Genomic DNA, 60,948 nt, shown 5'->3' with positions numbered 1-60,948 from the left:
CTCCAGGCCAGCCTGTTGTCCCCCACATTGTCTTACATAATACAAGTGAACCATGCCTGACACAGGGCAGTACCACAGAGGGTACATCTAGAAGAAATTTGATGAGGCAGCATAACCACCTTGTAAAAAGTAGACTTGCTTTAGTCATACACAAATGTAAAATAATGGCAAATTTGGGGGTATATGACACACGCTACCACATTTTTAATGTTGGATGAAGTAAACCGCAAACTTATTTATTGACGATACGGATGATTACTCACATGCTGAACTTCGATTATATGAGGATAATTCTGCTTTTGTTAATACAAACTTTAAAGATAAAAAAGTAATGGAATCTAATGTGAAGGTAACTAAGTGAACGTCCACAAGAAATATAGCAACTTGTTCGTTAACGTATATATTGACGATGCAGATGCTTACTCTCATGGGGAACTTCGATTAATTGAGGATTACCCCAAAAACCTAGTTTTTCTTAACTAAAACTTAAAAGATAAAACAAGAAGGCTATACATTTTTGCAATTGAGAAATGGCAATTTTAGATAAATTCAACGAGTGAGATAGCAATTTGAAATAAATTCCATTTGTGAAATAGCAATTTTCGTATCACAACAATGCCTTAAAAATGCTGCCCCATTATTACCTTCACATGCATGTAATATGCTACATGTGGCAGTGACGTCATATTTTGCCTCTAAATGTCATAATAGATACCACATGGTTATATTTCTAAAATTAAAAAAGTTGAGTAGTTGTTACTACTTCCAATAACCAACATTGGTTTTGTGTGACTTATCTTTCTTGATGCAAGTTATGCAAATGAGCTCAACAGTCCCATATTACCTGCACGGTTAATGTGAAAGTAAATGTAGGACTAAATGAAAGTCCACAAGAAGATCTAACAATTAAATGTACTTCACCGTGAAAATGTCTAAAAGAAAGTTCTCATTTTAGTCTCCTGACGATGACTCGAGCATGCTAAACGAAACGTTGAGACCAAAGACAACTTCTTTTAGAACATAAAGCAGGACCGTTCTTATCAGAACTAAAACTACTTAGCGAAAGATTATTATAAGCATGACAAGTTCTCGTCAGAACTATATATCTACTCAACGACAGTTAGTTTAATGTATTACCACATGGTGTTACCGCAAACCGAAACAATGAAGTTCTGATCATTACATTAATAATGTTGCACATTATTAAGTTGCGTGCCAACAGATTCTTTAAAATGTTGTCAGACAGTTTCTTTTGTCTCTTTTTTAGTTTTTGCATACATAAGAAGAACTTCTCTGATTGCTTGTATAGTGATCGATTATATTCGTACTAAATTCTTTCCATCTCTGCAATTCGTTCATAATCAACTTTACGTGACAATAACTCAGCCGTTTTGAAGATTGAAACAACATTGGCATCCGAGTTTTACACGCAGCACCCCTGAAGATCCATGACCTGTTCACTCACACAATGACTGATTTGTTACACAGTGCAACTAAAGCCTAAACTCTATCTTATTGCTTAAATATTTTTCTTCTGGCCAGCCACAAGTGGGACACAATATTCAGAAAGAGTGAACCATGTAGTTTTTACCTCTGTGCCTATCACATTGTAGTGTCCCACTTGCACCATACAGTTAGCTCGCGAGCCCCTCAAGCTGAACATTTTGGTCTCGACATCTCCTTCGGTGAAAAACTTGATGTGGATTTTTGCAAACCGACGATTGCGAAAGATTATTATAAGCATGACAAGTTCTCGTCAGAACTATATATCTACTCAACGACAGTTAGTTTAATTTATTACCACATGGTGTTACCGCATACCGAAACAATGAAGTTCTGATCATTACATTAATAATGTTGCACATTATTAAGTTGCGTGCCAACAGATTCTTTAAAATGTTGTCAGACAGTTTCTTTTGTCTCTTTTTTAGTTTTTTCATACATAAGAAGAACTTCTCTGATTGCTTGTATAGTGATCGAATATATTCGTACTAAATTCTTTCCATCTCTGCAATTCGTGACAATAACTCAGCCGTTTTGAAGATTGAAACCAACATTCACCAACCAAGTTGAAACGAATACACTGTACATGCTAATGCAGATTACGGAGAGATTTCCCTTGCTTTTTGGGTGTGGCACCCTCAAACAAACAAAAATGAAAATGGAACTTATTATTAGTTAGCACTGCGAAAGTTGTAAACTATATCCAATGTGACAATTAACGGAAAATCGGTCTGCGCTAGGTTATGGGGTTTTTGGGGTTGTTTTCCCAGTTAACCTTTGAATAAAGAACGGAAGCTTAGACTTGACTAAAGTCAGACTTAATCAGTATCCACAAGAAAAACTGAAAGCCCTGAATTCCACCATCACACATAACGCCCGAAGCGCGACAAGTGCCATAACTTTTATTTTTCAATTATAAACACGCATGCCACTTGTGTACGTTTACGCATAATTCGATGACCAAGCGAGCACCGGACTTCGGTCAAGTCTAAATTCAGCTCAGGCCTGAAACAAGCGCAATACATGTATATACAAAGCTTTTTGAGGAATTATTGCCTATAAGTATAGGCCTATTCTATGAACATTTGAAAAATCACAGGGATACTAATTTTAAGTAGTTTATGCCCGTGCAAGAAAAACATACAGCCACTTTAGTTAGAATGGTTCTTAAAATATTTATGATGATTCTTTAATTAGACACTCAAAAAAATTGCCAGATAGTGGCCGGGCCGGCTGGACAAGTTCCCCTATTTTCAGGATTTACCTGTGCTTCCTGTTCTACGTACAAAATATTGGGTCCTCTCGCATGCCTCTGAGGAATCAACAGTCCCGTACAATATACAATGATTAACCTATGCACATAATGAACAGTTGAAATTCTTCATGAGAATAACAAAAGGTGAAAAGAATGTCAATTCGTCACCGTTTTCACGAAGAGCCACATATGTCGATTTTAGGGAAAATGTGTTTTCAAGATAATCGCAAAAGAAGTTTCTTATATTTTAAAACTGCAAAAAGTACCACTTTGCAACAACTTTGTGAAGCAAGGAAACCATCACACTATTCTGTGTGAGCTGAATTTTTACATGAACCCAGTAATAAGACTTAATTCAGCAGTTAATTAGTGGAAATCAATTAGTAAAGATATGTGGCTCTTCGTGAAAACGCAAATTCAGGTTTCCGACATATTGGCCCTTTCTGTTCAATGTGTATTTCCATAGGCGCGCGTGAGTACGCGCGCGCAGCTGAAAATGTAACAAAGATATATGGCTCTTCGTAAAAACGCAAATCTCATTTGACCTACTTTTACGTATTTCCGTGCAATGGGCTTTGTACGCGTTCAAAGGGCCAAAATGTATGTGGCTCTTCGTGAAAACGCAAAATTCATTTATCCAGATTTTGGCCCCTTGCAACATTAATGTAACTTGGAAATTAATGATGTTTTGCTTACAAAAACATGTCAACATGATTAATACATTGTTTTAAAGCAAAATATTGAAAAAAATCAAAATCGAAAAAATGGTAATTTTTGACATATGTGGCTCTTCGTGAAAACGGTGACGAATTGTTATTTCGTTTTCAAATTTGCCTACTGTACTTAGTTTTACACAGATGTCTTCCCAAAAAACCTTAAGAATGACAATAGCATAAACCATGACGTTGGTAGAACAATTTTATCCTGGAATAAAATCACGGTGTTGAATCAACGTATCTCTTCAGTTGTCCAAAGCCAGCTCTGCCTCATCCAACGCACGGTGGATGTGATCAAACTTTGCCACCTCTTGTGAACCCCATGCTTGCCATAACAGCAGCTGGTACTGATTGAGACGCGCCTCCTGGTTGAGTGGTGGTGGTGATGATCCTGTGAGCTCCTGCATCGCCACCACGTGCCCGTCCCCGGCCCTAAGGAGCTTGTTCACTGGCCCACTTTTATCGTCCAATTCTGGAAGAAGTCCAAGAATGGCAAGCACTTCGCCGAAGCTGTGCTGGGTTTCTGAGTCGAGGCAAAGGACTAGAGTTTCGCCGGTGTTTGTGCCAATCCACAGGGTGTCTTTCACAGTTAATATACACAGTAGTTGGATGGCTTTGCTCTCAGTACTGATTTCTACATCATCCTGAGGTTGACATTCACCCATCGTCCCTTCCTTCTGCTTCTCCTCAGGCTCCTCATCTGTTACGTGGATGCCATCATCCGGCGGAGATATCAGACAAACTCCTCTCGCCAGCATAGTGTTTCCACACTGAAGGATATTCACAAGCTGCCTGTTAGCCATGTTGTACTGAAGTACTTGGGAGGAACGTTCGATGATGCAGAAGAGGCTGTCATGGTGGTGAGCCAAACCAACCACAGAGCGCTTTGCTGTTGAAGTCACTGTGATGCTTGATGAATCCAGCAACAAGATCTAATTTTTTGGAAGATGAAACGATCGAGTCTGTTAAATGTAATACCTCTCAACAATTTGATAAATCGTGTAGGTCTGAGATTGGGTTGATTTTGAAGGCAAGAAGGGAGGGTTAGGAACTGAGTAGCCTAAGGGTTTGTGCCGGGGGATTGGATTTGGAGGCGATACGGTATACAAGCTCGAATTGATCTCGAAAGCTGCGGGCTAATGACTTTGTGCTCGTACATGTGTGCCTTCTTGCCCAGTCTGTATGAGATAGATGGCGCTCTTGCATGTTAATGTCTTTGGCAATGAAATAAAGGATTTCCTATTTGTTGAACTACACAGTGCAAACTTGACCTCGATAATGCAAGTCTGTCTGCCCTCCCCTGAGGGCCATCAAATTGACACAGGGCCTTAAGCAGGAGCCTCAACGGCCTTAAGCAGGAGCTGGCTAAGGTGAGTTATAAAGCACAGGTGCATATGCCAACGTTTGTTACTAACTAACTAACCTACAGACTAACGGAGAGACCTAAGTTCTTGTAGAGCTGCTATACGCAGCCAAAAAGACTTTCTGCCTTAGGTAAATCTCATACCATGGTGAGACTTTGGAATGTACCTCGGTGCTAAGAATACGCAGTTTATTCCCGCAGGCTATCCACAGCTCATCTCTCTCAGGAACTGGCTCCAGCAGATTACAGCGCTTATTCTCAAAGGTTAATGTCTTCACCCGGGACCAAACTGGCTCCTGCTGCCTGTTGCTGCTGTCGTTGGCTGCTTGATTGTACCTGAAGATAACCACGTGACCATCAGCCAAACCAGCGAACAGGAGCCCGTGCGTGTCCTGGACATAAATACCAAAAACAGAAGCAATTCACGAAATCCTGATTATGCTACATTTGAAACATTTTGAGGAATGACAATCGGGCGCTTTCCGGGACACACTTATTCCTGTGAGAACGAACTTTGGGGGGGGGGGTTAACATTTTGACTCAGAAATCGAACTGTTTTGGTGCTAGTCGTGATTCTAGTCGCTTGTTTTACTTTGTATTCATCTGTTTCGAAAAATATGGGCTAATTTACTACGAAAAATCACCTTCTATTGTTTTAGATTATTCAAAATGCTGCAGATTTGTCAGTGTTACTGTTTACTTGCGATCGATGGGAATATATCTACCGTAGCGTATGCTTCCACCGCTCAGGCTGTGCTGCTCGATGCATGCCAAGTGCAACCTACAAGTATGGTACCAGTGCATCGCATGCAGCGTGGGGAAGGGCGAGAAGCAGTCAATACAGACCTATGGGTGAAACTCCTCGTCCAAGAAGGAGACTTATTTATGGTTGGAAATACGTGTAAGTTTCGTTACAGGCAGACTTGAAATAGGATAAGCACTCTAAAACATACAATTTTCTGCTATTTGAGGACTATGTGCCCCTTGCCCTTTATGTTTAATTCACCTTGTCTTTGATGGGTAGATAACAGAGGGAGAGAACCTCGGCGTCCACGTTGAAATCCTGCTTATCGATGGCTTGTGGTCCAAAGAGTTGGATGCGGTTGTTCTTAAAAAAAAAATCATTAAAATCATTGTTGAGTTGTCACAATCATTACTAAACAAATAACACTAACAATTTTGTAAGGTCCCTTAGCGAAGACAAGAATTTAAGAGATTTAAGTGATGCATCAATTGGAAGAATACCGGAATGGTAAATGGGCTTTGGACTCGAGAGTAGCAAGTATTATCATTACACACTGGTGTTCAGTCGGACATTCCGCTCGGCAAATCTGAATTTATTGAGTTTCAATGACTCCAACCCCTTAGGCGAAATCGGTCTGGGACCAGTTTACGGTTTGCCTGTATGTAGAGCCAAAGATCTACAAGCAAGATGTTCCTCTGTGCCCCATCGTGGCCTTCCGGGGATTCCCAACTTACAACTCAGTCCAAACACCTCACCAAGATCCTTCTATCACTGATAGGCAACACCGGACACCACTTCAAGAACTCCGACCTGAGTTTGCCACATTCCTTTTAAGATCTCACCCTGCAACTCGACAATTGGTCGGCTTTGATGTCGTCTCTCTTTCTTTATACCAATGCCCCCACTTCTGACGTCTGTAACATCGCCAATGAAAACTGCAACTTGATCCCACCCTCAAGGACCGCACTGATCTCTCACCGGACCAGCTTCATCATCTTCTCACCTCTGTCATCTTATCCAGCGTCTGGTGGCGTGATAATTTTTTTTCGAACAATCGGCAGGAACCTCCATAGGATCTCGAGCAGACCGCCAACGGGATTCAGAGCAGCATCCAATTCACCATGGAACAAGAAAAAGATGGATCAATTCATTTCTTGATGATGAGGTTTCGACAATCACCACTCTCACCCGCAACATCTACAGGAAACCAAATCACACTGACAGATACCTCCACAGCAATTCCTTTCATCACCCGAAGATCAAAGTTTCGGTCACAACCAGGTCCTTGTCTGCAGGGCCATTTGCGACAAGGAACATCTCTCCAAGGAACTAAATCAAATCACAACAGCACTGCAACGCAACGGGTACAAGCCAAGCAAAGTCAATCCTCAAGATCGCAGAACCACCCCAACCAGAGGGTCTCCTGATTCTGTACGCAAGGTCAACTAGTTAGGACCACTAGTTCCATACCCATCCCTACTTAAGGCAGTACCGCCAAACATATTCAACGCATCCTTGGGCATGGCATCCGAGTTTTACACGCAGCACCCCTGAAGATCCATGACCTGTTCACTCACACAATGACTGATTAGTTACACAGTGCAACTAAAGCCTAAACTCTATCTTACTGCTTAAATATTTTTCTTCTGGCCAGCCACAAGTGGGACACAATATTCAGAAAGAGTGAACCATGTAGTTTTTACCTCTGTGCCTATCACATTGTAGTGTCCCACTTGCACCATACAGTTAGCTCGCGAGCCCCTCAAGCTGAACATTTTGGTCTCGACATCTCCTTCGGTGCAAAACTTGATGTGGATTTTTGCAAACCGACGATTGTCACCTTCACCAGTCCAGTACCACAAATAATCCGAGTTCTGGCAAAATTAACCAAGGCAGAGTTATTCTAACATTTAAATTCATTACATTTCCTGTCGTGGTCAAATCTGAATGAACGGGTTTCACATTCTGGCCACTTTTGCTAAAACTTAATTACTCAATTTGGACAGAAGGGGGCATACATTCTGTGAAGTTTGCAGTGAGCAGTCATGAAAGGTTACCTAAACTCCGTTGAGAATTATAGAAGACACTTCTCAAATAAAAAAGCGAGGAATATTTTAAGTTTGTTTCATTAAGCATTAATTAAGTACTCATACATACTCATAAAAAATTTACCCATTCCTATTGGTCGAGAGCCGGTTTTAAACGGTTGATAAAGACCGGCTGCCAGGTTTTAAACATTTTTCCAGTGTCACATGAAATTTGGACTGTAATGAAATCCGGTGCCAATACCGTTTTACGGTTGAACGTTCACAATCCTCATGTAGGCATGCGCAATCCGGTTCGTTAGTGCGACGTTGTTAGTGTGCGTACTTCACATTGTGAAGCCATGGGTGAATCATATTCTCGATTTATCAGTTCTAGAGGGGGGGGCAGGGACATGTGCTCCCCCCCCCCCCCACCCATTAAATTTACATCACTATGACTTTGCGCCTCTTTTTCTTTTCTTCTTTCTTTTTTTTTTTTCCTTTTTTTTTGTGTGGCTTTTCCAGGGGGGGGGGACAAGCGCCCCCTTGCCCCCCCTCCTCGCGACGCCCATGGTGATATCTGGCGTGTGTAGTTCTTTTTTTGGGGGGGGGGTGAAAATAGCGAGTTCTTCTTGGCTAAGGTACTTAATGTACAGTATATGTTACAGGTGACTAACTCTCGGTTACAAATTACACAACAGCGACATTTTCATGGCCGAATGCGACCACCAGCGGAGCCTTTGGCTCTGCTGCACGATCCGCCATTATTGTACTTTATTCGTGATCGACCGCGTACGTGTATGGTACGTACCACGCGTCGTCGTCGGCGACCAAATGTACATTGTCGAGCCAATAAACAGTTACTGCGTGTTTAGCAAAACAGTCGTTCAGGTACTAGACTTATCACGTGTTCTCCATGCTGGATTTTCTTATGCAAATGACCCACATCACAGGGCGTCAAGGCACTTTTTGCACACGGCACTTTTTGCCTGGAAAATAGCGGACAGTTTTACGAGTTTCCCAAGATGCTCCTGTGAAAGCGGTTCGTGGCTGATAGCGGTCTGTGTGTGATAGCGCCCTCTATCAGCGATGGTTCGTGATAATGGTTTTTGGGTGGGTTGATTGTTCGCTCGTTGAATAAAAACACAAGGAGCGTCGAGAACCGAGACTAAGCACGAGTGGCACCGGAAGCAAACGCAACTTGAGTGTTTAGCAAATGGGCGCTAGTAATCAGTGGTGCGTGCGCGTGAATGTGGAAGTCACTAACGAACCGGATACTACCAGTGAGTCAGTATTTCAGAGTCCCGAATTCACACTACACTGGCACATCTGCGTTCTGCGCCATGCACGCAGTACGCGCGAAGCGTGCGCCAATTTCCATATAAGGGGTTGTTTACGACTACTCGCGAGGAGGGCCATACCATAGCAAAGATAAAGGGGTGTTTCGAAAAACATGCAATACAATTGTTAAACATCGTTGAAAAATTACAATTTTTGACTTGTTTGTACTTTTGGACCGAAAAGTTTTGAATTTGTTTACCGAAAAGGTATTCATTAATGGCTCGGGTCATTATCAGCATCCAGACTCCAACCGGTATTAAACATAGTGTTTAAAACCGGCAAAGTACACTTTTCTTCCCTTTTTAAAAGGAGAGTCTGCAAAATAATATCCAATGCAACATATTTCAACATCCTCGCTAGCCACGGTAGTACTACATGAGACGTCGGCAAACCAAGTCCATATTGTAGCGGAACAGTTAATATTGGCGCGCTAGGCTCACCATAGTTTAGTTGGTTGGTACGCGGACCTCTGTCCGTTGTACAGCGCGCGATCGGTGCGTGGCTGGTTGGTACCGAGCGCGGGTATATAAGCGCGTGTCGCGCGCGCACTCGCTCTCTTTCATTTCACTCGTCAGTGGATTGCACTCTCCCATTGCGCTGCTCATGTTGTGGGATTTAGCTGTAAATTGTGGCGCGAAGCGTAGCACAGTTCCCGCTCAGAGACTCGGAGTTGCTGAAGCGTGTGCAGTACAGCTGTGGTCAGTCTCTCACTCAGGAAGAGCACTGGTTTAGTTCCGGTGAGTGCAGGAATTAGGAAATCTGATTGGTACGGGAAGCATTCCAGTTCTTGACGATTATTGGAAAGGGGCCAATTCTTACAATTAACTAGGACACACCTAAGCAGGACACACCTAAGCAGGACACACCTAAGCAGGACACACCTAAGTAGGACACACCTTAGTAGGACGCACCTAAGTAGGACGCATCTTATTGGGTCTCCAAGTGGTTATAATAAAGCAGTGAAGCCCTAAATACCCGATTGTCTGATCTATTCATTGGACGTTAACCCTTCCCCGAGTGTGTTCGTGAGGTTTGCGTGAGAGCGCGAGTGAGTGTGTTCCCTGAGCGCCTGGCGGTAGACTGCCCCAAAACGGACCTGTTCCCCTGGCCTTCCCCACAGCCGCTCGTCGGGTCGGCAGAGAGCAATATCCAAGGCATCGTCGACACAAGACCGCCACAATATTTATCTTTCCTTTTTTACCTTGTAAGATAAATTATTCATGAACACTAATACATGCCATAAGTCCTGACCAATCAGCTGATCGCTCTTTACAAAAGCGCCTACCAAATAAAATTACAGCGCACTGTGCTGTCCTGAAAAGCGCTGTCCTGTTGGTTAACAAATTCGACCCTGTCATTCTATACCTTAGCATCCAGTACGTAGAAAAACATCACGAACTCTACGTAGAGAATCTGATTCAGATTGGTTCACAATGAGTATCAAAACAGTAATGACAATTGAACTGGGTTTGCCACGGCGTCTTACGACGTAAGACTGCGCTGGCTAACGTGGATGAACAATAATTGATACCTTATTACTCTTGCCCCAGCCAAGATGCACACACGTTATCTCCTCCTCAGTTAAACTGATGACATTTTCCAAGCAAGTGAAACTTCCGTTCTTCATTGCTTTGGCGATATGATCCCCACTTAGCCTTTGTAGTGGGTTATCATTCCAGCACATCTTCATTAATTTCTCAAGACATGGGAACATGGTGACGATCGCGTAGTCTCGGAACTGAAAGGTTGGCTTGGTGCCCTTGTTGACAGCGCTACGGATATGAATGGCAGTCTTGAGGTTATCGTAGGGCCATGCACCGGACATCACGTGATACAGCAGCATACTGTAGGAGTACCAGTCCGCCTATAGACAACAATTCACATAAGTTAACCTGATTGGATTAATGTTACACTCTCTCAATATCAAAGCCTTATTAGGGAGTCGGGACAATGGTTCTTCCCTGCCAGACTTATTCTGGAACAAAATACATCAACAATTTTTTTTTATAATAAGTTTACCTCCCCTCCTGTCTGTAACCCGAGATGACGATTTAATGTATCTAGGTCTCAAATGAATAAAACAAGAAAAGTGAGAGCATGTATTAAAATGATTTTCATTTCACTTATAAAGCGCATTTCTGTGTTTATAGAAGTTACGATGAAAGGAGGGGGGGGTAGCAATATACCTGTTCTGTGAACGTTCTTCCTCGTAGTATCTCTGGTGCACAGAATCCCAGAGGACCAGCGCGTCCCCTGGCTCCCTGCAAATCCATGGTCCGAGCTATCCCATAATCGGTCAGTTTAATGTTGACGTTAGCATCGACGTCCAAGGAGTACAGCAGGACATTGTCAGTCTTCAGGTCAGAGTGGATTATCCTCTTGTTGTGAAGGTAGGACACCCCACGGGCTACCTGCATGGCGATCTTAAAGGTCAGAACACGGTCTAGAATTGTCCCATAAACCTTCTCCTTCACAAGACTCTCACGAAGGCTTTTGGATTCTTGATGGAGAAGACTTGCGAGGTCTCCCAGTGGAGCTAACTCCATGGCAAAGCAGAGATTGTGGATTGATATCCCAATGAGATGAATGACACAGGGATGTCGTAGCTTGCACATGGTGGCCACTTCACTGCGCAGGTTGTAGAATCCCTCCATGACAAGCATCTCCTCAGGGGCGATACTCTCATCGTACGGCAGTGGGGATAAGGATTGGTTGCCGCTGTCTCGTAGACTGCTACTGCTGCTGGACGTTTCGCTGTCTTCTTGATCTTCCCCCCTAGATGAATGCACCCCCGATTCCGGCCTGCCACTCAAAATCTCTGTTTTAGCCAACATCTTAACAGCGACATCTTCCTGTCGATATCTCCCTTTAAAGACCTCACCGAATCCTCCTCTGCCAAGGGACTGACTGACCCGGGGATCGAAATCAAACGCCTTCTTATCAAGGATCCTGACTGGTAGGTCCATCAAAAAGAGATCGGGGAGGAGATTAGGTATAGCCACGCCCTCAAGATGAGTCGGACACTTCACCTTATCTGTAAACTTCAAAGTGGCGTTCAAAGCGAGTTTGCTGACAGAGAACTTTGTAATTTTGCAAACTGGACAAGGGACAAATCTCTCAACCAAAGTTTTTCCAGTCATGCCGCTGCAATTCAGACCTAGCGAAAATTAAAACAGAACAGTAATTCATGCTCTAAAATGTTGTTCAGATTTTTTATGTTTATCACTCAGTAACATACCAAGAAGTGTACGTGTAGGTAAAAATGTAACATTTCCGGGGAAAACAATTGATAGGTGCATAAACAGTGGGTCCATGAAGGGCTGTGCTCCACAATTACACAACACTGTCTGCTGTCTTTCATCGCAACATGAACATTGTGTGTTTAACACATCAACTTCCCATGACATTACAAACCAGAACTTACCAGGGTACCAATCATGAATGAGGTGTTCAATCTGGTCCACTACGAATCCCATGGCTGCAAACTCTCCGACTTCACTTTTAATCTGGACGCAGATGCCAGGTTTGTCTTCGAAGGTGGCTGGTTTCAACAAGATAACACCGGATGCGTGTTGGACAATCACACCCGTCTGCCAATACGTGATGTTGGTGTTTGTCAGCTTCAGTCCCCTTGGCATTGTTTGGTCCACTCTATGAATTTAAAACAACATATCGTACTTAATCAATAATTAAAGCAACTTTTTAAAGTCTATAACGTGAAAACAATAATTATTCGTCTCAATGAATCAAGCTTTAATCCAAGCTACAGCCAGTTTTATTCTGTAGGATTCATAACAGTAATCTTTTTCAGAGGATCTGAAAATCAACTTTCAAATAGATATAAAAATACGAGGAATACGCCATCAGCGCTCTTACTAGGCTATTATGCCGGTCGCCCCATAACTTCATCGAAAGTGCCCGTCAAGGGTTCTTCAATTTTATGCAAATCGTACACTTAAAAATAGCTATCCTCTATTATACAAAAACACGAAGGTATACAAAAATGAGACTAAACTTGTGCAAGTATGAAAAGAACTCCGGGTCTCGAACAAATAGGCCTATACCATGTTTATGTTTAGGAGACTAACGGAGTATTGGTGACGCAGGGTCCCAGAGGGATGTTATGCTTAGGAAGCGAGTACTACAGGATACAGGATTCTGATGGCTGACAGTTTGTACACTGAAATATAATATAGCTGATGCAATGGGTGCAGATGGGAAGAAGTTGCCCCCACCCAATTCGGGTGTAGTTGGTGTAGTTTTAGTGCACATGTGGTGTACACCAGCTTTTAATCTGCCAACTAGTCAGTTGGCAGTTAGGGCACATGAGTTTGTTTCTGCATTCAGTAGGGGACGTTGAACAATAGAGGACAATTGGATCCCCAATTTCCAAGAGGTCCCAAATTTGGATTCGTGTACAAAACGTAAGGGGGGGGGTCTTCCTAAGAAAATTAAAGTACAAACTAAAGAGGGACAATAGGGGGTCCCAGATTGCAGGCAAATACACACTTGCGTGTGCTGGTGTCACGCGCAATATGGGAATCTGGGTAGATTCGGAATTTGCCCAGCGCAAAGTGGGAATTCCAACACTACGTGGCAAAGTGGGAATGTTGTTCCCACATTGACCTGTACTACAGAACCAGGGCAACGTGGGAATTTTGTTCAAGTTTGATGTAATTTGCTATAGATAAGGGCTGTTCAAAGTACCCATTGATAATATTCCCACATTGCCCTATACTACTACAGAACCTGGGCAAAGTGGGCATTGGCAATTGTGATGTAATTTGCTTCGCAATGTAGGAATATTACCAATGGTTAATTTTAACACTCCTTCGATAGCAAATTAAATCAAAATTGACCGAAATTCCCATTTTGCCCGGGTTCGCTAGTAGCGCAATGTGAAATATTACCCATGGGTAAATTCCACACCCCTTACCTATAAAAAGTACATCAAATTAACACAACTCCCATTTTGCCAAGGTTCAGTAGTAGCACACTGTAGGAAAAGTAATAGCAGTTATGGAAATTTCCACTTTGCCCAGGTGCAGTAGCAGCGCTATGTAGGAATATTAACTATGGGTAATTTTAACACCCCTTTTGTATGGCAAATTAAATCAAAATGTTCCGAAATTCCCACTTTGCCCAGGTTCGGTAGTATCGCAATGTGATAATATTACCCATGTGTCGTTTCAAAATCCCATACCTATAGAAAAGTACATCCAAGTTGACCAAAATTACCACTTTGCTCAGCTTCAGTAGTAGTGCGATGTAGGAATATTACCAAATGGTAATTTCAACACCCCTTAATATAATATAATTCCAGGAATGCATTGCTACTTTGCCAAGCAGATATCCCCACTTTGTCCAGCTGGACAAAGTGGGAATTCCAACTTAGCGGATTCCCACTTTGCCTGCGACATTTGTCAGTGTTCGGGCAGTTGTGGCATTATGTTGCTCTTGAAAATATGCATTTGTGGTATTAATTTGCAACATTTTTGCTACTTTTTGCATCAGCAAATGTGTGTGCTTGTTGGGTGATCATGCATGCACAGATGATGGGGCATTGATGTAATTTGTTTTGTAAAATTTGAGACAATTAAGCAAGCTTCAACATTAGAATTGACATGTAAATGTATACTCATGTACTGGACATGTTGGAATCATGGATGGTGTACTTTTAGTCTTGTCATGCTCGTGTCTTTTCATCTGAAACTGTAAGTGTGTGTGGATGCCCATAAGGGGTAGGTCATTTCAAGGATTAAATCATGTGAAGAATTATATTGTAACATCATTCCAAGGATTAGTTTAATACCAGTACTTTACAGTGTGTACAAGGATCATGGATAAAATGTGCAACATGTTAAACACGATCACCCATGTTTGGGTTCTACGGTAGTAGTATGTCTTCATGTTGTTCATTACAGATTTAATGCATGGGAAAGAATGTAAAATATCTTATACAAATTCTAAAGCAAAATTTAGTGCCAGGATTTATTTCCTCACAGAGGTACCGAATTTGCATGCTGCACCAAAAACAACACCCCGGTGCACTTTTGGTGCTAATTTAAATCATTGGAACGCACCACAAGTGCACCACTCATGTGTGATGAGCTTTTGGTGCTAATTTAAATAATTGGAACGTACGCACCACAAATGCACCCCATCACCAAAATTGGTGCAAATGTGGTGTAAGGATTTAGTACTGCTGAAATAATGCCCGCGCACCAAATCTGCACCATTAATGCCGCACCAAAACAGCATCACATCATGTGTGGTGCGCTTTTGGTGCTAATTTAAATAATTGGAACGCCCCAAAACTACACCCCATGTGCAGTTTTTAGGTTGAAAGGTTTTTAGGTTTTTAGGTTTTTACAGTGTGCACCAAATTAAAAAAGCACCAATTACAAAGGAGGTGTCAATTTGGTGTACACCAGCTTTTGGAAAACACCTACACTAAAACTACACCATATGTGCACCAAATCTGCTCTCCAATTGGGCGAGGGATGGGTGCAAAGAGGACCCACTGGGGGACGAAGGCTGGGCTGGTTTGGGGTGCGTTGTGTGAGATAAAAAAACTACCAACATAATGTGAGTGAGGCACATGAGGCGAACCCTAGTCGAGCTTATATATAGCAATCCCTGTGGTCGCATCAGGGTTTTATTTTGGTTCTTGAGTCTTGATCTGATGGGCATTTTACCTGTTGCAGTGAAGTGCACGTGACCCCGATAAGGAGCATTCCTACGAAGAAGGGCTGGACTTGACGTGTAAAGTATGCGTTAAATACGACACGTTATGACAAAATTAATGAGATTATGAATACAATGAGATCATGAATACCTTGTGGATTGTTACTGGGGCCTCGGCATCATCATAGGAAAGCCACGCTGTTGATAAAGTTGCTTGAATAAAATATGGTGATTTTAATACTGAAAAGCGCAAGAAACAAAGCGTTCATGTAGTATGAAACACTGAAATGCAGGTGCAATTTTTTCCAGGTTAAAAGATATTGAAAAACATTGGGAAGAATGGAAAATCGCGGGATTTTTTGCACATTTAATTACTCAAATTTAAGGAGCAGGTTGCAAACCTTGGGGATTTTCCCTTTGTTCCCTTGCTTCCCTCCTCATCCAGTAACTTGAGGAATACGTAGACTCTGGACACCAGTCGACTCCAAAATCCTGGCGGATCGTAGGCTAATCTATAATGACGTTCTAGGACCTGATACTGATGGGGGCTGCCTTCGCCCTGGTCGTTCAGAAAATCCTGACCTGGCTTGTCTCTGGGAAGTTGACTTGGAATCAGGTATCTTTCCAGAATAGGGCAAAGTTTAAGGAAGTAGAAGAACGTAAATTGGATAAAAAAAAGTTCCTAAGTTTCAAAATGTCTATTAGCTCAATTTTACAGATTAAACATAAAGTTACTTGCTTATGGTTGATGGTAAAGTTACTTGTTGATGATGACCTGCCAAAATCCTTATTGCTATAGAAAACCAAGGCATTAATGTCGTCCCTTGTGGATTTTGAAACCATATGTTCCAAGGAAATATACTTTCAATTCATTCAAAAGTTACGTTTATATTGTGTTTAGCATAATTGTTTTCCGCACAAGTAATAAAGTGATTTGCCTTTTAAAGCTTGGGTTGGACACAAATGTTTAAGCAACTCCAGCTTATCTTAAACCAGTGTTAATGCTATTAAATCAGGCAGCAGTACAATTACCCAATATAACGCCATTTAGTATTGTCTAACTAGCTTCAGAAACGGATGACCTCGTAGATCAGAAATCATGAATATTGGGCTGGGGGATCCAATTGTACACCCCCAACCCCAACCCACCGCCACTGGTTTTTTTATCTTTGGCATGTCCCCAATAGGAAAAAAAGAAGTTTGGGGTGGAAACTTGGCTATTAACTCTCTCAGGAGGCCACCTATTGAAACCCCCTCTGATTGGACTTACGTGCATTTTTTAAGCACTAGGGTTGGAGGGGGAAGAAACAGAATGACATATAACCTAGGCACAAATCGATTTTCTTGAATAGCTCTTACAAAAACATATTTTCGGTTGCCATGGAAACTAACTATAGAGAGCGTCACAGAGAAACGAAATATATATGCAGATATATTTTGAAAATTATCTGAAAAATGTTCGGATACTTTTCAAAATATATATTTATTTAGTTTGACTGCAGCGCTCGTGATAATTAGTTTCCACAGCATCCAAGGATACATTTGAAAGACCCGTTTATGAAAATTTATTGTGCAGGTTTGATTAAGATTGGTGAAGATATGCTCAGATTATGTCATTCTGTTTTTTTCCCCTTCCAAGCCTATAGTGCTAAGAAAATGCATCTAAGCTCAATAAGTGGCCTCCTGAAAGAGTGCATCCCTACAATTTTTACTGTTAACATCTTTTTTTCCCATCAGGGACGTGACATAGGATTAAAGAATGACCGGTAGCGGTGGGTTCTGGGGCGATCTACCCCCCCCCCCCCCCCTCCATTGCCCCATCCAACGAACTGTATTCAATGCGTAGGGAAACGTCACAATGTCTAAGTTTAACCTGGTTAGATTACGACGAGTGTCAAAATAGTAGACAAGTGGACTAAGTTTGCCATGGTAGTGTTACGATGTACAAGAGTGGGACCAACCCAGCCAGCGAGGATGACAGACGCTATAATTATGGTCTAGCTGTTGAAAAATCTGTTTGGTCGTGTCGCTTCAAAATAAGGAGTCCAAAGAAATAACTGAATTGAGTGGTATATGAAGTACGAATGTGGAATGAAAAAACTCACTCTTCCTTGCTGATTTGATTTACTATGTCTAATCTCTGCAGAAGTTGTAGATATTCCTCAAACCGTCCCTCCCCAAAAGCGCATTTCTTAAACAATTCCTGCTCCACGATGGACCTTTGTATGCGTCCTTCCTCGGCGAGAGAAGGATTGATTTTGGCAACGTTGGTGAGTATGTTGTAGAGCCAGACTGGGTCGATGAAGTACAGGCTTGTTAGACCGTGGAGGTGGTCATTAAAATGCACAAGGGTGCCACTGTTGCTCAGGAACTCAATCGCTTGAGAAAGGGAAAGAGAAGAAGAGACGGGGGAAGAGAGAAGACAAATTTAGAAAATCGATATAATTGAAGAAAAGTTAGTGTTCTGCTAAGCAAAGTATAGGTAATGCAGAACATTCCACTTACAACAAATGACGCACGTTCCAAGACCTTCTTGGTTTTGTATGTTACTCAAGTTGTGTAAACAAAAATGATTCAAGGTGTCACGGTCTCACTTCTCCGGCGTGCTAGCTTCTCCGAAAGGGAAATTTTGCTTCAACACGCATGCACAAAACTACGCAGTGGTGTACATTTTCGTCAGCTTTATTTGTGTGCTGAGTTCTTCGGGGTTGTGCTGGTGCACGTAATATCATAGGATGTTTGTATGCATGGTTACAGGGTAACAGTCGAATCCAGAATTTTCGTGGAGTGCACAACTCCCAATAACCATAACCAAAAAAAGACTTGAAATGCACATTCATGTTAAGCCGCATGGTTGCAAAAATAAAGACAAAATGGAATTCGAACGAGCAAGGAACACGGACCAAGGAGTTCGTTCTTAATTATTCCTCCATGAACACACACACACATGCATGACGCTGGGAACACAAATCAGAATGCTTGCAAGACCATGCGGGAAGTGTTACATAACACATTCTTGGATGTCCCTCCCCTCACTGTGTTATTAATAGGCTTGGTAATAATACAGCCCGAGGAAAAGTAAGCACAGCGGACACATCAGCATGTATCGTGCTCATGTAACGTGCACTGTAACGTGCTCAACTGTCCGCCGAATCCAGCCGGAAAAGCTAGCACGCCGGAGAAGTGAGACCGTGACACCGGAAAACGAAAGCTGTTTCTGATTTATGTTTCCATTATTCAATTCTTGAAAAATTTAATCCTCGATTCTACCGTATCTTCGATTCCTGACTAGTTTACAATGATACAACCGTTCTGTAGATGAATTGAACAAAACGAATCGAGCTTATTAACTAAGGTCAGATTTATAATGACGTCTAGAAGCAAGAGTACCTGAAAAGAAAGTCATTCAAACAATAACGTTAGTGTATTTTTTTTCTCCTTCCAGGCAAAGCTAAAAGTTTACCTTCATTGATATCCTCCAGGGTTTCTATGGTACTGTCAGGAATCTTTTCAATGTGATATTTCAACTCCACATCCTCCAAGACTTGTGGAAGAGGGGGCTTACTGAGCTTACGACGCTCATTCTCATTGGCTATGATCTCCTGGAGAACACTGAACGAGTGGGGCACCTAGAAATCGGTCAAAAACATATTCCATCAGTCTGATTAATTGGAAGCATTTTTTTCCAGTTCAAAAGCCAGTACTGAGAATGCATGTTCGGAGTTGTTCGCGGTTACCATATATTACAATTCTCAAAGCAGGTTACACGCTCTTGTGCGAACATGGAGCCCCTAGGTTCGCTGCTAAGGTTCTAAGGGACTGGGAGTCTTTCTATAAATCTCACTCAATACTGCTAAAAAGCAGCTCAGGGAATAACACAAGTTTGCTCTCTGCAAAATTCGAGGTAATGCACATTTCTACCAATGGCTAGGGTTAATGACATCTGAGAGAGTCCGCATATTAATTCTTAAAGTAAAAAACGGTGTAGATTTTGTACACACTCGATCTCTGACCAGAAACCAGAGGCATTACATAGTTTTATTCTGATAACAGCATCTTGATAAGCTTAAGCTGCAATATTTTAGAGACATTTTGTCGTGGTCTCTTCTTTTTCAAACAAAATAATATTACCATTCTTCCAATCAGGGGAATGTTTGTCCTTGCCACAGCAGCTCCCGGAGTCCAACTCTTCCCGATCCTCATTGCAAGAGATATCTTGTAAATGAAATGCCGTAATTCTTCAATGCCTTCCCCGTCAGGGCTCGTTGCTGTGACCTCGACAACACGAGCGATATCTGGAAACCCATCTCGGAAACGACAGTACTTGTCGAGGATTTTCCCTTTGATCGACTTATCCTTCTTTGCTTTGTCTAAATGGGTGGAGACAATGATGGTGACACTCTCCGTTGCCCTTGACTAAATGAAGCCATAATAAAAAATAGATAAAAACATTATACCTCATACTAAGCTTCCAGGTGAAAACTGTCTGTGGAGTAGGTTCTTCAAGTAAACTTCTTATTTGGTCGAAAAAATTTACAAGTTTCGTGAATTGATAATGCTTTACCAAATTCTTCCATTTTTCTTTTTGGTCTGTTGACAATGTATTACCTTAATATTAAGTAGCCAGGGTTTTAGCTTCTTATCAACACCTTCCAAGCCGTCTCTGAGATCCCAGACCAACAGGTACAGCGTCCTGGGGGTGAAGAAGCTCTGATGGATAATAGTATCCAGCTTACCTCCCTTCAGATCCCATATCGAAAAATGTACATCACCTTGGTCAGAAACACTCTGAAACAAAAGCAAAAGGGGAAACAACACCACTCAAACACTGTACTTCAGGAGCAGGTGCATCTCCTTTTTCCAGATATAAGAATAACGAATCTGAAATCCCTTATATCTAATCCTAACAGAATGTCAAGTTTAATCAAGGCATTGCAACACTACTCTTGTCTGGAATCTCTTGACGTTGTTCTTATGTGCCATTCCCTGATCGTTCTTTACCATTGTGTTGCTGTTCTGCTTTTGTTTTCTTGCAAACCCTAATTTTGAAGAGAAGTGAATACTGTCGATCGGAAAAACAGTCATCCTACCTGATCCATAGGCCTCGAAAACATCTGCCCAAACAAGGGCATTTGTTGAATTTTGTCAGGGTTCTGAAGAGTCCAAGAGCAAATATTGATGCCTAGATCTTCGTCAGGTTCTTTCTTGGTCAAACAGGACAACACGGAGGTCTTGCCACATTTCTGAAAAAAAAATAATAATAATTATCGAGGAAGAAATTTGTTTATCTTCCAATGGTATCCTTTAATCATTCCTTAAAGTAAACGATACCTAGGTTTAAGATCCTAGGAAAAGACAATTTCGTGAGCCGGACATTTCCTGTATTAAATGATATTCGGTAATATATAAATAATGAATGTTTATGAGTGCCTTGGAAGGAATGTCTTCATGAGGTGAACGATTAACTGTACCATCAAAAAGGCGTAGCCGGATCGAATGGAACAGTCAATCTTTCAATGAATGAAAATATTCCTTCCAATGCACGAATTAAAAAAAACCATATACATAACGTTTTCTAAGAACACCTAAATAGATCCTTGTCATTCGATATTTTATTATGGCCATTCCATATTTTATTTGGAACCTATGAGTACTTGGATTATGTAACTCGTTTACATAATCATTGGAGGCTTTGGAGCATATAAGTTAAGGTTGATCCAACTCAATATTGGCAAAGGACAGTAAGTTGACCAACGCAGAGATTGCTTGCATGACAATCTCCTTTCATCCACTTTTTATGCAAATTGGACCACATTGACATAGCATGCCTTTCAATTAACTTTCTATATCTCTGGATGTAGGTTAATAAATAAAATAGGAGCTAGTATTTTTTAATACTTTTGGTCTCTAAATTTATATTTTTTTATACACACTATATGATTGGTACAGACAATGGTAAACGTATGTATTTGCCAATAGTGGTTCATACCTCCGGCCCCACCAGCATGAGTTTCATACCGCGGTAGGGTTTGCAACTCAAGCGTTTTTCGTTGAGTTTCTCCAGGATTTCCCTTGTTTGCATGACAGGCACAATAGTATCTGGCTCCTTTATCTTCAAGTTGTCGAGTTTGAGGGACCACAGTTCTTTCAACCGCGCCAGATCCTCTGGAAGTTTCTCTATGCCTGTATTACTACACAACACAAACAACTGGATTTGAGAAACATGCTTTTGTATTATGTGATGATACAATGGCTCTTTGCCTTCCACTTCTGACGATCCATGTATGATATCTTGTCAGAACCGCTGTTTAGATTGAGGTTTACATTTTCCAACTGTGGTTTTTACTCTTGCGGGGGTAAATACATTTCTTCAACCATTTCATCGATAATACTGATGGTGATCTACGTGTACATGTGCATGTGCATACATACCCACTGAGATCCAGTGTTTGTAGGCAAGCCAATTTGCAAATACTTGGGGGCACGTCCCGTAGCTGGTTATTCCTCAGGTCCAGGGTCAACAGAGAATCGCTGAAGATCTTTGGGAAGACAACTGATGAAGATGTGACATCTCCAACCGGTAGCATTTCCAACCAGGTTTCTGGACTCTCATCCTTTGAAGGGAACCTGAGGAAACCTTAAAGTATGAGGTTTGTGTGACATCTGTTGTAACAATTAATGAAAAAAGCAATTCGAGACAACTCGAAGGCAGAGTTCATTTGCAATGTCCACGTCCCACCTTGGTCTTACACAAAATAGGAGCATAAAGCTTTCATCTGCGTGGGCGTCAATCGGTGGGGGACGGGGGGGGGGGACTTGACGCCCCCCCCCCCCCCAACACACACACACACACACCCAGACTTGTTTCACATACCTAGTGTGGACTTTCCTTTCTTTTCGTGTAGTTAAGGAACACCAGTGGAAAAACTCATTTTTCTCAAACTGTGAAAACTCTTACAACCCAATTTTTTTTCAATGATTCCCTTTAGTGTTTCTCTTCATTCTGCTACGGATAAACCTAACCCAAAAATGCCTCTAAACCTGTTTTCCAGAAATGGGGAAACACTGTGTGGACGTGGGCAAGTCCACACTTCGTCGCTGCTACCTACATTATGTGGACGTCTTTTGTTCGGAAGTCCACACTGCGTATGTAAGACAAGCTCACTCATACTGAAATTTGTATTCTTGTGGAGACATTTCTTTGTTCTCGTGTAGTAAAGTTTTCGAGTTTAAAAGTGAAGTTTCAAAATACTTTTAATTATTTTAATCAGAATAAATTTCCTAGGCTACAATTTGGACTTAATATCCCTTTTTAAAACTTTTCCATTTGCGACAGATCAACCCACCTTGGAAATTCCTATTTTTGAGTAAAATCCATATATCTATTTCTAAAGAAATTGTCCTGTGGAGATGTATACAATCTTTTGTTCCCTATTGTACACACGTCTCTAGAGGGCACGGTGTATCAGATCACACGCACACACACTTTTTTAAATGGAGGGAAATCATATCTTTTGTCCCCCCCCCCAAACACTTTTTTAGTCCCGAATAAATTGTAGCATACAGAATAGCTAAGAAAAGCTGTTTCAATGACTCCAAACTCGAAAATGATGTTTAATGATGATCTTTTGCTAAATACAATTGTTATAGTAATCGTGGTCAGAAATTGCCTGCGATCGCACCTCAGAGCATCTGGAATCCAAAATTGTGTATGTTCCGTTAACTCGACACAATTATCAGCCAGTAAAAATTCTCTGAGGCTGTAGATTTTCCAGTAGTCAGGAGGAGGAAGCTCAGTGATCTGATTGCCAGACAGATTCAGCCCTTTCAGCCGAGTCAGCTGACAGATAGTCCAAGGAATCTCCGTCAAGTGGTTACAGCTGAGGTTTAAGTCCATGAGGGAACGATTCCAGTACTCATGCATGTCAGGGACTTTCTTGATCTTATTGTTGGAGGCATCCAAGCGTTTCTGTGAGATAAACAGGTTGAAGGCCTCTTTAGAATGATTGTAATTCTAAAAAAACACAACAACAACAACCCATTCCTTCTACCCAAATTAAGAGCTAACCCCCCCCCCCCCCCACACACACACACACACACACACACACCCATTCTCAAATTTGTATCCTTGTGGAGACATTCCTTTGTTCTCGTGTAGTAAAGTTTTCAATTTTGAAAGTGAAGTTTCAAAATGCTCTTATTTTAATCAGAATTAGTTTCCTTGGCTGAAATTTGGACTTAATATCCCTTTTCTAAAACTCTTCCATTTGCGACAGATCAACCCACCTTGGAAATTCCTAGTTTTTGAGTAAAACCCATATATCTATTTCGTGAAAACCTTGTGGAGACCTATTCATCTATAGAAATTGCCTTGTGGAGACCTTTACAATGTTTTGTTCCCTATTGTGTGTGTGTCTCCACAAGGATACAAATTTGTAGTCACTCATACTTGTTTCACATGACTAGTGTGGACTTTCCATTGCTTTCGTGTAGTTAAGAAAAACCAGTGAAAAAACTCATTTTTCTCAAACTGTGAAAACTCTTTCAACCCAATTTTTTTTTCTATGATTCCCTTTAGTGTTTCTCTTCATTCTGCTACAGATAAACCTAACCCAAAAATGCCTCTAAACCTGTTTTCCAGAAATGGGGAAACACTGTGTGGACGTGGGGTAAGTCCACACAACGTCGGTGCTACCTACATTATGTGGACGTCTTTTGTTCGGAAGTCCACACTGCGTATGTAAGACAAACTCACACCCACACACACCACCACCACCACCACCACCAATATGAGCAAAAGCTTGATCTGCCCCTGGCCATTTGAGAGGCAATTAGGAATGCCAGCGTGCATTTAAAGATGTATTCCCGTGCTATTTTCAAGTTTCATTTGGAAAAATATGTTTTCAAATTTCTATTTTCCTAGCAATTTCAAAGCTATTTACTTGATGACGTCATTATGACGTAACTTCATTGCTCATGTTTAACTTGTGCCTGACTATTTACCTACAAAGTTGTGAGGCAATGCGGCTTACAGTTTTGTAGATGTAAGACTTTGAGAAATTCACCTTCAACTTGAATGGCGTCGCATAAAATACGAAGACGTCAATCACGACGACACTTAGGCCTAGTGACAATTATTAGTTGACCCGATCAAAAACAGTGACCAATTGCCGAAGCAGAAATAGTGTTCAAAAATTCTCGAAAAATCAACCGGTGACGTTATCATGACATAACCTCAGATTTTACATAACAATGACAATATCTTACTGTCTGCCGAGTTTCGTGACGATCCTACTTTTACTTATTCTGGTTCTCCAGACCAAAAGATTCTGAATATTCTTGATGAATCTTAGGTCAGGTAGCCTCCGGTAATACATTGTATTACAATTTACGTCACGCGACTAAAACGGGCGGAATTCCTCCTTTCTCCGAAAATGTCCATAGTTTGCCGAGTTAATTTCGTCGACAATCGGATAGCGCCCGAGTATTTCCGAGTATAATATAGGTTTGATTAACTTCTAATTGCTTATTACAAACTTTTAAAAAAGTTGATAATTAATATTCATTGCTTTCATTTAGAAAACTTGAAATTCAACGACGATTTTGTGCATCAAGGATACTCAGATCGTATGGGCGAACGTTTTGCTTCGTCATGTACTATTTTGAATTTGACGACCGTTACCGAGATTTTCCAAAACTCGGTTTTCATTCGGCTTCGCCTGCTAACAGTGCTATTTGAGTGCCTAATTTTGAAGACTCCAGATCTTACAGAAATATCAAACTGCATTATCATAACTGTATGATTTTACGAAGCAAGTGATTTATTTACAAATTTGATCATAAAATTAAAAGCTATAAGTAATAAAGCAAAATCGGAAACGAAGCCGAGCTTTGAAAAAGGGCCGTCAATGTCGTCATGTTTATTTTTAGCCACGGAGACTGCCTGACCTACAATTTAGACGTGAGCGTCGGGAATAATTGTCAGGTCTAGGGAACCAGACTAACTTTCATTTGTTTTGATGTGTTTTGAAATATGACATTTTGATGACGTCATCATGACGTCGCACATTTATCACTTATTTGTGGAAGTCCCTTATAAACCTATACAAACAGAAGTTGGAATTAGCGTGTTGCGTTCGTGAGATATGACACTTCCAAATATACAACTCCATTCAAATCATATGATAACGTCATCCTAACGTCACCTCAATTTCGCATGTAACACATCAAGGTATTTGAATATCATATTAAACCCAATCGGACCAGTAATTCAGGAGATATTGGCCTGCAAAGAATGCAAATTTACGGGTGTGTCACGTGACCAGCGATGACATAATCTTGACCTCACCATTAGGCGCACGTCTTCAGATGGTGGTCTAAGAGTATGCCAAGTTGGAATTGGATCGAATTTTCCAAAGTGCCAAAGTGGGCCCGGGGATGCAGGAAGATTGATTAACTACTAAAAACACGGAATATCAGATGTTGTGAAGTTTAGGATTTCTGTATAAAATGTGGTCATGTTAGTGTCTGCGGTGTTTGATTAATATTCCAAAATGCCTTTCGCACCCTAAAGTAAACTTCTCTGAATCCTAAAATAACACCTGCTTTTGTGATTTGGAAACGTTTTTCAAGGTGGAAAACGCGATTTTCTTACGCGCGTTACGTTTTTGGTTGTTCAAAACCAACCTTACCTCTATCCCGCCACCGGGAGCATTGACTATTATAGCAGGGTATTGCGCAATTTCGTATTGTTTGCCCTCTTAACACCAGATTTCCCTCCGAACCCCATACAGTATGTGTACAACTTGGCTGTTTGTTCTGAATGTTCTGAAAATTAAAGTGTGCTAAGCTTCACAATCGCTCGAAAAACAAAAACAAAGGCCTTTGCGCAACCATGCGGAAAAGGTACAAAGTTGGGGGTTGGGGATAGGAGCGGGGGGGGGGGTCAGAATGCTTCGTTTTTGTATTATATTATTTTGGTGAACTTTTGTTTCGTAAAGGGCGACAGTGTTTTGAGTTGGAGAGGCACGCCCTATTGGCGACTTGGTTTCTTATTGTTTGTATATCCTTTTGTTTTAATATCAAATTTTGTGTATTTATTGTAATTGTGTGTATATATGTCAATTTACCGAATAAAATATGATTACTATTATTATTATTATTTTTTTGTCAAAAGAGGGCGCTGTTGCATACCACCGTCAGCAAATCAGTTGTGTCAAAACGTTCAGATAACGTCAAGTTTCATGTCAGCGTCACATGTTTAGTCAGGAAACTTCTTCCTTTTAGGACAACCAAAAGTCGTAAGTTTTCTAATTCTACATCTCTTAATATGATTGTAAGACTTTTAAAGAACAAGCTCATTTAGTTATTTGGGGTTAATTTCTTTATTTTTAGGGGCTCTAATGATTTAGAGCCCCTTTTTTTCCAATATGGCTGCCCGACCCATTTTACAAAACGACCGGCCGGGCTATTTTTCAAGATTGCAGCAAGCTCTTTTTTTAAAGGCCGCCACTCAGGAAATGACATGCTAGCTTTATGTGGGCTAGATGCAACAGACAAAGAGGCCAAAATGATGTCACTGTTTAAAAATGATGTCATTTCCCGGTTTTTTTTTTCAATAAAAAAATAGGAGGTGGCCTCCAAAAAAGAAACGGGCGGCCCGGGGATCCAAGACGCTAAACATGTCTTTTTTTGGCCCTTATTGGGGAAACTTTGTGTAAAAGAGACATGAGAAAATGTTGTAACGTCGGTTCTGGGCCGCCGACCCACGGCGCAACCGTAGCGTTGGGACCCCTGCTGCTGCGCCAGGGACCCGTTGCCGGGCTGCGCCAACTCAGCAGTGTGACATGTTTGTATAAGTCTTTTGTTGTGAGTTGTAAAAGGAGACAGCCTCGTGAAAGAAAGTGGCAAGAATAAAATGGCCATAGAGCCCCGAAACCCTGAAGAAAAGTGCCTGTGGTTTCCTTCGTCTGGCGTGTGAAAACACACGATCCGGTCGACGTTACATTGGTGGCAGCGATGGGATGTCTGACAGATGCAAAACAGGTAGAATTTCAAGTGTTTTTCGCCATGAATACACCGGGTCGAGTTAGTCTGGCGTCCGACTCGCCACGCAGCGGGTATGCAGGCTCGCAGAGCCTAGGCCAACCTAGTGAGACGATCAGCAAAACGTTCGTCACTTTGGATAACTCGGAGTTGGAATTTTTCACGGTTTCGGGGCGCCATCTAGGCCTACATTCTAGGTCCCATGGGGATCCGCCCCGTACTGTACACGGCGGCGTGGCAGCTAGACGCTCCGTTCCACTCGGAACGTTGTCGGGCTGTGCCTGTCGACGCGGCAGGGGCGGGGCTTCCTTTAGAAACGCCAGGGGACGATGTTGATGCCTGTTGCGCCGGGCTTCGTCCGGAGACACCCCACGTCTTCTACACCAACACAAGTGCCAAGGCCCACGATCGGAACACTAGCCCCGTAACACACACATTCGTACGACGGACGCACGTTTCTTTTCGGATCAGCTCCGTTCTGCACACATCCATACACCGGATGCATGTTTCCCTGTGGATCGGCTCCGCACTGCACGAGTCAATGGAGCAAAGCTGGCGCAGTTGTTCCGCACGGGAGACTTTGGGGCGGAACCCGCGCAGTCGCTCCGCACGGGAGACTATGGAGCAGGGCCGGTGGAGCCGCTCCGCATGGGAGTCTATGGAGCGGAGCCATTGGAGTTGCTTCGCACGGGAGTTTATGGGGCGGAACCGGGGCGGTTGCTCCACACGGGAGTCTATGGAGCTGAGCCGGTGGAGCCGACAGAGCTGATCCTTACAGAAATCTCCCATGGGAAATTTTCCCATGGGACCACATGGGAATTGCATGGTGAATTGGACACCATGTAGCATGGGATTTTTCCCATGGGAAATATTATATGGTTTTTTCCCCATGTATGATTTCCTATCATTTCTCAAAAGATTCCAAACTCTATGGTATGTTTCAATAACAACTTTCTTTATACATGTTAACCCTGTGTGTTCTGTGCTATTCACCGAATATGTAAAGCGCGTCATGGATCGAGCTGCGATGGGTGTGGATAGGAGTGCTTTCATACGACTTACCAAGTTGTACCATATTATCACAGTGTACCCAATTCATTTTCTCATAAATGTTTCCATCCATATTAACAAATGAAACAATATTATCCAAAGTTCTTTGAATGACACATTTTCCACATAAAAAAATTACTGTATGCTTCATTTGACTTCAATTATCAGCAGAAAAATTTAAAAATGTGCAATTACAACACTCGTTATTGAGGCAATTCTCACAAAAATTTCCCATGGTGTTCCCATGGTGTCCCATGGTGTTTATCCCATTTTGTACAATTGGTGAAAATCCACACGAGTTTCCCATGGTCAGCATAAAAAATAGAATTCTTGATAACCTCTATGACCACAAGGGAAACATTTTTAATTGAATTCAAATTTACAGGCGAATAAGTAATTAAATTAAAGAGGCGTACATGGTGTACCCATGTAATCCCCATGGATGTTCTCATGGTGTCCAGTAAATCCCCATGGTGTTCCCATGGTGACATAAAATCCCCATGGTGTCCATAAAATCCCCATGGTTTTCCCATGGTGTCCATAAAATCGCCCTGGTGTCCCATGGTGTCCTTAAAATCCCCATGGTGTTCCCATGTTGTCCATGCAATCTCCATGGTGTTCCCATGGGTTTCCCATGATGAGTATAACATCTCCCATGGTGACATTTTAACTTACAGGATGTTCTTGATGACCCCATGGGTTTCCTGTAAGGGCAGTGGCACTTATGGCATTTGTCCAAGCCATGTTCCATCAGGGCAACGTCCTTAGTGAAGAGCGAGATGTCTTGAGATGTATGTGGTGGTGATGACAGCCCTCGACAGCCGAGCTGGTATATTCAGAATGACTGTATACACCTCTTCGGTGGTACATATGGAGTCTAAACTGTTGTACCTTCGCTCTGCAACGTACCGCTGAGGGTATTCGATCAGACTTTCAATCTGACACAGTCGACACAGTCATGCGTAATTTTTACGTAGATGACTGTTTGAAATCTGTCGCCAGTGAAGAGAAAGGAATTCGGCTGGCACAGGAACACTGTAGTCTTCGAGCTAGAGGCGGTTTTAGGTTGATAAACTGGGTAAGCAGCAGCCCACAAGTTCTTGCGTCCATCCCCATTGATGTAAAGGAGCTCGATCTGAACTACGAGGCATTGCCAAGCGAAAGAGCGCTCGGAATGCAGTGGGACGTTAAACTGGACTGTCTCGGCTATAAAATCAGTCCCAGCGACAAGCCATTGACGAGATTTAGCTTACAGTTATATCTATGATCCACATGGGTTTATGAGTCCATCACTCTGAGAGCCAAGGTGATCATAGAGGATCTATGTCACAGAAAGCTAGGCTGGGATGAAGCACTTTTCTGTGTTGATGTATTTGAGAAAATGTGTGTAAAAGCGACATAAGAAAATGTAATACACATTTTTGTGAAATAATTTGGACGTACATTCTGAATTCATACGTGCACTAGCTAATTTTATTACAACAGACTGGATACACGCTATATTGGTTCATTTATCACTCTTGATTTGTATTTGTTATTGTTTGTTTTGTTTTATGTAGATTAAACCGCGATTGTTTGTGCTTGCATGATTAAAACACGTATCCTACACACAGGGATTAACTACTCGGCCCAACTCCTGGTTAGACGCGCGATAACGGCCTGTACTGGTGGCAAATACCATGAATACTTTTCAACATAGACCACTGCGCGCGGTGGCTTTCAGATTTGCTAGGCTCTTCGCCCAATCTGGCCTCGAAGTCTGTAAAGCCAGCGAATTATATTTTTGAATTTTCATGAGTCTACGTTTTTGGTCTTTATTAATGAATTCTGATAAGTGATAACTACATAACCATGGTAATGCCGAGCACAATATCTGTAGCTTTTAGATGAACAATGAAATGTCGCTTATGTTTCATCGGTTCGGCATCCTATCTCTCTAAAACTTTTTAATAAAAGCCTAATTAAAAACGAAATTTGGATAAACGGTGTTCTCCTTCAAATTTGACGTTTATTTCCCGGGTAAATACTTTATCTATGCCGACAAAAACTGCACAATACCATCTGTTGTATCCTGGAGTATTTATTTTTTAAATGATTTGGAACAATTATATCTTAAATAAGAAATAGTTTTATTTTCAGTTTTATGAATATTTCCGTTTTAGATGTCGTGCAAAAACCCAACACAATGGCACATCTGGAAAATTCGCGATTACGCGCCAACGGGTATTGATGCCCGTTATCACGCGTCTAACCAATTAAGGCAAGTCCACTGAGTGCATTTTGTACTAGAGCTCAGAACAGTCGTTTATCCTGGTGTCTAGGATCCGTGATTAAAACTACGTGTTACGTGATATTGATATGTGATGCACTAAACGTCATTCGTCATTTATTGTTAAGCTATACTGGAGATTTTAAATGTCATCCTTCACAGGGGGGAAGGGGTGCTGAACACCATCTGCCTATGAGGGGCGCTATTCATTTTGAACACTGTCCCACAATGACAATAGCAGTCGCTATTTGTTGTGGCATATTTGCTGGCAGGCACACAATTTTGCCGACAGGAGAACGCCCATGCAGGTACTACTGCTAGTAGCTTCTGTGCGCCTTGTGAAGTTCTTGTTTTTTGTTTTCTTTATAAACATTACAAAATTAATATTAAAAAAAATTGAAAACAAATACCAACCACTGGATACGCTACTGCATTGAATGCATTTTAACGGAAAAGAAGCTCACCTTTCTTTACCCCTGGGGGGCACGAGGTGGTGGTGGCCCAAAATAAATGTCAGGGCTACAATATGGCAAAGGTTCGGATACTTACCAATGGGCAATCCCAGGCAGCTGGAAGGTCTGACAGTCTGTTATTAGAAACATTGAGTTTCTCCAAACTCTTGGCAGTGCTGATACCAGAAGGAATGTGGATAATCTCATTATAAGACAGATTTAATACCGTCAGGTTGCTCCAATCCCAGACAATTTCACTCTCACCTGAGGACAAAAAAACCCCGATTTTTTTATTCCGATTTATTTCCAAGATAATAGTAACATTGCTTAGATTTTCTAAAAAAAAAAAAAAGAATAGGGAAAAGATAATTTTCCATCTTGGCCTACCTGGTTTGACCAGCTTGAAGACGGAGCGTCCGTGGTGACTTGTGATGCGATTGTGAGACAGATCCAGGTTCTCAAGCAGATGCAGCATGAAAATCTCAGGGATAGGATTGCCCATTTTATTGTGGGAAACGTTCAGATGTGTCAATCTATAAGCAAAATATTCATTACTTTGCGTTAGGTCGATTACCAGTTTGCCCCAAGGATGTAACTCTGTATGGTGAGAGTGAAGGCAGTCGTCGGTTCGCTCTATGGTGTTAAGGATACCCGTATACAGACTAATGTAGTAATGCTGATATTACTAATATCAGCATTACATTAACTACTTAATGTAGAATGCAAACATAATCTGCAAATTTGGCAGCGTGAATAGTGAATACTCTAGCCTCCAATTAAAATTAAAACTTAAAATAATATGTAACACTTTTAATAAGCAAAATTAATAGGACTGCTGCAAACTGCTTCCTGATTTTTACTCAGGGAATAAATATGTACTTGGCCGATTTTAAACAAGTCCGTTTAAGACCGGTGTTGGGAATGGACGCTGATAATGGTCTGAGCCGAGGGTGGAGACATCATCGGCTACCAGGCCCCACGCCGGTCTGAAGCGGACTTGTTTAATATCGGCCAAGCAAAAATTAATTACCATTCATAAATACCATTTTTACCCCGCCCCCCCCCCCGGCAGATCCGCCGTTGTATTGGATCTACTTGTCTTATGTCTGGATATGCTCATAATAATTTCCACCAAACTGTCCAAAGAGGGTTTTCACATACTATTTTCAAGACAATAGTCATCGATGCATGACCAGAGGAATGCAATGTCCAGTTTATGACACAATACAATACAATGCAATTAGGCATTTATAAAGCGCCCTTCAAGGAACCCAGCGCTGTACAAGCCAATACATATAGTAAATTACACAATTAACAATGAAACTCAAAATACAGAACATCAATAACAAAACGAAGTACAAAGCAATACAAGAAATTAGACAAACATGTGTGTTTTCAGAAGGCCTTTGAAAATGCCCAATGTTTTGGCCCTCCTGATGTTAATGGGTAGACAGTTCCAAAGGCTTGGTCCAGCGGCTTGAAACGCTTTATCACCGGTACGAGTTCTGGTTTTAGGCACAGATAGAAGAGTTGAGTCTAGCGAAGAGCGAGTGGCATATCTAGGTTTGCAAAATGAAATCAGGTTTTGAAGGTGCTCTGGAGCTTGTGAATTAATGAATGCATTTGTAGACGATGACAAGGATTTCGAATTCAAGGGGGCACTGGAAGTATCACGCCCTATCAAAAATATCAGTCTTGCCGCTCTATTTTGCAGGCGTTGAAGACGAGTTAGGTCATTGTCAGTGGCTCCAAATAGTAAGGCGTTACCATAGTCGATCCGGGAAAACACAAGAGCTTGAACAGCAAGCTTGCAAGTACCCTGATATATAAAACAGATTGCGTAGATGGAAGCTGACACATTTAACAACAGTTGAGATTTGGCAAGACATGTTCAAAACAGGATCAAAGAAGACTCCGAGATCCTTCAGTGTCAGTGTCGGGGCGATGGTGACATCATCAAGAGTTAGCTTGACGTCCGAAAGACTACCGATAGTTCTCGAAGAAGCTGCAACAAAAACTCTGTTTTTGCTTGGTTTAGTTGCAACTTGTTTTGCGACATCCATGATTTTATTTGTTGTACACATGTCCTGAGTTTGTTAAGTGCCAACTCGCATTCACCATCAATTCTTGGATTGAAACCGACACAAGGGCGGATCCAGGGGGGGGGCCAAAGGGGGCCATGCCCCCCCCCCCCAAAAAAAAAACGAAACCAATTTTTTTTTTTTTTTATGTGACATCGCAATAAAGGCAGGCAATGAGTAGACCACCATCTTTTCCTCAAAAAACATTGGTTAAAGTGGTCAGAAATTGCCTCAGATCGCACCACAGAGCAACTAGAATCCAAAAAATGTTCGGGGCCCTTTAGCGGGCCCCGAACCCACGCCGTAATTTTTTGACCCACTTTTTGGGTGGACCAAATTTTTTTTGGCCCCCCCCCCCCGAAAATTGTGTTCTGGATCCGCCCTTGAACCGACATAAATCTGGATGTCGTCCGCATAAATGTGGAAGTTGACATGATTCTTGCGTAGAATGTCCCCAACTGGATGAGTGTACACTGTATACCCTCTTGGCCCTATGATGGATCCCTGAGGGAGGCCAAAATCCAATTGATGTTCCTTTGAAAATTCACCTGAATTTGAGGCACGGTTTTTTCTGTTTCTTAGGTAGCTTGCAAACCAATTCAGAGCACGACCCTAAATATGGAAGTTATGACAAAGCCGACTGACTAATATTGCATGATCGATGGTATCGAACGCAGCCGATAGATCTAACATAACAAGAAAGACTGCGTTCTTGTTGTCAATAGCAGAGGAAATGTCATTCCTTACCCTTCAGTAGCCGTCTCAGTGGAATGAAAAGGTTTATAGGCCGATTGAAATGGCTCATTCAAGCTGTTATGATGAAGATGGTCATATAACCTACTACACTGAAAAATTGCCTGGGTTAATTTTACCCACGAAAGGGTTAATACTAGAACTACCCAAACTTGAGTTGTTCTATAACCAATTGTTTGGGTTAGAATATCTGCTAAATTCAACCAAAACTTGTGGTCATTTAAGACCAAATTTAATTTGGTCTTGTATGACTACAACTTTTGGTTGAATTTAACATAAATTCTAAACCAAACAAGTTTGGGTAGTTCCAGTTTTCATTCTTTCTTGGGTAAAATTAACCCAGGCAATTTTTCAGTGTAGAAGCTGCCATTTCAGCGACCTTAGCGACAACCGTGATATTAGATATGGGCCTATAATTCTTAAGAATATTAGGATCCATGGTCTGCTTTTTATGATAGGTGCCACTATAGCCTCTTTCAAAGAATTTGGGAAAATAACTGTTGCAAAAGATACATTGTCAATGTTAGCCAAGGCTGGAATGAAAAGGTTTGAATTGTCTTTGAGGAGTCACATCGGGATAGGATTGAGCAGACACGATTTGTTGGAGCACTTGTTGAGTATACGAGCCATTTCCTCAAGAGAAACAATTATATCAAGAAAATAAGTGCACAGATTCATCATAGTATCCCTTTGTTTTGTAGGTTACGTTTTTGGAGGTACCCTGTATATGTTTTTCAGTTTTATGACTGACTGAACTATTGCATGTAATGTTCAGCCCGCTTTTTTAAAAGTTCCTGATATCGCTTTCTCACCTCAATTCATGAAGCGCCTCTGAAGAATCTGGGCTAGGGAGATTCCTCATTGCATTATGGGATAGATCCAATGATTCCAAGCATGGCATTCCCCATAGTAACGCTGCTGGGATCGTCTTCAGTGCATTGTGGGATAGGTTGATTCGAACCAGCGTACGTAGTTCTTGATTAGTGAGCCAAGTACTGTCAAAACGATGCAATTGACGTGCGCTCCATTGGGCAACATACTTCTGATGAGAGGAAAATAAAAAAAAAAGCAAATGTCCAGATGTTTGAAAATTAATGTTGTCGGAACATCTGTGATAAATGATCTTTGCCATCAGTTGACCGATCCCGCAAGCTCGGTGGTCGAGTGGTAAGACGTCTGCACTAGAAAGCAGGAAGTCTTGGGTACGAGTCCCACCCAATTGATTCTTGCCTAACTTTCACTCGGGAGGTATTCACACTAAGTAGATGTTTATACGTCGGTGAAAGGCAAACAAATCTAATATTGATTTACATCACCCGACGAAAATTCCGTTATATGAATAGTTTACCTCTTCTTGTCCTATATCATGCGCTTCTAATTGACACCACAGCTGTAGAAGATCATGAAACTTCTGGCCAGTTCTAAACGCAGTCTCTTTGTTTACGATTGTCACTTTCCTCTCGAGAAGATAAGCAGCGAGATGATAGTGTTTGCCTGTATGGAAAGTATACACTTTTACCAAAAGAATCACTGGACTTAATATTACATAAAAAATTATCGTTACCCCTGAGCAGTGCTTAATATTTTATCTTCCCTATCACCCACACACTCTAAAACAGGGTCCTAGGTCCGATTTGACTCGGAATCCCGGTGTCACGGTCTCATTTCTTCGGCGTGCTGGCTTCTCCGCAGAGGAAAATTTCGCCTCAAAACAACAACAAAAGCAAATTGCGCAGTAGTGTACATTTCCGCCAACTTTATTTGTGTGCTGAGTTCTTTGGGGTTGTACTGGTGCACGTGAGATCTTAGGATATTTGTGTGTATACGTACGTTACAAGGTGCCAGTCGAATCCAGAATGTTCGTGGCGCGCACAACTCCCAATACATGTAACCAAAAACTTGAAGGATACACTTTTACTTTAAATATAACCATGGTTGCAAAAATAAAGACAACCACGAACGAGCAAGGAACACAGACCTTGCACAGACCAAGGAGCTCGTTCTTAATTATTCCTCCATGAACACACACACGACTGGGTGTGTACATAAATGTGTGTGCTTGCAAGACCATGGAATGCAATGACCATACTCCTCTTTATAAGCTCAATAGCTTGACCCACAGGAAGTGTTACATAACACATTCTTGGGTGTCCCTCACTGTGTTACATATGGACTTGTAGACTTCAGAACAGCCCGAGGAAAAGTAAGCACAGCGGACACATCAGCATGTATCGTGCTCATGTAACGTGCACTGTAACGTGCTCAATTATCCACCGCATTCACCCGGAGAATCTAGCACGCCGGAGAAGTGAGACCGTGACACCGGTCATAATGACCACATGCTAGTCAGGCTCAAACAGACATTTGTCTGGGCCAAAAGGACACTTTTGGAAAATGAACAAGAGAAGTGTCATTTCGACGTAGAAAAATGCCATTTTGACATATACATATAATGTCAATAAAGTACCTGGATGATTGTTATTATTGGTATTGCAGTCCTCAGAATCATAGATATAGAGTAAAAAGACTAGATCGGCAGCGCGTTCACACGCGCCCATTCACTGTGCGATAAATCTCCGACCAACCTCGTTCCCATGGGTACGAGATCTTGCTGCGCCATATTGTTTCCCATCATGCCTTGCGCGATCTACGCGCACGCGCCGATGGAGTCGAGGCGGATCTCCGCCATTCTTGTCTCTCGTGGACGCGCAATAAACTAACGTAAAAATGGAGCGAAATGTAATTGTCCTCCAGCACGTGACCTAGTTGAACACGCGTGGAGCAAGAAATGCGCACCGAGTATTTACGCGCTGCGCTCACGTAAGTTCGCTCACAAGTTGGCGTGCCGCTTTTCATTTCGATTATAATCAGTTTATTTTTCTGCAAACTTATAAACCTGTTTTTATTCTATATCTATGATGGAGATCAATGTTTAAGACCAGCTAGCCATGTCTTCATCATCCGTTTAAGACCGGCCACGTGACGGGCTCTCGACCAATAGGAATGGGTAAACTGTCTTAGGTATTTATGAATTATTCTTTAATACCATTGCACTCATAAACTTTCATTCATAAAAACCTAAGACAGTTTACGCATTCCTATTGGTCGAGGACCGTCACGTGGCCGGTCTTAAACGGATGATAAAAAAACATGGAAATCTCATTTCTTACTCAAGTCATCATCCGGAAACCATTTACATTTAACTCACCAAGGTGACCTTGACCTTTGACCTTTTGACCCCCAAACCAATCCCAACTTGCCTACTCCCAAGGGCAACCCACTACCAAAGTCAGACACCAAAATCTCATTTCTAACTCAAGTTATCATCCGGAAACCATTTACCTTTAACTCACGATGCTGACCTTGACCTTTGACCTTTTGACCCCAAAACCAATCCCAACTTGCCATCTCCCAAGGGCAACCCCCTACCAAAGTTAGACATCAAAATCTCATTTCTAACTCAAGTTATCATCCAGAAACCATTTACCTTTAACTCACCATGGTGACCTTGACCTTTGACCTTTTGACCCCAAAACCAATCCCAACTTGCCTACTCCCAAGGGTAACCCTCTACAAAAGTTAGACACCAAAATCTCATTTCTTACTCAAGTTATCATCCGGAAACCATTTACCTTTAACTCACCATGCTGACCTTGACCTTTGACCTTTTGACCCCAAAACCAATCCCAACTTGCCTACTCCCAAGGGTAACCCTCTACCAAAGTTAGACACCAAAATCTCATTTCTAACTCAAGTTATCATCCGGAAACCATTTACCTTTAACTCACCACGGTGACCTTGACCTTTGACCTTTTGACCTCAAAACCAATCCCAACTTGCCTTCTCCCAAGGGCAACCCCCTACCGAAGTTACAACCCCAAACAACATCTCTAACTCAAGTTATCATCCGGAAACCAAGCTACCCGGACGTACGGACGGCCGTTCTATCCAGACGGACTTGTGGGGTGATAGCATTGTGTTCCCATTATCCCTTTTTCTAAAGATTCCCTTCTGGGGTGATGTTTTTCCATTGTGTAAAAAGTGGGGTGATGTGTTCTGAAAGGAACATCACCCCACAAGGGTGGTCTGGTCAGAACGGACGGACGGACGGCCGGACATACGGACGGACTCCCTAGGCGATGACAATACCCCTCGAGCCTCTCGGCTGAGGGGTAAAAATGATCCGAAAGTCATAATGACTTAATTCGAGAAACATTTTGAACCAAAGTCGAATTTCCGACTGAATCGCTTCAATTTGCAAAAGTTCAAGCAAACCGAGAATGAATCGGTGGATGAATATATGACAAGATGCAAAATACAAGCTAAGCGTTGCAAATAATTCAGCACTGCTGAGTGTGAAGAGCGACTCATCGAGCAATTAGTCATTGGCACTAAGATTAAGAAAATCCAAGAGATATTGCTTGCAAAAGATGATTCACACACTCTCGACCAAGCGATGGACTTGGCATGAACCAAAGAAGCTACCCTGCAACACATGCAAGAGCTACAACAAAGCGAAAAATTGAATGTTGATGCAATGCGATACAAAAGCAAAAGAGCACCACCGCGACCACAAGCAGCTAACTGCGGCAAATGCGGTCTGCAGCATGCGAAAGCAAAATGCCCCGCACACGGCAGTACGTGCAGGTCCTGCGGCAAAGCCAACCATTGGCAGAGCGTATGCAGATTTCGCAAGCAAACACAGGACAAACCAACATATGGTACGCGTCCAAAATCCCGAAGTAGGAGTAGGGGTAGGCAGAAATTCACACAAAGCAAAAATGTCAGTACAGTCAACCAAGGTGATGAACCTCAGATCCAAGACACGTTAGACCAACGAAGTTTCGAGTCTATAAAGATAAATCATATTGGTCACAACATCACCAAACAAGATGAAGCTTATGCAGTACTAGACATAAAGCTAGATGACAAGCCTAATCCTGCTACACTCAAAGTAAAAGTCGACACTGGTGCCCAAGGTAACATCTTGCCTCTCCGCATATTCCGTAGAATGTACCCAAGGAAACTTGATAGCACAGGTTTTCCAAAACAAGACAAAAGTACAAAACAGAAAACGGTACTCACGGCATACAATGGGACAACAATCCCACACTATGGTACAATGAACATACCATGCGGACACAAAGAGAAAAATGAGAATACAGAATTCTACATTGCAGATGTTCAAGGTCCTGCCATATTGGCCTACCATCATGCCTCGAGTTGAAACTTGTTTCACGCAATTGCAGCATTCAAGAGACACAGACGCAGTCAATGACAAAGGTCAACACAAAACAAGAACTACAGCGACTGTATCCAGATAGATTTGAAGGTATTGGCAACTTCGACGGAGAGTACCATATTGTGGTTAACCCAGAAGTTCCACCTGTTGTCCATGCGGCCAGAAGATGCCCTGTCCAAATTAAAGATGACATAAAGAAAGAATTGGATGACATGATCAAGTTAGGGGTAATAACACCCGTAACTGAACCTACAGATTGGGTTTCAAGCTTGGCATACTCACAGAAACCAAACGGTAGATGGCGCGTCTGTCTAGATCCAAAAGACTTAAACGCAGCTATAAAGCGCAGCCACCACCATACCCCCACATTAGAGGAGGTCACATACAAGTTTGCTGGAAGTACAATCTTCTCCAAACTTGATGCCAGACATAGTTATTGGTCAGTTTCCCTTGATCAAGAATCGAGCATGCTCACGACATTCAACAGTCCCTTCGGAAGATTTCGCTTCACTAGGCTTCCCTTTGGGCTATGTGTCAGTCAAGACATATTTCAACAGAAGATGGACCATATCCTAGAGAAGTGTCCAGGCACAGTCGGTATAGCAGACGATGTTGGAGTCTTTGGCAAGACTGAGTCGGAGCATGATGAAAACCTACACAACCTAATGAAGGTTGCACGAGAACATGGCCTTGTCTTCAACCTAGACAAGTGCGAGATCAAGAAACCACAGATCAAATTCTTCGGCATTGTCTACAGTGCTAAAGGAGCACACCCAGACCCAGAAAAAGTGAAGTTCATCGAGTCTATCACACCGCCGAAAAATACAAAGGAATTACAACAGTTCCTTGGCATTGCCACATACATGGCCCCATTCATACCCAACTTGTCGACACTTTCTTCTCCCTTAAGAGAGCTGATGAAGCAAGATCGTGAATACGATTGGCTACGAGTACATCAAATGTCATTTGACAACATCAAGAAGGCCATTTGTGAAGAAGTCACTCTGGCATACTTCGACCCGAAGAAAGAAACCGTCCTACAAGTTGATGCCTCATTGAAAGGTCTCGGAGCAGCTCTAATGCAAGACTCTAAACCAATCTGCTTCGCATCCAAAGCACTGACCGATACAGAGCAAAGATATGCCAACATTGAACGTGAGATGCTAGCCATAGTATATGCTTGCGAAAAATTCCACACATACGTATATGGCAAACCATTCACTGTCCAATCAGATCACAAACCCCTAGAAATGATCCACATCAAAAAACCTCAATACAGCACCACCAAGACTGCAAAGACTTCTACTAAGAATCCAAGGGTAAGATGTGAAGATCAAATACAAGCCAGGCAAAGAAATGCTACTGGCAGACGCAATGTCACGTCTCCATCCACTACCAGGAGCACTGGTAGAGACAGAAGAAATACGAGTACACCAGGTACAATTCTCTGATCAAAAGGTGTCCAAGCTGTAAGAAGCAACAAATGCTGATGCAGAACTCGCAGCCCTTCGCGAGATCATACAGAATGGATGGCCAGACAACCGACAGATGATTCCCAAACCACTACGGAAATACTGGGCATATCGGGACGAGCTGTCTATTGAGAATGGGCTCATAATGAAAGGCCAGAGGATCGTCATCCCCAAAGTGGAAAGACAAAACATCCTCAACACCGTACACGAAGCCCACCAAGGCATAATCAAATCCCAGCTCAGAGCAAAGACATGTGTCTTTTGGCACAACATCAATGATGACATTGAAGAGATGACAAGGTCGTGTGACATATGTCAATCCTATGGCAAATCACAACCATCAGAACCCATGAAACCACATGTCTTACCAAACGGACCATGGCAGACAATAGCTGCCGACATCTTCTTCCTAGATGATGAGAAATACTTACTCATCGCTGACTACTATTCCAAGTACACAATCTTGCGAAAGATACCGAAAGGTCACTCTAACAGCTGCAACACCATTGTCTATCTGCTTAAAAACATATTTGCAGAACAAGGTATTCCTGAAACACTGATAAGTGACAATGGACCACACTTCAACAGTGAAACTTTCCGCAACTTCTCCAACGACTGGAATTTCACACATACCACATCATCCCTTAGATATCCTCAATCCAATGGGTTCATAGAAAGGAACATTCAGACAGTCAAACGCACCATCAAAAAGGCAAAGCAGTCAAACACTGACATACAGAAGGCCTTGATGATTCTTAGGGTAACCCCTATTGATCACCACCTACCATCACCAGCTGAGTTGTTGTATGGCAGAAAAATACGAACAACATTGCCAACAAAAATAAACAACAATGCAACAGACAAGGATGAGATACGTCAAAGATTCGACGCTAGACAAGATCAACAAAGGCAACACTATGACAAGAACACCCACAAACTGGCTCCTCTACACAATGGACAACCCATATACATCCAGAACCAATCAAACACGAAGAAACAATGGGTTCCTGGCACAGTACAAAGTAAGAGCACAGAACCTCGCTCATACATAGTCCAAACAGAGAATGGTCAAACATTGAGACGAAACCGTCGTCAGTTGAAAGAAGGTGGGAAGAAAAGAGTTACCTTTGAACTCGAAGCTTCCACAGAAGCCCCGGGAAAAGAACAAAACAGCCCACTGATCAAACAAACAACCAACGAACCAAATGTCACAACACAACCATACAGAACGCGATCTGGTCGTGCAGTCAATAAACCAACTAAATTGGACCTGTAGACTTAACCCAAGCATGCATAATAATTATGCAAATTTATGCGTAGTGCAGTGCTATGCGTATCTTTATTTAGCGTTAGCGTTAGTTGCAAGAGTTGATATTAGTGACCCTTATTGTTGTTATTGCTTAATAGTTCTAGTGTTGAAGTTTACTTGTTTAAAAGAATTGCAGCCAACTTAACAATAGCAGACCAGAGAAGCAGAATGTTTATTACAAGCATGAATGTAACCTAAGAGCTTTTCTTCAGAAGAAGAGGGATGTAATGATATTGGACTATTTTACTATGCGCATCAATACCCACTAATGATATGTAAACAAGTACATTGTTTTACCACTCTAGTCATGGAAGACTGACACGAAGATATACATGAATAAATTGGCTGAACTATTCCGATTTTCTTCATAACTGTGTGCTTATATACACACCCATAACATTACAGGGGGGCGCTGGGGGCTGGAACATTTCATGGGGGGCGTAATGTAGATCAATGATTTTTTTTTTAGAAACTCAAAATCTCAGGGGGGGGGGGGCGGGGCGACTGGGGGGCAACAATGTTTTATGGGGGGGGCTCCCTCCCCCCCCCCCCCCCGTGGCTACGCCACTGTCTAGAATCCAAAAATGCCCCTAACCCCACGCCGTATTTTTGACCCCCTTTTTGGGGGGACCAAATTTTTTTTGGCCCACCAAAAAAAATTGTGTTCTCCCTTGTTGGCAACGTCTAGTTTTTGACTTGTTTTGATTTTTGGACCGAAAAGATTTGGTTGTTTGACCGAAAAGGTATTTTAGTACAAGCAATGTGCGAAATGACCTCATGAACAAATTGCAACAGAAATGTTTTCGAGGATTCTATTCTCATGAATGTGTCCTCTCTAACATATGAAAAGTCTTAATAATTCCAAATGGTGCAGATGCAGTCTATCACCAAGCGTGCAGTGTTAATTTCGTACCAAGAGGCAAATGCCAGCAGATCAACAGACCAGCAAAACCGGGGTAAAAAAAAACCAAACTGGGCCGACCACAAGACAAGAAAGAGTCAAAGCCTTTCTAGAAGTTGTGAACTTCCTCGAAGAAAATGACGATGAACAGATCACAATCAATGATCTCGTTAGCCGGATGGAAGACAACCTCCAAGGGACAGAACTTCAGGCATATAGCTCCATACTCATGACTGAAGGAACATTTCGTTGACAGAATAATCCTAACCGAGATTAATGGAAAGCCAAACGTAGTAACCTTCAGGAGCACAACCAAGCAATTCTTCATGATTTTTATGATAGCAGGAAAGCCGATCCCGAAACAGAAAGGAAGAGGATCATCAAAACTGCTGCCAAACTTATCAAAGATGACATCAAATCGACGGAAACATCCCATGATGTCTACCCCGACTGTGACACATTTAAGTCTGAAGAGGATGCCAACAACTTTCTTCCAGAAAGCCTCAGAATTCTACTTGAAGAGTTGCTTGTAGTCGAAAACATTGGTGTGAAAATTGCCTCATTACAACAAGTACGCACGGGCGAGGTTTAATGAGCTCTGATATGATCATTTCATTTACATGTATACAGCCAATTACAGCGCGCACTGGTTTGGGAAGTAATGAATACACGTTTAGCGAATACGCGGTGACCTGATTTAGCCGCGTGAAAACGCAGTGAACAAATGACCATTAGCCAATCAGCATGAAGTACCGCGCGTGAAGAACAAGCTGCACACGCGCAGCGTGTTTCACGCGCGCGCGCACCCGGCGCACACACAAGCCAAAATTGAGTTATCGGTCGATTATACAGTCGATCAACTTCAGATTGGTCAATGGTTTATGAATATTGAAAAGTACGTACATACAAATTTTGGGAATTTCATTCCAATTTGGTTTGACAGCAGTTGACAGCAACTAGCTGTGCAGTTACTTTATGAATAAACTTCGTGAGTGACAGGCAAATAGACTGCCCCGTATGACATCTGGCCGAGCGAATCGGCCACTTAAAACGTATAAATTCCATTACTGCCATTTTCGCGTCGCAAGTGGGGCAATGGTGCTTGGGGCCGTAGCCGTTTACGCCGTCAACGGCGCAAAGTCGCGTCGTGCCGTCGCATTGTCGCGTCGTGCCGTCGCATAGTCGCGTCGTGCCGTCGAATAGTCGCGTCACCGTCGCATAGTCGCGTCGTACCGTCGCGTCGTACCGTCGCATGGTTTTGTACTGTTCGTATAGGGCCGTCGCATAGTCGCGTACGTCGTGCCGTCGCGTAGTCGCGTCTTGCCGTCGCATAGTCGCGTCGTGCCGTCGCATTGTCGCGTCGTGCCGTCGCATAGTCGCGTCGTGCCGTTGCATAGTAAATATTATATAGGTTTACCCGACCAAGTTAGCAAATTTGGCGGCCAAATTGGCAACAATCACCCATTTTCGCACGAATTTGAATGCACGTTGAGATCAACATTCAATTTAATACCTAAAAACACCAACCAATTTCACATTAGAATCATGCAACTTCAACAACAGGGCATTCAAATTGAAATTGCACAAACGAGCATCCAAATTTGCCGGAGCTTCCAACTTCGTAAGTTTGGTCATTCGAATTTACCATTAAGTAAGCATATATGGAAAGTAAGCAAAGTATTTCGAAATAGGTCCATGTCGTTCCGTCGTTTTTTAGAATAAGATTGAGTGCTTTTGTTCCAATGTGGAAATATAGATAAAAAAACCTGTCTCCCTCAAGACTCTGCCACTACACTGATCACCACGCAAACTGTTAGATTGAAGCACTAGAAATATCGATATGCCAGCTCATGGGCGTTACATGAAAATTTCAATTGTAGACCGTGGTCGTTTGATGCCCAAGACTATCTTGAACTTGCTGACAATCTTGGCATAAACAGAAATCTACTGCCAGGTAGCAACGTATCTGAAATCTGGCAGACGGGAAAACCTGCCAAGAGGAGGGGCCAAATCCCGGTACATACTGTTATTTCGTTTTACCGTTTTGGATTTCCTCAGAAACAAAAACAGTAATCGAACCATTGACCGTTTTGTCGTTTTACAGTTTTGTAAAACGGTCAGACGGTATTAACTTAGAAAAATACGGTTATTCCGTTTTGTCAGTTTAGTAAAATTCCTTACAGCATAACGATCAAATATTTTACAGTTTTACACAAATAACTTTGAAACACAGCAAAATGGTCAGTATTGAATACAGATTTTTTTTTAATTTCAGTGTCATAGTAAACAGTCCCCTGACCCACCACCCCACACCCCCATCTACTGCGATTCAGTGTTTTATAGCTCCATGGTGGGGCTTAAAGAGTTGTAAGCAAAAGTGGCCCTGGAAAATTTCAAGGAGGACATTTCACAATGGATACAGGAAGAAATAAAGCAATTAACCGTTTATCACTTTTTAAAATTGAAAAAAAAAAAAGGAATTTTTTTTTGTGACTTAATACCGTTGGACCGTTTTACAAAACTGTAAAACGACAAAACGATCAAGGGTTCGATTACTGCTTTTGTTTTTTGGGGAAATCTAAAACGGTAAAACGAAATAACGGTATATTGGCCAACCGGGATTGGGCCAGAAACACAAAAATGGATCACGACACGAAGCAGAAATAATGAAAAGGTGAAAGAAATAAAAAGCCTCGCATCGTATACCTTCGTTGACTTTTATTTTGAATGAAAAAAAGTGCTATATAGAATGCACGGAAATGAAAACGAAAACAAGAATCTCATGTAAATAACCCTCAACCACACCGACTGCTAAATTGAATGATCACTTAAACCGAATGACAAAACTTCAATTCAGGATGCGTTAAACATGAAAATGTCAGGTCTTAAAAAAATATTTCAACGCCTGAAATCTAATACGAACCACGGGGATGACAGCAGGGCGCTACTTCGCTTCAAATTGGCCACTATCAAGATGAATTCGAATGCTATTTTTGCAAAATTGGCCGGGAAAACCTACAAATAATGAATTGTATATAAATAATTTTGTTAAATAATTTATTTTCAGATTGCCACCTCATACCTTCTGTCGAAACACTGGATATTTCAGTTAAAATGCGACGAGGCGACGGTACGACGCGACTATGCGACGGCATGACGCGACTTTATGCGACGGCACGACGCGACAATGCGACGGCACGACGCGACTATGCGACGGCATGACGCGACTATATGCGACGGCACGACGCGACAATGCGACGGCACGACGCGACTATGCGACGGCACGACGCGACTATGCGACGGGACGATGCGACTATGCGACGGCACGACGCGACAATGTGACGGCACGACGCGACTATGCGCCGTTGACGGCGTAAACGGCTACGGCCCCAAGCACCATTGCCCCACTTGCGACGCGGAAATACCATTGCCCCACTTGCGACGCGGAAATGGCAGTAATGGAATTCCATAAAAACGCATGTATTGTTAATGGATGTCTGACATAGTCAGTGTGCCCGAAGTGCAATTGCTGTCGTTTTGAATTCGAAAAGTACGTACATAATTTTTTTTCCACAACCAGAAATATTTGGTTTCTACAGCAAGCAGACAAACTAAATTTACATTAGGCACAGTTACTATGTTCAGTACCCGTTTCTTTTAGGAGTGATGGTTTTAGTAAGTCGAGGGTGTATGCATTAGCCTATACCCATCTGTGTGTGAATACAGCGCGTATTTCAACGCTGATCGTTTGTATGGAGGATGACCATTTACTTGTTGTAATGTCCATCGGACAGACAATCATACAGGCAACCAGACCAAGAGTTCTTCTGGCGCCACTGCAGATTGGGCTTGGGGTCCAGCTCCAACACCACTTCGCATCACGCTTGCTAATTGATAAACTTCACCGGCTTGGATTCTGCTGCTCATACCAGTAGGTGCACAGATTTGTGAGTAATGCGGTGATGTCGCATGAAACTGCCATTCCTGGCTTCTCTAGTGGGTTCATCAAATATGCCTCAGACAATGTGGACCACAACATTCGAACTTTGGATGGCCATTACTCCTTCCATGGCATGGGCATGATTGCTGCCGTAACACCAGCTACCAAGACCAGCAATCTCATCCTCCGAGCAAATGTAACCCCGGGTGACGTGTCCAAGGTGCTAAGAGTTCCAATCCTGTTCCACAGGAAATTAAGTCGTGAAACAACTGCAGTAACATACCAGAAGCTCGTCACTTTGAAAGCACAGAACCAAACGGCAGGCCTGGACCTAATATGGGAGTCAGCCATCTTGTTTGCCTCACCAAAGCCAGCATGGTCTGGGATGATGCAATCTGTACATCATGGCACTCACCCAGGGAAATCATCCTTCGTATTTCTTCGGTGGTCCTGATAATTTACCTTCTAGAATTATTTAGGAATTCGCGTATGAGCTGAGTATCCCTGTTACTGATATTATTAATTCTTCGTTCTCCCAGGGCATTGTTCCAGTTCAGTGGAAACAAGCGAACATTGTTCCCATTCCAAAGCGATCTCCGCCCACATTGGATAAACTTAGGTCCATCTCTTTAACCCCATTGTTAGCCAAAGTAGCTGAAGGATTTATTTGTAAGTGATTTATGAAGACAATTCAACCTAAGGTAGATAAAACACAATTTGGTAACCAGAAAGAATTATCCACCACTCATTGCCTTGTGGATGTTTACCATCATTTAGTCACTGGTGCTAGTACTCCAAATAATATTGGTTCCCTTGTGTTAACAGATTTCACTAAAGCCCTTGACACAGTCAATCATGTAATAGCTATCAAAAATCTGATGAGTCTTGATGTGTCCCCAGCTATTGTGCATTGGATTGCTAATTTTCTATGTAATCGGCAACAGAGAGTCAAGTATAAACAAACCTTCTCTGACTGGCAAACTCTCTCAAATGGTGTCCCACAGAGAACGAAATTAGGGCCGGTGATTTTTCTGGCTTGTATTAATAGCGCTGCTGACCCTGTTTACAGTAAATGCTGGCAATATGTGGACGATCTTATACTTAACGAATATCGATGTTGTTAGCAAGATGCAGGATGATTTAAACAATTTGTGTGATTGGGCTGTAAATAATAAACTTTCCTTGAACCCTTCGAAATACCAAGTCATGCAAATCTACTCTGGCAGGACGGAACCCCCTGTTGCTCAGTTTTCTATTCTAGATGCTCAACTCCAACAGGTTCGTAGTGCTAAATTATTAGGTGTTATTTTTCAGCATAATTTGAAATGGGACATGCATATTGCTAACATAGTCAAAAAAAAGCCTCCGGGAAACTCTTCATGTTGAGGAAACTAAAAAAGAATGGTCTTACTAATGATGAACTAGTCACTGTGTATAGAGGTTATATCAGACCCATTAGAGGTATAGAGGTTATATCAGACCCAGCGGTACCCGCTGCTATGTACATAAGATTCAAACCAGCCAACCGATCCCGTTAGCTCGGTGGTCGAGTGGTAAGACATCTGCACTAGAAAGCAGGAGGTCGTGGGTTCGAGTCCCACCCGAGTGATTTTTTCCATCTTTCACTCGGGAGGTAACACACTGAGTATACAGTGTTTAAACGTCGGTGAAGGGCAAAACCTAATTTGATGGTAGATATACTTCGCAAGTTTCTCAGAGCTGGACGTACTGGGAATTGGGTACTGCACCTCGAGGCGATATCAGAAATGCTTCCTTTCATGGCAGCATCTGGGCACAATCTGTACACGAAATAGGCTCGGATCTATGTGCAGCGGTTGTGCAAGCTGAAGTCAACAATGCCATGCAAGAGCTGACTCGGGTGAACCACAACACTGGCGAGCAGAACAAAAACATGACAGATGCAAAACAAAAACGTGACAAGAAGGACACTCTCACAGTTCTGAACTATCTCCAAGAAAGAAACCCCTTCTGCTCGGACCCAAGCTTGCGCAGTGTTTCTACTGGGGTCCATGCACGCCCTTCTGTGAATTTTGATAAGGCAAAGGAAATCGGAAACAACATCTTGGCCAGCCTGGATGGACAGACCACTACTGAGTACACATTCAAGAAGAAAGATCAGGCAATCACTTTGAGTACAAAATCCTCAGTGAAGATTAATGGTGAAGCAGTACAGGTGGATCCTCAACTATTTTTCCAGCGACTCACAATAGCTGCAAAAGCCTCAGAAGACCTGGCATCAGTGTTCAAGTACGAGCTGTGTAGTTATCCTCCAGCACTGTTTGGCACCTCCCAGTTGCTTCGACAGCCACAAAAGCCAGTGCTAGCAGATGCCATCTGGGCGCTCCTCACACCTGACCTTCCAGTAATCACCGGCCATGTTCAGTATGTGCTAGATGGTGGAGCACTTGTTCAGCGCATCCCATGGACAAGTGGATCCACATACAAAGACATCTGCAATACAAGGTGGTATGGAAAGGCAGTTGTCGTGTTCGACGGTTATCAGGGCACATCCACCAAAGACATGACACACTATATAGAGGCGAGCAGGTGGGCGGACTGGAGTAACCGTAACCATGGATGAAGACAACCCTGTTACAATTAATAAAAGCGAGTTCCTTTCAAACACCACTAACAAGCAGCAGTTCATCAACATGCTCAGTGGTCACCTGCAGAAGAAAAACTGTCAGACACGTGTACAAGAGCAAGCTGCAGTGTTTGACAAACAGTCAGCTTCCACAGCAGATGTTGTGTCAGCCGGAGAGAATGCTTTGGTATGCTAATACAATGGGAACCTTAGGGAGGGACTTGACTCACTACGACACAAGCACTTTTGTGAAAAGAGTTTGCCACCTACGTCAGCAGCAGCGAATTACCATAGTCTTTGCGTGCACTACCAGGTACAGCAGTGGAAGGGAACCGAGGATGAACTCCTGCCAGAAGCATGGGGATGGAAGGAGACTGACGGGAGGCTTGTTCCTGTCCAAACTGACTTACCACCAGCTCCACAGGAACTCCTGCGGTTTAACAGGTGCACCTGCAAGACAGACTGCAGCAGCCTAAGGTGCACATGCAAGAAGCATGACATTGAGTGCATCGTTGCTTGTAGCAACTGCAAAGGGTCGGGTTGTGCAAATTTATCCCAGGCTGATGACGATGAAAATGATGAAACAATGCTGCTCAATGGATAACTGTTTGATCAATACTTGCCTACCTCTAACCTAAGTAGTATAGCAAACCACTGAACGTTGCTATTTTCAATAAATTGGGTTACGCATTATGAAACTTATTAATTACCAGTCTTATTATTATGTAATTTTCTTTTTTTTTCTTCAAGTTGTTTCAGCAGCTGTGTAACGGTTTCACAAGAAAGCTGCTTAAAAGTAACATCAGTGTACCTTTTTTTTTTAATTTACTGTCTTCGTCACTGTTAAAGTAACATTTGACTTGTGATAATTGGAAGTGACATATGTATGTTAAGTAATTTGTTATGTTTAAGTTGATGTTCATCAGTGCAATCATCGATTAGGGCAAATAAGATAGTCACGAAACTTGCCATCTCATTTTAAAAGTGATGTAAACGCGCTATTTTGATATTTAACTATGTAAATATATATATATATATTCATAAATTTCATATATATTGCAGATAGTATATATATATAAATATATATATTACAGCATAATAAAAGGATATACATCATCTACAGATCTTTTCTGAAGACAATGGGCATCTCAATAAAAAAACAAGACCAACTCTCTGTATTAGATTTATTGTTGCAGCATCACTAACAATTCCATTATAAAGTAGCAAAAAAGTGGTACTGGGTGTGGTTAAGAAACACATTAGAGAACTACTTTCCACCACTCGGATTTCTTAAGACTTTTTATATGTTATAGAAAAGATTTTTCTGAGTAATAACCTTTTTAAATGATTTCTGTTGCAATTTGTTTGAGGTTACCCCCTAATTTTTCACATAATGCCTGTACTATTTATGTATGGGTTCGCCTCGGGTAATTATCACCCATCCAGACTATCACCGGTCTTAAACAGAGTGTTATTATACCTCCCGAACACACATTTATTCCCTTATTATTAATGTATAATATTGCACTCGCTATAGCTATAATGCAATCGTCTTCGACTCTTGCAATATTGGTATAGCTCGTGCAATATATTCTTGTATCCCCCTTCGCTCGTACCCCCCGCCTTGCAAACAGGGCGCTGAGAAGGGCTGACGAATTCACGCTCCGATTGGATAGATTTTGCGTGACGTGTGACCTGCAAGTCATCACGACACCAAGCGCGACAGCGTTCGATTTACCTCTCACGTGACTTTTCGCGCTTACTCGAGCCTGGCCCAAGTGACCGACTCGCCGAGCCGATTACTTGGGTAAGTATCCCATAAGGCCATGCAACGTCCGGCGGGCGCCTCAGGCCGTGTCCAAAACGGGCTTCCACGGAGCATAGAGCTACAACTCTATGTAGCTCTATGCGCGGAGCTACGGCTATACGAATTATTGTCAGCGCGTCCCCGCGTATTTTCACTGGGCGTGGACGTACTCTAGACACTGATTCGGCGGATGCACCCTGGGAAAAATGTTGCAACCTGACGCCACTTCTGCACTTGTGTACAAAGTCCATGAGTCAAGATTTGTTTTCCTAACAAAATTGGAAATATTTCTCAGTCCCAGATTCATGTCTTATCATAATTTTTGAAATGAATGACCTTTATTGAGATGATATATGAAGAAAAAAGTGGCATCAGGTTGCAACATTCCCCCCTCCCCGAAAAGAAAAAAAAGGAAGAAAAAAAAAAGAGAAACAAAAGAAAAGAAAAGAGGTGAGAAGTCATATTGGTGTAAATTTAACGTGGGGTGGGGGGGGGGAAATGTCCCTACCCCCTCTAAAACTGAGAATCTTATGTTGACACACCACATGTTTTTCCTCTTTTTGGCCAGTTTGGCTCTGCCTCAACCGCCTCAGAACAGGGGTTGGACGGTGTAAAGCCCTCATGCAGAAGTGGGGGTACAACCATGATGGTTCCACCAATTGTGACTGCGGGGAGGCACCCCAAACTATGGAGCACCTCATAAACTGCCCCCTCCTACCACAGCCCTGCAAACCAGAGGATCTCAAGGACTTCAACCCGTGTGCCAGAACCTGTGTCATGCAGTGGCTAGGAAAAGTGTAGCGACACGACAACAACAACTACCGCTATTCGTTTTCCACGGATGTTAAAATAAACATCCACTCGCTAAGAGACATGGTCTTGGGGAATAATACGCACAAAATCGCGAAAAAGGGGCTTCATGTTCTTCCATGCAGCTTATCATTGTAATTCATACGGCTGTGCCTTTTTCTGGATGGCAAATGTTCAGTGGGGGCGAACTGTTTATGGGAGGGGCGTGCGCCCCGTGCGCCCCCATGCTGAATATTGGATGGCTTTGAGGGAGATACAAGAAAATATATTGCACTTGCTATAACAATATTACACTCGTCTTCGACTCATTCAATGTTGTTAAGCTCGTTATACTCTTGTATCCCCCTCAAAGTTATCCAATATTTTGCGGCGTAGCTACGGGGGGAGGGGGGAGGGAGGCGTGATGGGCATGGGGGCGTACATCCCCCTTAAAAAGTTCGGCCCCCCCCCTGGAAATTTTGCCAAATGAGTCACCATGATTAGCTGGAAGAACATTAAGTCCCTTTTTTGGCGATGGTGTGCGTATTAATTATTTAACAAAACCATGTCTTTTAACCAGTGGTTGTTTATTTTAATGTCCGTGGAAAGCAAATAGTGGTAGTTATTGTCTAACATTAACCCTAAATTATTATCAAACATTAACCCCCCCCCCCCCCCCATTTGATTCTACGGAAGTCGACGGTGTCCGGTAAAAAAATGTCTAACTTTCATAATTCAGCAAGGACAGCTCCAAATACCTTTGCAAGCAGCAATGAGTGGATCATTTGCCGCAACAAAGTCCTCCTTGGAAGGTGCTTCGCCGTTCTTAAGTTCAGTAAGTTTGTCCAGCCAATAGTCAGTTATGTCTCGGTGTCCAGCGAAGCAAGCTATGGCCATTAAATCCTTCACGGTGTCTTCATCCTCGATGAGTTCTGCAATTTGACACAAAAAACATAACTTTGATAATGCCCCTTTAAAAGATTTAGGTTAGCAAGAGATCCAACGGAATAGAAATGATCTCCTTCGCGAGACTATCATCAGATATTACTTACCTGGCGCCCACTCAATCAGCTTCTTCACCATGTCCAGTCTACCATGTCTGCTAGCGACTTCCAGTGCTGTCCCCTCCTGCAAGGAGTGATTTCTTGTTTACAATGTTACTAATTCAAAGTTAAGTGAGATATGCCTTATCTGAATGATTTTATTCACGGATGATCTCACAGATTTGAATATTGAGGCATTTGAATGTCCCAGTAATTCAGTATACTCACGAGGCAAGCCTAGTAAAGCCGGTCCCAGAGCGCACGAAAATACTTTCAAACTGTAATGTTTATTTATCTGGTCTGCACAGTGGGCCGGATTGAGCCCATCCATTGAGGCAATCATTCAATGGGATATAGAGCGGACTAGGCTGACCCTCATGGACCAGACAAAATTCACTTTGTTTATCCCTGCCCACAACAAATTGAAAGACCGCTAGTCATGATATCTATATATATAAGAGAGAAGTTTACTCGCCCCCGAGACGATGTTTGCTCCTGAAGGGATCCGAGACCGCGGGCTCCCGCGGCGCCAAAATCGCTCCACGTCCGTGAAAAATGCGGAGGGTGTCTTCCGCCGGGTCGGACGCTTCGGGTCGTCCTTATTCTCCCGTACGGACCGGCGATCCGTTTCGTCGATTTTTCGTGACTGCATTTTGCGCAGGAATTTGCCTTCGTGTGCGCCTTCACGTTGACTGCCTGGCCGCCCCCCGTGCTGGCTTTTCTGCGTGTCTAGACTATGCGAGGTCAGCGAGGCCAACGTAGGGGTTTCGTTTACGTGTTCTACTCGGCCGTTCGGCAAAAGTGTTCACCAAACGTTAGTATGGGGTGACCTTGGTAAAATATTTTTTGTCCATGGTGCGTGGCCACCGAGTGTCCCTATTCTTTCATATGCTTCGCTTGCCGCCCCTGCGCCGAGTGCAACGAATACTCAGAAGGACTACACATTAGAATGCCTAGCGCGGTCTGACCAATCGAAAGTCTACACTGCGTGGTACTTCCCGGCTACGCGTAAAACCGTCACTGGCAACGCGTACTGCAGCCTGCTCCACACCCTGGAAACGGTGCTCGCTATTTGAAGCGCAAGCATGTGACGTCGCGTGATAGTGCTGTTGCTTCCATAATGTGTTTACAGCTCCATGCTTCCACTAGCTCTATGCTTCCACCAAGGCTGAGCGTTGTGAGTTCGCTGCACGTCACAGTCAGTGTCGCGTTATAATTTCGGGGGCCCGGTGTTTGGGATCAACGAAGGGTCGATGCATTGCCTCAAATATTGCGATCTTGAACGCAGTCACACAAAAAATCGACAAAACGGATCGCCGGTCCGTACGGAAAAATTAGGACGACCTGAAGTGCTTGATTTGGCGGAAGAAATTCTCCGTATTTTTCTATGGACGTGGAGCCATTTTGGCGTAGCGGGAGACCGCGGTCTCGGAACCTTTCAGGAGCGAACATTTCTCGGAGGCCGAGTAAAACTTGCTCTTATATAGATGGTTGACCAACTTGAATAAAAGTTGAATCGACTTTTTCCTCGCAGACGGTCTCGCAAATTGTAAGAAGTTCAAGTTTACGTTTGTTGAAGAGTCCAATACTGAAACTTAATTATGACCTTCCTCCATCATTCACACCGTTTGTAATTTTATGGTAACACTCAACATTTCCATTGCAAATGACAACTTCACGTTTGATTACATTATGATTTAGTGTCAAAACTGTACAATCAGCCTTCGCCTGTGTACTACGGTAACCTTTTCACTACGTTCTCCCGGCAATGCGACTGCCTCACAAAATGCCCATTTAACAGACCAACGGGAACATTTACAGACAGTTATCAGGGTACATAATTATCATGTGCGTAAATCGGTGGGGAACAGGGGACCCCCCCCCCCCCACATTTTAAAGCGGGGACATTGTTGGGTCCCCTCCGCCCACTTTTTCTTCCCCGAATAAAAATTGTAGCCTACTGTAATGATTCTATTGCTTAGAATACCGTGTAGCTGATTCAATTACCCCAAGCTCGAAAATGATTGTTTAAAAGATGATCTTTTGCTGCCTCAGATCACACCACAAAAATTGTTTTTCTATAACTGCATGTCTCCTCAATGATCCCCCATTTTTATTTAACTGCCCACATTTTCATCCCCAACACTACGCCCTACCCGATCTATGATCGGGTAAATCAGCTTGTATATATATATATGCAGGAAAGGGTATTTTTCTAAACATATGCCGTACATTGTACCAAAATTACAGTTTTTATAGCCTTCTCCTCTTTGAACGAATTCCGAAAACATTGTACTGGCATATGCAGGCCACGTGGTGGTCCTGTAATTTCGCCGCATGAACTTTTACTTTCTGGCTCCATTTCAGCCACCGATTCGCGATTTCTAGGGTGGCTATCATCAGTGGCAATCTGTGCTGGCGAGTGGGGGATGACCAAAATCTAAAAAAAAATGCCCTGCCGTGGAAATTCGAAAAGCGGGGGGCAGGGGGCTGGGGCTGGACACCACACTAGGGGGCGCCCTCAAAATACCTCAAAATCCGCATTTTGTTTTTCTCATCACAAAAAAGTGTTTGGGGATGATTGAATAGCCAATCCCCCCCCCCCCCCGGGTCTAAAAGTGTGGGGGGGATATATACCCCTATCCCCCCCCCCCGGATTTTACGCCCCTGGCTATCATGATTTCATCTGGCAAAGTCTCCTTACGAGAGCGTCTTCAGTTCTCCACTCCCATACATTGAAAAGACATGCATGAGTGGGCGAGGTCTATATGATTTTTTTTATCGAGGAACAGTGGACATTGAAGGATTTGAACTTACCCTTTTTGTGCGATGACTTGGGTCCACGCCAACATCCAACAAGAAGTTCACAACACTCACCTCTCCGCGCTCACAGGCCACTTGAAGGAAGGGATGGGGAAACCGCTCCCATAACTCACTTGGGTTCAGCTTCTTACGTGCGATAGTCCTGTTCTCATCCGTGAACGGGAAGAGACGATTCTTATTCTCTTGGGGGATTTTTTTTAAGAAGCGAAAGACATCAAGCATGTCTCTTTCTCTAATGTTATCAAGGAGTTTCTCAGCAACCGCTATAACCACAGAAGAAATAACGAAAGAAATATTTACCGTGTTCCTTTTCTTGACAGAAATGTTACGGTATACTTGGTTTTTTTTAAAGATATTGAATAGACACCACTTGCAAATAATCAAAAACAAAAACGCCAACATTCAATGAAAAACACTGTTTACTTGGCTGTAGCTTAATTATGATCAAGCATCCTGTGAAATTACACGTACTACGCCATATGCTGTCGTTTCAGGAAAGTTTGAATAACCTAGTACTTTAATACAGGGTGAGTCAAAAAAAGCAAAACCTAAATGTCGGGACTACTGTTTTAGTGAAGCTCTAAATGCAGTACTGAAAATCTAGGATATGCAAGCCCAATTCATAATCTTCCTTTTAGTGCAAGAATCATTCAAATCACTTATGTACTTTTCAAGTTATGGAATTTTAAACACAAACACCGTTTTAAAGTTCCGTCCACGGATCACAAAAAAAGGTGTGCGTTCTTTCAGCAAAACGAAAACAATTCACACACATCCCTATGTGATTTGTCTTCGTTTGCTGAAAGAACACTTACCTTCTTGTGATCCGTGGACAGAACTTAAACACGGTGGTTGTGTTTAAAATTCCGTAACTTGAAAAGTACATGAGTGATTTGAATGGATTTGAATGATTCTTGTACTAAAAAAACCCCTATGAATTGGGCTTTCGTATCCTAGATTTTAAAAGGGCTACATGTAGAACTTCACTAAAACAATGGTCCCGACATTTGGGTTTTGCTTTTTTTTTTTTACTCACCCTGTGTAGCTCAATCCTATATTAAAATGGTCCCAAAGCACAATTTTACAATAAGAATGAAGATTGAAGGAACGTTCCCACAAAAGTTGAAGCATTAGAAAAACAAGAAAAGTAATGTTAAAAAACACAAATGCCCCGCAACCATGCCTATTTCCATGACATAACACCACTCTATTAACATCAACTTACCTGGGTCACATGGAACGTTCATTGACATCGTTATTGTTTTCTTTAGGCTATACATGTAACGCACTGATGCCAATGATCCCATAATTAATTTTTGGTTTTTGCTTCTCTGTTGGGAAGTCATTGTATGTGATTTAAGCAAACTGACTGGATATTTTCCGTCTTAAGCAAGACATTTCTCAAAGGGAAATCCTTTTAGCATAATCCTTTGAGCATTTACAAGGCCTACATGGAAATAAGAATTTTTAAATAATCAAAAGAAAATATGGTTATTTGAATAAGCTTGAGTTATCATTATGACATCATTTCTTTGGATTTTAATAATGAGAACCTGAGTTGGCCTATGAGGTCCTAAAGTGACTAAAAATCCTAAGAACAACCTACATAGCTGCATTAACATGTACATGTACATGTTCTACGGTGCAAGTCTCAAGTTTCAGTAATACATGTACACGTACATGTGTTTGTTTTCTGTTGTTTCAATTAAAAATACGACTGTCCAAGAAAAAAGGGTGGAGAAGCCACATTGTTTATAAAACAAAAATGAATAAACAGTGTACGGGTGTACATAAAATAAATCCTATTGTTTTAATCCCAATGACCTTGGCCTTTGTCTATGGGGTTCAAACTTATAAGTTATACTAGCAAGCTACATATACTGGTTTGGTAAAAAAAAAATCGCTGTGGAACCAAATGCACACGCACACACCCCCATGTTTGTTTTACATACGCTGTGTGGACATTCCTTTGTTTTCGTGTAGTTAAGAAAACTCGGTACAAAAAATAACTTTACTTAAACTGTGAAAACTCTTTCAACCCAAATTTTTTTCTATGATTCCCTATAGTGTTTCTCTTCATTCTGCTACCGATAAACCTAACCCAAAAATGCCTCTAAACCTGTTTTCCAGAAAGGGCAAAACGTTATGTGGACACGGCTTAGTCCACATAACGTCAACACAACCTGCATTATGTGGACATCTTTTGTTCACAAGTCCACATATAATAGTGAATGTAAGACAAACTCACCCACACACACCCACACGCACACACACGGACGGACAAGGCTTCGCCGGCGGGGCATAAAAATACAGTTGTAATATAAACGGCCGCAAAACGTAATAAACTACGACAAAGAAATACGTTATAACGGGGAAATGTTTATATTTACAACCTTAATTTGTAAAACACTTTCAGAACACGGTTAATTAACGAAATGGGTTTTCCTTTGGGGGAAAATCCGGTATTTGTCCGGGTTTTTTTAGTGCAGGGGATAAAACAATATCAGGATGCTATGAAGTCGTCATCCAAAAGCTTTTGAAAAGGCTGGATGTACAAATCAGCCCTTCATCCCCAATTCACAAATTGATCACTGATTACTGATCCTTTATCGACTCTACCTTTATTATACCATAATTACCTTCATCATATTCTTTGCCCATTAACAGGCCTGCTCTCTGCAGCTCTGAGTCGGACATCATACATTTCTGGACGTTAAACTGAAATGATCCAAACCACAAATAATCAAGGACCCCAGTTTGAACACATTGTTACGTGTGGACATACCAACCAAAAAGCCCAGTACGTCTCACACGGCAGCAAATGCAAATTAAATGGGAAAAACAAAAGTGCTCAAAATCTAATGAAGGATACTGAGCAACTAACCTGATGAAGTTTCAGCTAAGCTTCAGCTGTATATTCCAAGAAAAAAACAGCATTCTAGGATCGCAATTTCAAATCAAAAGTTACTGAATCATGTTTTGAATTGTTTTGAATTGCAGCTATACGCGACGTCGCGCACTCATCCGACGAATTATAGCAACCGCGCGCGCGTGTGCGTCGTGCCAATGCTGGCGCGCGCTTCGCCGAATAACAAAACGAATTACTATACCTCATACATATTCATGATCGAGAGCCGAACGTTCACTGGTAAATTCACCATCACGTGCCAGATGTTATTCTTGCTGTTTACCAAACGCGCGCGCGCGCGAGGATTCACGCACATTGTAAATACGCATGCGTTACCCGTGCGACAGTCTACTACGCATGCGCTTTACAGAGCAATCGAGGAACTGTCGCACGGGTGCAGTACGCACGCGCGAACATCGCACAAGAGAGATGCATGGTTGCACGGTTCGCGTAAATGTTAATTTCCAGAGCTCAATGATGCCGTACTGGAGAAAATGTATAGATCGTGTAAAGATGTCTCCTGTACAAAAGAAAGTTGTACACATTGCAAACAACTGTATTTACAACTGTAGTAACTGTATTATATTGCAAACGAACCGAACTAGTAATTGAAGTTGAATCTTTTGGTGAGCTGTACAAGTTTTCCCGAATTTTGTTTTAGGTGCATAATAATAAAACAAAATTCGGCAACTGAATATGTATGAGGTATAGTAAAACAAATATAACATGGTTTATTTCGGGTGGACAGTCGATATTAGCTCCCCTCGGTATTGGAAGTTGACAAACTAGTTCCCTCGGCTTCGCCTCGGGAACTAGTTTGTCAACTTCCAATTCCTCGGGGAGCGAATATCGACTGTCCACCCTCAAACCATGTTATATTTGTATACTACTAATTTAAATTTTCCTACGGTGCGTCTTAAAACGCACCGTTGGAAAGGCCTTCTCCACGTATGTTTCAGCCGCTCATTTAGCATGCGCGCATGCGCACTCAAAATATGAAATACTGATAATCAGCAAACATGGATGCCAGCAGTCGCAGTTTGACCCACTGAAGTATCGGTCAACATCACGCTCGAAGTACTTTGATACATTTTTCTTTCCACGTGGACAGGAATTTAAGGCAATCAAAGTCACTTTTGCAAACCTTTGCATAAAAAACAGAGAGTATTTGATGAATTTTTTTCGTTTTTTCCGTGTCGTGTAGTACAAAAGTATTGGGTCACAAATTCAAAACAGGCGACAGTTTAGGGGATAAATTTTCAATTTTGCCGAGTTACTGTAAACTTGTCTTCACTGACAAATGGTAAAGGATGCCACGGAAAGTGCGATGTATATTTAAGTCGGAAACCGTTTCAATGAGAAAAGTAAGGTCTGACGTTATACGTTTTTTCGTTGAATGTAACGTTATTGGGCACGCACACTTTACTATGACCCTGGATCTGACCCGTAAACATGGCTAGCCACGCGCGCTCCGTTTGTAATCTCTGGACTGTACTTTGGACGCGTGGGAAATGTATACATTTAAAGGGAATGTACATCACTGGCTTTTGCTGTAATTTTCAGAAATGAACTGTTCATGAGGGGTTAGTATAATAGATCAATATTGTTACACTGACATGTTTGAAGTTTTGTGTTCGAACATGCTGGAAAACCACGAAAAACAAAAATGTTCAAGTAGTCTGGTTCCCTGACTTCACTAAAGATGAAATGGATCAATTTATAGATGCCGGAAAATTGTATGGTAAGGGAACCAGTCTATCTGGCCTGCACCCGTTCATGAACATGTAACCAATAGCAAACAAAATTTGGACTGAAAAGAAGGTAA

General features: G+C 42.2%; 2 protein-coding genes across 2 annotated transcripts; one reads left to right on the top strand and one right to left on the bottom strand.

Annotated features, from left to right (window-relative positions):
• Positions 1–3,688: 3,688 nt before the first annotated feature.
• On the bottom strand, positions 3,689–37,140 carry LOC119742752 (leucine-rich repeat serine/threonine-protein kinase 1-like). The gene is made up of 21 exons (XM_038218922.1): positions 37,092–37,140; positions 35,633–35,778; positions 35,097–35,326; positions 31,838–31,983; positions 31,548–31,714; positions 23,229–23,603; positions 22,067–22,242; positions 21,624–21,825; positions 20,725–20,877; positions 20,243–20,422; positions 19,766–20,050; positions 19,098–19,263; positions 17,740–18,013; positions 16,036–16,254; positions 12,372–12,598; positions 11,134–12,104; positions 10,479–10,811; positions 7,286–7,456; positions 5,844–5,945; positions 5,005–5,229; positions 3,689–4,406 (listed from the first exon to the last, which is right to left on the bottom strand). The coding sequence occupies exons 1-21, from the start codon at positions 37,138–37,140 to the stop codon at positions 3,720–3,722; spliced, it is 5,484 nt and encodes a 1,827-aa protein (XP_038074850.1). The 3' UTR covers positions 3,689–3,719.
• Positions 37,141–41,074: 3,934 nt separating this feature from the next.
• LOC119742751 (uncharacterized protein K02A2.6-like) lies at positions 41,075–42,274 on the top strand. The gene has a single exon (XM_038218921.1). It carries the CDS (start codon positions 41,075–41,077, stop codon positions 42,272–42,274), a length of 1,200 nt encoding a protein of 399 aa, XP_038074849.1.
• Positions 42,275–60,948: the final 18,674 nt, after the last annotated feature.

Source organism: Patiria miniata, unplaced genomic scaffold (genome assembly GCF_015706575.1).
Source record: "Patiria miniata isolate m_02_andy unplaced genomic scaffold, ASM1570657v1 HiC_scaffold_6, whole genome shotgun sequence".
NCBI classification, from domain to species: Eukaryota; Metazoa; Echinodermata; class Asteroidea; order Valvatida; family Asterinidae; genus Patiria; species Patiria miniata.
Note: the sequence above shows the minus strand (reverse complement) of the source record. Positions and strands in the feature narration are given on the sequence as shown.

Coding starts and splice junctions, on each gene's coding strand:
- LOC119742752 (XM_038218922.1), bottom strand. CDS start 37,140: ATGAAAAGCGGCACGCCAACTTGTGAGCGAACTTACGTGAGCGCAGCG. Junction 35,327..35,632: donor ATGATATAGGACAAGAAGAG/GTAAACTATTCA, acceptor TCCTCTCATCAG/AAGTATGTTGCCCAATGGAG. Junction 18,014..19,097: donor CCTGGAGGATATCAATGAAG/GTAAACTTTTAG, acceptor CCCTTTCTCAAG/CGATTGAGTTCCTGAGCAAC.
- LOC119742751 (XM_038218921.1), top strand. CDS start 41,075: ATGATTCCCAAACCACTACGGAAATACTGGGCATATCGGGACGAGCTG.